The following is a 72089-nucleotide window of genomic DNA, read 5'->3' as shown; positions in this document are numbered from 1 at the left end:
ACTGCTTTCTGCTCTTGATTTAAGTTTTTTTTTTTCATTTAACTGCATCATTTATTTTAACCGTATTTGCTTTAGTATTGCTACACACTCAAGTGTGCTAGCTTACACTGCATTTAAAGTACAGTAAATATAAAAAGTGTACACAACCCTGTTAAAATGCCAGGTTTTTGTAGTACAACAAAATGAGACCACAATAAATTATTTCAAAACTTTTCCCACATTTAATGTGACCTATAACCTATACAATTCAATTGAAAAACAAACAGATCTGTTAGGGGAAAAATATAAAAAGTAAAAAACATACAATAAGTTGGTTGCATGAGTGTGCACACCCTTAAACTAATACTTTGTTGAAGCACCTTTTAATTTAATTACAGGATTCAGTCTTACTGGGTAGGAGTCTATCAGCATGGCACATCATGACTTGACAATATTTGCCCACTCTTCCTTGCAAAAACACTCCAAATCTATCAGATTGCAAGGGCATCTCTTGTGTATAGCCCTCTTCAGGTCACCCCACAGATTTTCTATTGGATTTAGGTCTGAGCTCTGTCTGAGCCATTCCAAAACTTTAATTTCCTTCAGGTGAAGCCATTTGTTTTTGATCTGGATGTATGCTTGGGCACATTGTCGTGTTGAAAGGTGAAATTCCTCTTCATCTTCAGCTTTGTAGCAGATGCCTGAAGAAATTTAAGCCAAAAGTGACTGGTATTTGGAACTATTCATAGTTCTCTCCACCATGACTAAAGTCCCAGTTCCAGCTGAAGAAAAGCAACCCCAAGGCATGATACTGCTGCCACCATGCTTCACCATGGGGATGGTGTTCTTTTGGTGATGCAAAGTGTTGTTTTTGCACCAAACGTATCTTTTGGAATTGTGGCCAAAAAGTTCAACCTTGGACTCATCAGACCATAACATATTTTCCCACATGCTTTTGGGAGACTTGATGTATTGTTTTGCAAATTTTAGCCAGGCCTGGATGTTTTTCTGTGTAAGAAAAGGCTTCCATCTTGCAACCCTACCCCGTAGTCCAGATATATGCAGAATACAGGAAATTGTTGTCACATGGAATACACAACCAGTACTTGCCAGAAATTCCTGAAGCTCCTTCAGTGTGGCTGTAGGTCTCTTGGCAGCCTCCCTGACCAGTTTTTATCTTGTCTTTTCATCAATTTTGGAGGGACGTCCAGTTCTTTTCAACATCACTGTTGTCCCATATTTTCTCCACTTTTTGATGACTGTCTTCACTGTGTTCCATGGTATATCCAATGCTGTGGGATTTTTTTTGTACCCTTCTCCTGACAGATACCTTTCATTAATGAGATCCCATTGATGCTTTGTAAGCTCTCTGTGAATCATGGCTTTTGCTGTATTAGGCAACTGAGTAAATGTCAGGAAAATATTACTAGAACAGCTGAACTTTATTTGGGGATAATCAGTCTCTTTAATTGATGGCAGGTGTGTACCCAAGAAGACTGAATGCTGTAATTAAATCAAGAGGTGCTTCAACAAAGTATTAGTTTAAGGGTGTGCACACTTATGCAACCAGCTTATTGTATGTTTTTTATTTTTTATATGCTCTCCCCTAACACATTTGTTTTTTTTTTTTCAATTGAATTGTACAGGTTATAGGTCACATTAAAGGTGGGAAAAGTTTTGAAATTATTTATTGTGGTCTCATTTTTTGTATATCACACAAACCTGGCATTTTAACAGGGGTGTGTACACTTTTTACATCCACTGTATATTACTGGTACGAGAAAGTCTGCTCTTCAATTTTTCCCTTAGATTTTGATAGATCTCTTCCCTCTTGCACTTTAATTAGCTTATTTACCTAGCACTTCATCAGGCTTTTTGTAGCAATTATTCTAGCACGTGTAAGTGCTATCAGCACTAGATGTCCTATAAGGAAACAGCTCCAGTACTTAGTAATGATGACCATCCCTTCTGGCATGTGTAAAGGTCAGTTTCCTGTGCTTTCTACTATTAACTTGGTGAACTTGGGAATTTTGAGGCAGTGTAGCAACTGCCTCATATACACAGACAACCCTCTCCTCTTACCTCCCAACTCTCAGACTTGTAAGAGATGCGCTTATATCTCCAAATTGGAAGCCATGCACTTTGCAACCAAGACCAGAATAGCTGGTCAAGAGGAGAAGGCCAACATCTGCACCACACTACATGGAACACATAGCCCTCCAGAACACCCACCATCACAGCCCTTACATAAAAACAGAAACCACACACCCACCTTCGCGGAGGATCTCAATAGAAATATACCTAAACAGCAGAGATCGCTAAGGCAGAAACACACTTGACCACCACAACATAGCACAAACCACAATACACATAACTTACCTACACAGTGTGCCTCTCAACCTAAGCCCCTAAGGCAAAACAGCTTGCCCAATACAATAATCATAGGTGACTCAATAGTGAGGCACACTGATGTCCCACTCACTAGGTTGAATAAGGAGAAGGTAGCAGTCAGCTGTCCATCAGGTGCCAGAATCCAGCACATAATACATGCACTCAGGTCACTCCACAACAAGTACAGGTATGACTCTGTCATTGTCCATGTGGGTGTGAATGACCTGAGATGCACCTCCCTGGACTACATGAAAAGAGACATGGTGGAGCTCTCAGATTATGTGACCCAGGCAGGTATGACCCTAGCCCTGAGCAGAATCCTACCATTACCCAGAATGATACTGCAGTGCAAACAGAAAATGATTGACTTCAACAATTTGCTAAGTTTCTGGTATCATTCTAAGGGGATCCAGTATCTGTCTGCTTGGGATGATATGACTGACAGACCTTGATGCTTTGCCAGAGATGGCCTGCATCTGTCACCCCTGAGTTTCTGGGGAATGGCTAAGGCTCTTGCCACCCCTATAGTGCCTTTTTAGGCAATGTTTCAAAGACCAAATTACTACCGTAACAGCTAAAATAAATGCAATCTGAGAGTCATGCTGCTCAAAGCTAGAAGTGTAAATCTCAAGATGCACTCACTCAAAGCACTCCTCAAATGGAGAACATTGACATTTGTGCTATAACGAAGTCCTGGTTTAAAGCAGCAGAAAGCACCCTTGCACTACCAGGCTATAACTCATTCCACACCTTTTGGCCCCAGAACATGGACCGAAGCTCCAAAGGCAGTGGTGTCTCCATAATCATAAAGGATATGCACACCTCCAGACTAGTAGCCCAGCATAACACATATGAAATATTCCAGGTACAACTAACATTGGGTAAGACGGTGATTCAGGTTGTAGCCTGCTATAGGTCCCCAACCATGTCTCAAGATTCTCATTCCACATTCTTAAGCACCCTGAAAACTATTAAGATCCACCCCCAACACTCTCATACTAGGTAGCTTCAACTACCCCTCCATCAACTGGGAAAATTACTCATGCACCAATGCACTGGCCCAACGCTTCCTGGAATTCATAAATTCCAGTGCCCTGGACCAGCTCATTCTTACCCCCACTAGATGAAGCAACATTCTTGACGTGGTCATTACTAACATGGGCAACAGTTGCTCTACACCAATAGTCAATTCTTCCCTGGTTAGATCCGACCACAAACTAATCACCATGGAAATCTACATCTCACCCACACCCCCTGCAAAGGTATCCACCATGAAAAACTTTTCCAAAGCTGACTTTGGACTCCTAAAAACAGTGGTAGCTAACTCCCAGGGTACCCATGCCAATGGAAAATAGATGCATGACTGCCAAATCATGCACCAATGCACTGTATGGACATATATATATAAATGCATGGAGCTAGCCATAACCAACAGAACCAAGACCCTCTCCTACAAAAAAAAGAAGCCAATCTGGTGGTCTCCTGCCATTAATAAACTCTACAACAGAAGGAAGAAACTGTTGCAGAAAAAGGTGAAGTCCCAAGACTGGAAAAATTCCCTTATCAGCCTCACCAAAAGTTGAAATCTCTCATCAAAACCTCCAAAGCCAGCTATGAAGGCAGAATTGCTGCAGACACTAAAAACAATCACAAAGCCTTCTATAGTTATATCAAGAATCTCCATGGCAATACCCAGATTTACTCTGAGTTACTGCATAATGGTACCTCCTAAACTGAGCCAACTGATATTGCCAATATACTGTCCAACAGATTCAGTGCCAACTTTACCTTTCTCTCCCCCCTAAAGGACCAATCACAATACCGGAAGAATGGCAGACACCCAGCATTACTACAGCACAGATTAAAGCTGCATTGTCCAAGGCCAAGAATACAGCTTCCATGGGACTCGACAATATCTCTGGCTATGTTCTACATGAATTACAAAGTGAACTGGCACTATATCTGTGTGCCCTGCTCACTCACAGCCTCACCTCAAGCTTTATCCCTACTGAATGGTGCACTGCTACAGTCGTGCTTCTCCACAAAGGAGGAGTGACTACAGACCCTGGAAATTATCACCCCATTAACCTGACAAGTCTGATATGTAAGGCTAAGGAGCATATCATCATGGACCTAATTAACAAGGATAAGGAATCTACAAACTCTAGATCCCACACAATTTGGTTTTGTGAAAGGTAGATCATGCCTGATCAACCTGGTTGACTTATTTGAGTCAGTCACCAGAGCTGTGGATGAAGGTAAGGCAGTTCATGCAGCCTACCTCGATCTGGCCAAGGCCTTTGATACCATTCCTCACTCAGGAATTATTGATAAACTCACCAAACTAGGCATCAACCCCTATATTGTTAGGTGGGTTGCAAACTGGATCACAGATAGAAACCACAGTGTGAAAGTAGTGGACTGCAAGTCAGGCTGCTGACCAGTCACGAGTGGAGTCCCATAGGGATCAGTCCTGGGTCCTCTCCTGTTTGGCATCTACTTCTCAGAAGTCCAGGCCAACATGGAGGGACTCTGGCTGACCAAGTTTGCAGATGACTGCAAGCTAGGAGCCATTATTAACTCCCCAAGTGATGCAGACATCCTACAGAAATGCCTCCCTGAGACCAATGACTGGTGTCAAAACCATGGCCTTAAGCTTAATAACAAAAAATGTGTCATCATCCCCTTTGGGAAAAAGTAATTTCCCACTAATTACCACATCGATGGGAGCCCACTGAACACTGAAGGTGTTATAAGAGATCTGGGGGCACAGGTTGACACAGCAACTTCTCCTTCAACCACCATATTGCCACTGTGGTCTGAAAGTCCTTCTATGTGCCACATCTCATTACCAAGGGTTTTGCATCTAGGTAGAAAGAGGTCATCCTTTCTCTCTACTCTTTCCTCATTAGATCAATCATCGAGTATAATGCCTCATTTGGCAGGTACGTCACTAGACACTTGCAACAGCTGGAGAGGCCGCAAAAGTACCACATGAAGAAGATCCTAGGCTTTAAACACATGTCCTACATTGACAGACTAAAAAAACTCCAGCTATTCTCTGTCTCATATCATCTACTAAAAGGCAATCTCTGCTTGACTTACAAAGCCATGGCTGACCCAGCTCTGTTAGAAATGTTACATCTAAAGAAATCCCAATCCCTCCACACCACACACTCCAGAGACCTCAACCTCATTACGACAATCAACAGAACATGCTGGAGGAACAGGTTCATAACCCAGAGATTGCCAGTGATCTGGAATAGACTTCCCATACATGTCAAGTAGAGCACCTCACTGGCCCTCTTCAAGCGAAATCTTGATGAGTGGATGGGAAATAGAAAGTTCACCCCAGGGATCACTCCAGTGGCTCAACTTGATAGAGGCACTGGGAACTAATATTGGGCGGCACAATGCCAGGGCACTTCTATGGGCTACGCTTGTAAAGGCTCCAGGCCCATTAGCCTAGTACACACCTATGAACCTATGAACCTATCAGTGCATCATTTTCTCCAGCACTAGACTTGAAGAGTTAAGAGATCTCAGACTGATCCAATTCCACAGAAGCTCAACCACTATATCAATGTTGGATGGCCATCAAAGCAATCTAGTGTATCACCTGAGGTGCAAGCAGATTTCCTTACAGAGATGAATTGTTGATGGAAGATGGCATTATTTTCAAAGGTCCTAAAATTGTTGTTCCTGCTTCCTTACAACAAGAATATATTCAGATTTTGTATCGTGGTCATCCATGATCCACATCCACTAAGAGAAGAGCAAGATAATTTGTATTTTGGCCTTCACTATCAAACGACATTGGGCCGGATTCACGAAGGCTTGCACGGAGTCTAAGAGTAGTGTAAGACTCCATGCAGCCTTCGCGATCCAGGAACAGCCCAAAGTCTGTGTAAGAGTCAGGCTAAAACGGCTCTTACACGGAGTGGGCGTGGCTAAGCTAATCAGCCCACTTGCAGCCGAATAGCATGCAAATGAGGCTGATTAGCGATCCAGGAAGCCCAGAACAGGCCGTGTAAGAGCCGTGTTAGCTGCAGAAATGTACTCAGTTGACAACTGAGTACGTTTCTGCAAACACGGCAATGGAGCCATGTCAGCTCCAAATAAAGGGTGCATATGTTACAGGCAGCATGCCAATGGCCAAATATGTGGCCATTGGCAAGGTAACCCCATGCAAATATGTCAAATATATAATTTTTTTTTTCGGCAATTGCCGATGTGTAAACCCAGCGCAGCCCCGCGCAAACGGGCTGCGCTGCATAGAACATCAAAACGAAGGTTTTAAACCTACAAATGTAGGTTTTATGCAATACATGGAATGTCAATGGAGGGACCAGCAGAGCAAAACCAACATGGCCACCGTGTAGTGGTTGCTAAGGGGGGAAGCTGAGTCTAAGAGATGTAACTAAGCATTAGTAGGCAATCTGATGCAAATGAGTGTAAGGATACTGAATTCCACTGTCACATAGCAAATGAGCACATTCTGAGTAGTGTAAGAGTTACATAAGGGGGAGGAACAGAGTAGGAGATAGGTGACATCACAGGGGGGAATGGTAGAAAGAGATGCAGTTCATTGGAGGTTATAGTTACATGACAGATGTCAGACAGATATCAAGGAAAGAGGTGGGCCACTAAGTAAACACGAGAAAGTCAAGAAATGGAAGGTGTACACTGTTGCCTACACCAAAGTTTCTTGCTGGACGTGTATGCGCACGTGTGCGCACCACAAAGCGTGAGTAAGGCAGTGTGCGCGTGTGTAAGGCAGACTAAGCATGTGGGAGCGTGTTGGGAGATGTTTAACACTGTTTGCGCGGGCGTGCACGCGTTTAAAACTGAATAAGCAGATTCTGAACTCTGTAAGTATGTGTGCGCGCGTGTAAGCCACTGTGAGCGTGTGTCTGCTGGTTTGCACATGGCTCCACCCTGAGGAAACAGAAAGGAAAAAGGAAGCAACAGATGTAGTAGGAAGTTAGCAGGGAATACTGCTGGAGCTAGCAGGTGAAAACAATTAGATGCAGGCAATTACACAAGCAGAATACTAGGCCAGCCCAGCACTTAAAACTCTGCAAACAGCAGTGCAGAATGTTTCACTCAAGAGACACTGCAAGACAGGAGTTAAGTTATCAGAAGTGAAAACTGAAAAAGCTGAACTCAGAGCAGAAATGTTAGGGGCTGCCATAGCTGTCATAATGAGACATAGGCGACTTGCTGAGGGTGGTGACAATGCAGATGGTGCCAGACAACCCACAGTGAGGAGACGGAGAAGAGTGTACAGGCCCAGGGTCACCTACCACGGGTTACATGAGCTGGAGATAGTAGAGCGCTATAGAGTGGACAGAGACCTCCTGCAGCAAATAGTGGAGCTGTGCAGGCCACGCCTCACACACAGAACCAACAGAGGGGAACCCATCCCAGTGGAAACCAAGGTATGTGTTGGCCTAAGAATACTAGCAACAGGTACCTTCCAGAGACCAACTGGTGATATGATGGGGATATCACAGGCATCAGCTTCCAGGGTACTGCACCAGTTCCTGGATGCCATGTCAGCACATGTCAGTGATCATGTATACTTCCCCAATGCCCGTGAGGTATTGGCCAGCAACATGCGTCTCTTCCAGCAAATAGCAGAATACCCTGAGGTAGTGGGTGCAATAGACTGCACGCATACGCATCAAAGCACCAGCCGGTGAGCGGGTAGGGCATACATCAACCGCAAGGGCTTCCCTCCATCAACTGCCAGGTCGTGTGTGATGCCCAGGGCATAATAATGAATGTGTGTGCTGGCTGTCCTGGGAGCTACCACGATTCCCACATCTGGCATTTGACGCAGCTGTACCAGACATTTGCCAATGGGGACATCCCGCATGGACACCTAGTGGGGGATGCAGGGTATGCACTGGAGCCGTGGCTGATGACACCCATCAGAAACGCACACACACCTGAACAGGAACGCCATAATGAGGCACACGCACAAACACGTAATGTAATAGAGCGTGTGTTTGGGCTGCTCAAGTCACGGTTCCGGTGTCTGGACACATCTGGTGGAGCCTTGCAGTACACACCAACTACATGTACCCAAATTGTCATGGTATGTGCTATGCTACATAATATGATCTTGCGAAAACAGCTGCAGCAGGACCAGCATAGGGCTGGGCCAAACAGCCCCCCACCATTGCCAAGGCCACCACAGGCACAGCGTGACTCGGAGGAGGAACAACCTGAGCCTGCCCCAGTAGGCAGAAGGAGGCGTGCCCAGTATGCCCTGGCCTTGGCAAAGAGGCAACGCATAGCACATACATTGGCTCAGTAGGAACCTTGGGAATGATACCCCTCTCTGACTCACTCAAATAGTAACAGGGATGCCTAACGTGACACAACCTGCTCTCAAACATGTACAGGGAAGTGTAATATGTGCATCCGACAGAGGCAGCCCTGCAGCACCACCTGAGGCATGAATGCTATGTGTTAAGTAATGTAACACCAAGTCCCATATGCACACCTGAGGACCCTGACTAACATCCTACCCTCAACAAGCAGCATGCCACAACATGACAACGAGATGATCAAGTGCAACAATTGACTGAAGTATCGCAGTTAGTCAAAGGGGACCCAATGTGTGCCTGTCTGGGATGACATGCTGAGCATGACATGATGCACCACCTGCTAGGACTGGTGTGCACCTATCAGTGCAGGCTGTATGGATACTGGCAAAGGCTGTTGTCACGCACAGTGTGCCCCGAATAGGTAAGGCACAAAACACAAACCTATCCCCATAGGTACCAGAAGGGATAAGAATAAGATAACGGATAAGTTGAAACAGCAAGATACATGCAGTCTAAGACCACCCAGTATGGAGAATGTTGATAACTGTGCTGTAACAGAAAACTGAGGCAAGGCTCACAACAGCACCCTAACACTACCAGGTTACACCTCATACTGTGCTGTACAGCCTCAAAATGTGGAACAAGCTACAAAAGGAGGGTGACTAGCAAGACATGTCAAGGATAACCACACCCCCATGTTGGTACCACCACAAAAAGCAGCATGGACTAGCCATGCACAAGTAACAGTGGCTAAAACTGCCCCCCAGTACATAGCCTGCTACAGACTACTGGCCAAACACCAGGAACTGCATCCGGCCCATGCTGGAATACATGAATAGATCAAGTCCTCCAAACCACATTATATTGGGTGACTGCAAATACCCAGACATATAGACTGGGAGCGTTAAACCAGCTGCAACAGTGTAGGACAAAAGCTCATCGAATCCACAAACCAAAAGGCCCAGGAACAATGTACCACCCCCACAAGAGGGGCAAGCATACTGGATGTGATAATCAGCAACATGGGTATGGGATGTCAAGATGAGAAGTGTATTGCTCACTGGTAAAACCAGACCATATAGTAATCACACTGGATATACAAATCCTGACCACAGTCCCTGTCCAGAAAACCACAGTGGAAAACGTGTGCTAAGCAATATTTGCACACCTCAAAACTGATGTGGAATCCATTAAAGGTCCCGTGCAGGTGCAATATATGGGTCACACCTCAGAACCTGTAATACAGCCAGTCCATGAACACTGCCAGGAATGCTTGGAATATGCAGTCCGAAATTAAAACAGGACACAGTGCCTATATCTGGCATGGTGGACACCAGCCATAACCAAACATGCAAAGAGAATGAGGAAGCTACTACATGATAGAGCAAACATGAACAATGAATAGTAATTACTGATCAGTAGCATGGCAATACAATCTCACACATGCAATCCACAAAGGCCAGCCACAACAAGTGGAATCTGCGAATCCTGAGGCAATGTTACACCTGCCCCAAGTACACAGACAACCCCCAACCCCACCCAAGGAATGCAAATATATGTGAGAGATGCAACCATCCATCCAAAATGGAGGCTGAGCTCCCCTAACTCAGTACTCCCAAAACAAGTCAGTAGGAGAAGGTAATCACACACACCACAAACACATACCCACATAGACCTATCACAACTGCAAACCAAACACATAAACACAGAAATACATTCCTGGAGGCAGAAATCACAAACACAGCACACCAACAGAGGCCTCTAAAGCAGACACCCAATGAAACAGCCCCCAAACATAGCACATGCAACACATAGCACACAAAGCTGGTGTGCCAAACTGTCACAGGCCAGAAGGAGAAACAACATGCCTGATACAGTTGTAATAGGTGACTCCATAGTCAGACACACTGCTGTCCCGCACACCAGACTGAACAAGGGAAAGGGTACAGTAAGCTGCCTGTAGGCTGCCACAATATGCCACATAACAGAAATATGTAGGTCACTCCAAAGCAAGTAGAAATATGATGCAGTCATAGTCCATGCTGGTGTGAATGACCTGAGATGTACTGCCCTAGACTACATGTAAAGAGACACAGATGAGCCATCTGATTATGTAGTCCAGGCCGGTATGACACGCACCGTTTGCAGCATCCTACCCTTACCAAGAATAATGCCACAGTACAAACACAGAATGATCAGCCATAGCAAGTAGTACACTTACTGGTGTCATTCCAAGGGGATCCAATGTCTGTCTGCCTGGGATGTCATGCTGGACATGCCACGCAGCTGTCCTTGAGATGGCCTGCACCTGTTACCCCTGGGCGTCTGAATATTGGATAAGGCCTTTGCCACCTCCATAGAGCCTTTTGTAGGCAAGGCTGAACAGACTGACCCACCACCTGAGAAAACATAAGTGGGCAGAAACATAAGGGAAATGCTGACCAATGCCAGATGTGTACACCCCAATATGCATGCTCCCGAGGCCATCCCCTGAATAGAGAACATCGATGTCCGTGCAGTGACACAAACCTGCTGCAAGGATCCTGACAGCACACCAGCACTACCAGGTTATACCACGTACCATGTGTCACGGCCCCAAAACCTGGAACAAAACATAAAAGGAGGGTGAGTATCCATAGGCAGCACAGACACCCATACGTCCAGGTAACTGACAATGCACAAGGCAGTGGAGTACACCCATGTGCAACTAACTGTAGGCAAGACTGCTGTGCAGTCCGTAGCATGCTACAGACCGCACTCTCACACAATAACCCCACCCAGCCGTCCTGAAGACACTGGACAGTATGAATGTCCCACCAAATACCAAACAAGGTACCACGAATTACCACATAGGTGGTAAAGCATTATGTATGGAAGGAGTAACCAGGGACCTAGGGACACAAGTGGACAGTAACCTGTTATGTGACACCCACATTGCCAATGTGGCTAGGAAGACTGTCTACATTTGACACCGTATCAGGAAAGGAGTCACATGTACGGCAACAGAGGTCACTGTGCCCCTATACTTTCCTCTAATCAAACCCATAATCCAGTACAAGGCCTCATATGGGATCTACCATACCTGACACCTGCAGCAGTTAGAAAGACCTCAAAGGTACCTCACCAAGAGGATAAAGTGTCCCAAATATATGTCATATGCTGCCTGGCTGCAGACACCCCAGCTGAATCCAGTCACATACTGCCCACACAGAGGCATTGCATGCCTGTCGTAGGAGGCCATGCCCAACACAGGAGTAATGGACATGCTCCACCCCAGAAAACACATATCCATTGGAGCTGCGAGAGTGAGAGATGTCCACCTCCACAAATAATGAAATAGGATGTGCCGGTGGGACAGATACATAATCCAGAGGCTCCCCACACCCTGGACCAGAATCCCACTGCATCTTAGGCACAGCCCCTCACTGACACTGTTCAACAGGAATCTTGCCAAGTGGATGGATGATTGTAGAGTTACAGTGGGGGTCTGCACTGTGTCATGTCCAGACAGACGCACAGCAAAGCAAACCATAAATGGCCATAATATCCACATAGCACGGGGTCTCACAAGCCACACACACTCTGGCTAGGCTAACAAATGCCCAGGGTGGATAGCCTAGTATGAACCTATGAACCTATGTAGATACAAATTGTACAGAACACTGAGGATAATCCCAAGGCTTACACAACTGATGGTAGGAGCCATGTGGGGAATTCACAGATATGCCCCGAATCACACAAATACCACAAACACACACACATATTGCCAACATACATCCTGATAGGTGCAGTGCAAACCCCCCCACCCCCACGAATGCAGAATATCTATCCCAGCAGACTGATGGCCCCCTGACATTGCAGATGCTGAGGTAACACACAACATCTCCAAAGCAGAACACACAGCAGCAATGGTATGAGATGGTGTCCTGGGCCTAGTGCAACATGGACTCTAAGATGAATGGAATGCCAAACCACACTACTGCTCAATGTCAGCCTTACCACAGAATATGTACCCAAAGAGCAGTGTACAACAACAGTGGTCCTCCTCAACAAAGGTGTCACCTGAATGGATACTGAACACTACTACCCCAGAACTACAGTGTTAGGTCAGTGTGAAAGGATGTTGACAACTGTATGCAAAGTATCCCATGCAAACACTGCAGGCACAGTATAATCCTGTTGTGTTCACACACAAAGCAGTTGTACAGTAACTACACAACATGACACACAACCCACAACCATAAACGGGTGATAGTTGTTGAAGTTCACACACATCCACGAATGTGGTGGGCTGCAGAGTCCAACATATGGAATGCTCACACTGGGCATGCTCACACACTTTGACAACATGCCATGGGAAGGCTGAACTGGGCATGCTCACACACTTAGGCAAAATCTCGGCTTAGCAGTTGGACACACATATCTGGTATTGTTATGTGTTATGCCAGGAACCAACCACATTACAGCAGTCTGCCCAGTGCACACAGTTAAATGACTACAGAGACATACGTTATATAGTGGATCCCTCCCATATGCAAACATTTTCCACAGATGCAGAAGTTGTTCACACAAACAGGGAATGCTATGGCAATAAAGATATGCAAACAGTCTATCAGCAACAAATAATGTGCATTTGACAATCAAACATAATGGTGTAGAGGTCAACACTAGGCTGTCTGCCCTAGGGAATGACAGCTTAGCCAGTGTCTTTGGTGTCTGCCTCCCCACAGGATGCACATTCCCCTTTCTAAACACAGATGATGTCAGCACCCTATAGGTACAGCAGGTGAAAAGAAACTTCCCAGTAATCCGAATAGCGTGCTCTGCTAATGCATCCGTCTCAAGTGTCATAACATAGTTAGGTAGGGGTTTCAAATCCTGCAAATGCTCAGTGTGTGTGTGAGTAGGGTAGGTGTGTGTGTAAGCCTGTGTGAGGGAATTGTCCCTTTTGGCAAATAGGAAAAGACACTACAGGATGCACATTCCCTTTCTAAACACCGATGATGTCAGCACCCTATAAGTACAGCAGGAGAACAGAAACCTCCCAGTAATGCGAATAGCGCGCTCTGCTAATGCGTCTGTCTCAAGTGTCATAACATAGTTAGGTAGGGGTTTGAATCCTGCGAATGGCAAGTGTGTGTGTTTGTCTGAGGGGGGTTTGTGTGTGTGAGGGGAATGTCCCTTTTGGCAAATAGGATAGGACACTACAGGATGCACATTCCCTTTTCTGAAACACTGATGATGTCAGCACTCTATAAGTATAGCAGGGGAAGAGGAAACCCCCAGTAATGCAAATAGCATGCTCTGCTAATGTGTCCGTCTCAAGTGTCATAACAGTCAGATAGGGGTTTGACTCCTGCAATTGGCAAGTGTGTGTTTTTGGCAGAGGGGGGTTAGTGTGTGTGAGGACAATGTCCCTTTTGGCAACTAGGTGAACAGACTACAGGATGCACATTCCCCTTCTAAACACTGTTCAGCAGACGGCCACGGCTCTGGCACAAGTCGCCTGTTGCTATGATGCCCCTGTGGACGATGCTTGTGTCAGCTGGAGAGTCGAGTATGGTGGCCAGTTCGCAGTCATCTGCACAGTTGTACAGCCACAGTCCATCCGTGTTGGCCTGTACCTCCAATAAATATATACCAAACAAGATGGTCCCAGGACTGAGCCTTGTGGGACAAAACCCGTAACTGTTATGGGGTCTGGCATGGCTCCAGCAATGCTAACCATGTGGGTTCTGTTCTTGAGCCACTGTGCAATCCAGCTAGTGACATAGGGGCCTATATTTAAGCTGGGGAGCTTCCCTAGAATGCCCAAGTGGGGTATTGTTGCAAAGGCGTTTGCAAGATCCAGGTAGTCTGTGTGGACCACCTTCCCCTCGGCAATGGCCTTGGTGACTGTATCAAAGAAATCAACCGGGTTACACCCGGTAGTGCTGATGTGCTCCCACTAGCCCTGAACCAGGCATCTGATACTGCACAGATATCGATGTGTTCCATGCCAAGGAGTGTTTTGGGTGCATGCATCTGGAGGTTTAGACATCTGGCGTTGGGTAGCATTGCTCCTAGTGTCTTATCCCTTGTGATACCTATGAAGGTGGGTTTGTCATTTGAGCCCTGCCTAACATAGGCAACATGGGTGCAGCAAGAGCCTTTGCCAATATCTGAAAGGCCAGGGGTGACAGGTGCAGGCTGTCCCTAGCAAAGCAGGTAGTTCAACAGAAGATGAATGTGTGAAGGTGTAGTGCCTGTGATTAGTTAGCGGTAGCATATATGACTGCTCACGTGGACACATGCCAGGCAGGTCATATGCACTGTGTCACAGGCAATGTATATGTGAACAGGACCAACAGTGACAATCTGTCAAGTGGGACATGGACATACATATAGTAGGCTATGCAGATGGCACTAGGAGTCCACAGAAGCTCTATAACTATGCATCGCAGGTGTGATCAGTATTCCAGGGTAATTGCAAGCACACATGCATGCAAACAAAGATACAGTAAACAGGGCTCCATGTAGTCCATTGTACAACAAACAAGCTGTACCAGTTCCAGTAGGTAACACTGCAACTATGCAGGCACTATGCACATGTACATGGAAATACACGGGTCAGATGGCTAGGGTCCAGTCTCAGTGCACACAAGTGTACAGAACATGCATGTACTGTCAGGATGTACAATAACTGGATAGAAACCCATGTGCACATACCTGCAGTAATACACATGTCAAATAACAGACAGTGAGGCCTCGCTCAGTGGTTCCATACTTAGTAGGATGTATGCTCCCTGGCCTGCCACCACAGTATCCCTGACATATATGGGGACCCTCCCTCCTGTGACAGTTAGTTATGTGTGTTGGGGCTGTCTAGCATGGTATGATATGTGAGCATGCAGTGCTAGGGTGCTCCTGTGTGTCCTGTACCAGTCGTGTAGTACTGCACACATATCAACATCCTCAAACATCTGCATTGCAGAGTCTAGTGTGGGCAACATGCCACTTGCAATCTACATGTCCATCATTGTGTATTACTACATTCATTACCCTATCCCCCGTGCTACCTATGTATGTAGCCTTCTGTTTACATCATTACCACCAGTATGCCAACATGTGCAGATGATACACTATGGTACTTACCATGGGTGTAGACAACAGGACGTGACAATCACACACTTACTGCATCAGGCATGCTGTGATATACCCACAATTAATTCAGCACACAGCACTGTTAACAACATGATGCTATTACTACACATCTATGTGGTCACCCTGTGCATCAGCAACATGTTAACCTGTACCTGCACAGTTGTTACAGATTGCAGGAGGTGGCACAGTTTCATCATATGCACAGGGTGTGAACTTGATATGCCTGAGCCAGCCACCCATACCACCAATTGACATGTATGTGTATGTGTGTTGGTGAGGGACAGCAGTAGAAGGTGGGGCAATGTTGATGCAGTGTGTGCGTGTATGCGGTAGCCCTAGGTGTTGTCAATTTGCATGTGTGTATGGATGCACACAGTTCCACCTCATGGCTGCCATATACTGGTGTTTGTGGACAGCCACAGACTGTACCTGCCAGGTCATACAGATCAGTGTCTCTGGCCACGGACACGGTACCTGTGCCTTGCAGGGGTGCTACGGACCGTATCCGGTACCAACCCAGACTGGGTACTGTCATCAGAAGCAGGTGTTCATTGACTGGACACAGATCCCTGTCGGGCCTGGCCAGAGCCACGTGCACGTGGTCTCCTGGGGTGGTCAGATGACAGCACAGACCCAGCATTTCTGGTGCTGCTGCTGGCACTATGGGTGCGGCCGCGGCCCTGTTGTCGTCCGCGCCGACTGCCAGCTGCTGCTGTTGCTGGCATACGGCCACGTCGACGCCTCAACCGCCCACCATCACCCTGGCTCATGGACATGTAGTTGTGGAACTGGTCTAATATGCCCCCACAACGTCTGTCTATGACATTGGTGAAATCACGGATGGCAGCCGCAATGTCACGCATACTGTCAGTCATGGCTGTGCGACATGCTGCCAGCTCCCTCAGACCCTGTCTGGTGTACCGTTCCATACGTGACTGTGCCTGCATGACAGTCCGAAACATAGCTGAGGTTGTAAGACCTCTGTGGGCATGTCTGACAGGGGCAGTACGCCCACGGATGCTCCCACGAGAACCCCTGGACATCTGTCTGTGTGGTACCATCTCTGGGCCATGGCCATGGCTGCTGTGTGGGGAGGCATGTGCCACAGATACCACATTACCCTGGTCAATGCCCACTGTATGCTGTCCATCACCTAGGGACAGTGGTGACAAGGGGTGTATTGGCAGGATAACTGTGCGCATTGATGGGGTCGACAGCTGTGTACTGTCAATCGGCTGACCAATGGCAGACCCTGGCATACCATCCTGTGCCATTACACAGATGTCATCATTATCAGTACCCACGGCACCTGACTCAGGTTCCCTGCTACATGACACCAGAGCAGCAACAGAACCTGTGGGAAGGAAACAGGAAACACAGTTTACAGTGTCTACACATTACCAGCGATGCACACATGCACAGGTGCACACATGCACACATGCACACATGCACAGGTGCACACATGCACAGGTGCACACATGCACACATGCACACATGCACACATGCACAGGTGCACACATGCACACATGCACAGGTGCACACATGCACACAGTTTCACACAATTGTACAGTACTCAGTATGTGTGATATTGACACACAGACACAGACACACCTACATGCATACAAAGAGCACTACTAAGTGAGCCAAATAGTACTATTACTATCAACACTATTACAGGTATTGTAAATACACACTCACCAGCATGGATAGGCTGCAATGCAGTTATACCAGAGGGTCCTGCAGACATGAAGAAACTAATGTTAGTGGGCACAACTGTGCCATTGTTACTGAGTATGATACAGGTCAGGAGTACAACAGTCGCCTTTCACAGGTCTGTAGCTAATATTGAGGTTATCACACTTGCACATTAAATACTATGGTGACAGCTACGAACCAAGGACACACCTCACACATGCATTAACTACCAGTGTACACAACAGTCAACTATACATATCACATATTACCTGCACGTTCACTGTCCTGCTGCTGTGTGGCTCCAGCCTCCATCATGATGCATGTCTGCTGCTGTTGTTGTTGCTGGTGGACTGGAGCCACTACACTCAGGAGTAGTCCCTCCAGTCTGGTGAGTGGGGGATGTGTAGCCACCCCACCACCTGTGGCGACCTGTTGCCTGTGGATATCTGACGCACGCTGACGGACATGTCTGATTAAATCACTGCAGTGATGTCGTACCTGCTCATATGTCCTATTATGCATGCCTATATCATTTACCCGGCGGACAAGGTCTTGCCACAGTGCAGCCCTCACCTGCTGATTCTGGCTGGTGTGGGAAAAGAGTATTGCATAGTCCCGCACCAGGCTCTGGTGTATCTCCTCATCCTCAGCTGTGGAGTAGGTGGGGTTCCTTGGGTGGGCCATGTACCTGAGAAAGAAAATAACCTGGTATCAGCAATATATGTCAGCAGACTTTGGCACACATACTACACATGCTACTCGACTGTTATGATACAACATATCTCACATATGTAGCATCTGTCTGTCTATTGGTGGATACACATGTAGATGGCCAGGTATCAGTGCTCGGCCAGCAACTGTGCAACAGTACCTGCCAGGCTCCATACGACATACTACCAAACACCAGCATTCAGAACACCAATTCAGGTCAGAAGCACCTCCTCACTCTGGGGGTTTGTATCTAGGTACTGTATGGCCTACATCGGCAACTACTGTGGGTTGACCACACACTGCTTGCCCTGGATATACATATCCCACCTCCACCACCAGCACAGATGGCTACAGTGCATAACATTACAGATACAGACTTTACACTTTGTAACAGTGATATGGTATCCTTACAGCCCACTGGGCCAGTGGCAGATACAACCCACAATGCTAACCCCTACACAATTGCTTCCTACAGACATCTCCAAGAATGCATGGATCATGCAATCCCATATATGGCCAGGACACTATCCACAAAGGGACAGCATCCTGTCTGGCGGACCCCAGCCATAGACAGATTGTATTACAGAAGATGTAAGCTACTGCAAGACAGAGCATCATTCATTGAGGGGAGGGCATGTCTGAGCAGCACTGGTAAGGATCTATTTCCCATCATACTGACTACATGGGCAATGTTGAGAGAGAAGTCAAGAGTGACACTACAGATGACCAGGAGGCCTTCTTCAGTTATGTTAGCAACCTGGTCAGGAGCCATCCTCTATGCCCATAGGTAGTACACAACACATATTTCACTGACACCACAGATATCGACAACATTGTGGCGGACAGGTTCAGTGCAGGTGTCACCCCACCCTCTCCCCTGTAATAAGGCATAGTTATCCCAGCTGACCCTAACCTCCCCGTCATCACAGATGTCCAGGTGAGAGACACCCGCAGGACAGCAGAATACACAACATGGATGGGACCTGATGGTATCCCCAGTTGCATGCTACATAACCTCTGACAGGAGCTAAACACACATATAGACGTGCTATGTAACACTAGCTTGACTACAGGATATGTACCTGTACACTGGCGCACAGCAGCAGTGGTTCCACTCCATGAAGGAGGCACCTCACCATACCAATACAATACAACACAATACATTACATTACAATACAATACTATACAATATGCTATTGCCCCTGTGTCTACAGCAGCATACTGTTCTGCTACCCTGACCATTGTGACACATGTGGTGTGATGGTACCTGCTGCCGTCACACAGTTACACAGGGTGACTCATATGGCATATTACCTATCTGACTAACATTCAGCAGGGGTATGTGTGACATGTACTCATGGGGAGTCTCACTTCTTAACACTGTGTGGTTTATTGCAGGGTGTGTCCTATCTGTGAGTTGGAACCCGTACCTCCACATGTGCACACTATTGCAGTGGCACGGACGACACACAGCAGACATTTAGGTTGTGGATGGTGGGAGGTGTTACTATGGTTGTTGGACATCTGTCATGGGTGTGACCTCCATATGTAAATCTGGGAGTGGTAACCTCTACGTGGGTAGCATATGTGTACTCTGTGGTGTTGTCAGTCACTGTGCATTGGTACTGTGTTTGGGTGCGTTGTCACAGTGTTGTACATGTCACTGTGTCCTTCTCCATATCTGTTGCTGTCATGTGAGGTCCATACCATGGCATCCATTATGTGCTGTGGGGGGTACACCGACCTACATGTCCATACCTGACTCACCATGTCTGCGGACACATACCATGTGCAGCTATTCCAGGGATAGTGTGCCACTGTGACTATCATTGGGGCCACTATTGTACACATGTCTGACCCTGCTCACCCCTGACACATGCAGTGGTGGGCGGCCACTCACATATCTGGTGGTTACTGGTGTAGGTGATCTGGAATGTGGTATGATACTCCGGATTTGACACTGGTGTTCACTCCGTGCCTTTGTCATCAGGCACCTGTTGCATTACATCTGTACACATGTGCCTCACTCAGACTCTATATACATCTCTCTCTCTCTCTCTCTATATATATATATATATATATATATATATATATATGTATATAGATATGTCTATATATATATATATATATATATATATATATATATATATATATAAATATGTCCGTATACATATGCACATATATATATATTGATGTACATATTTTGCTATAGATGTGGAGGGGGGGCGCAGAGGGGGTGTGAGTGACAGGGGGAGAGGCTGTGTTGCAGGTCATCATATACAATCATACCTGTAGGTGGTCAGATCAGTCTGTCTATGTATATGTATCTACATATATCTATATCTGCATGTGTGCATTACATAGATATGTTGGTACAATATTCTATCGACATCTGTCTATGTAGTCCTACATCTCTCTCTCTATGTATGTATACATATATGCATATCATATATATATATATATATATATATATATATATATATATATATATATATATATATATATATATATACACATACATATGTTGACATACATACATATCCATATGTTAGACAGGTATATCAGCATATTTGTCTACCATACTGTATACACACACTAACATACTGCTAAACATACATAGCTGTGTAACCTAATTTGTACATGGCACTACAACCTACAATCAAACAACATTGATATGTGCACATAGATGCTCTCACATACAAATGTATGCACAGCCTTCACTGATAGTTGCTGTATGTCTCCTGCCCTTTACACATCTTCATATACATGTGGATACAGACCAATGACACATATGGAGGGTTCACAGTATGTACACCTTTATAGTATTACTCTACATTACCTGTGTTTGTCACAGCTGCTTCTGCTACTGTCTGGTTGTCTGTCCTGCTGCTCCACTTCCCAGTTGTCAGCTTTCAGGTGGCTGTTGCTGAGCAATTTGTTTCTGTCTGCTTGATTGCAGTTTTCTCTATCTCTCTCTCTCTCGCTCTCTCTCTCTCTGTCTCTGGCTGTCTCTCACGTCCTTCTCAGGGTGCAATGAAAGTATTGCATGCGTGGACATGGAGTACAGCATACTTTTGTAGGTATCTGCATATGCCCATGTGATGGACTCTGCACCAATTGTTAGCCAGCATTTGCTAATTGCATGCAGCCAGTTGTGTACTGATTGCAGTTCTCACTGTGATTTCAGAACAGTGCTATAAAAAGGTGTGTGAGATAGGCGTAGCCCTTTCAGATGTTAAGGGCAGGGACCATGCTGTTATGCTGTGGACAACGTTCTGTGAGTGTAAAGGTTGGTATCTCTCTCATATTTCCAGGTGTGTTGTAGATTAACATTCCTCCATTCATTTCTCCAGTTTCCTGTACTGACTGTGTATGTACACTAACAACTACAACTACTACTATTGTTAATGTGTGTGTGTGTGTGTGCTTTCCTTTCACTTTTGCTTGCACTCTGTTGCTAAGGCTTCAATAGTTGCCCTTTACTGTCAGTACTTGTATGCCTGCTAGGTGTCTTGACTGTAGTGTGCTGCTGTAGCTTTCCTATTTTCCATGTACATTCACACCCTGGAATGCTTGCTATATCTGCTAGGGTGTTACAGCATGCAGTGTGGTCTGGCCATGGTGTGGGCCTTGACATCTATTAGGGTATTTGAGTATGCTGCTGAGCAGGCCCCAGAGGCTTTCAGGTTCATCAGTTATGTGCCTCATGGAATGGTACATATCAGTGGGGTACACCCATTAAAATGTCTGGTATGCTGCAGTTGTGACTGTGGGTTAGCATGGGCATATGTATTACTACACTTTTTCTGCCATGCGAGTGGTGAATACTTTCCAGACTACATAGTTACCATTGCATGTGTTACACCTTTCTGCCTCCTGTTTGTACATTTCACATGGGGTCTGTGGTACATCCCTGTAAGACATTCACTGTTGCTATGTCTAGGTCCTTAGCTATGCAAATATGGTGGTGTTGGACCCGTCATGTGTACAGATATTTGCAGGCTGTCCACATTTCTGCCTCATAATTTGGTCAATATCTCATGCACACCTTTATCTGGCAAGGCAGTCTGGGCTGCAGTCAGAATATGGTGACAAACATTCAAGTTCCAGACTGCATACCCTTCCAAACATCCCACAAGGTGTAGACCCTGTTACTTTCTGCACTGTCTGCGTTTGTTGTACCTTTATTTGTAATGTGTCCCTGGTTTTGGGCCTTTGCTCCACATATTTTATTACTTGGTCCGGATGTGTTCCTGTAAGGGGTTGTGGGGTATGGGCAGTGCTTATCCTGCTGTGAGTATGTGTGTGTCTTGCAAGGTGCTATGGTGACATTATTACCTACTAGCTTCCCACTAGCATGGCTGTTTCTGTTCACACACTACTATTATTGAAATCCACCATTTTTGTTTGTGATTCTAAATGTCATGCTTTGTGTACTACACATCTATATTCCCTTTACATTCATTCCTACTGTTACATGATATATTTACTTTAGCACAATGATTTTATATAAGAGTCATGGCTTAGTGGTAAATCATGCAGACTATAGTTGCCAAGGTCCTGGGTTCGGGACTCACAGTGGGATTTTATTTTTCTTTGGAACTGAGTACAGGACCTGTCAATCAAAGTGACTAAGGCACTTTTAAGCAGTTGTAACCGGGTTAGCGCTGGTTTGCGTGGAGCTCACGCATGCGCACTGGCATTTAGCTCCGCGCACACAAGCGCACACCCGCTTACAACCGCTTAAACGTGCTTACTCTTGCGCACACCCGCGCTATTTTCTTTGAAAGAAAAGAAAACGGGGAGACAGGAAAGTGGTGAAAAAGGGGTCACAAAGAGGGTAAGACAGTAGGGAAACAAGCTTGGGATGTGCAGGAGGGATGTAGGTAAGGCCCATAGCTGCCCATTTCTTCAGCAGCAACAGCTGTGCATATGTATGTAATTTGGTGTGACATTTGAAACCTTCCATCCCTGAGAGAGGTGTCAGGACAACAATAATACCTGTTGTACAGCCAATTGGAATTGATAGGTTCCATGTCCAGTAGACATGTGTGCGGAATGGGCAGCTATGTATGGGGCGTAATTTTTTTGTGGGTACAGAGTGCCCTTTTTTTTTTTTTCAGGTGAGAGTGGTATGTCAGGTGAAGGTAGTCGGTACAGCTGGGGAGGTAGGTTGGGTAGGTTAACAGACAAGACAAACAAGACGCATACAGGGGCGGTGTATGACACGTGTGGGGGGTTACACAATTGACGGGGACGGAGGTTTGGATATCCAGAGCCCATGAGCCCACAGATGGCAACAGTGGAACTGATATCCTCACCCATAGGCAGTTGCCACTGTTCCTTCACTGCCCAGGGCGGGGCTGTGCTGGGGGCTGTGTAGGTGGGGCAACGGGCATGCCCGTTAGTTGCACCACCCGTGCCTCAAGCTGGCGTAGGGGCTCAAGGACAGAGTCCCGAATCTCCCTACGCACCACAGTCCGGACGCTACGGAGGGTGAGTGGTGGATCTCCTCCGGCCACACTTGCAGAGGGGGGGGCGAGCCCCATCCCCTGCAGCGCTTCCACCTGCAGGTGGCACAGGGCCACCGGAGGAGGGTCCGGACTCGGCACTAGTGCCAGGTGCACTCGCCAGCTGAGGTGGGAGAGGTGGGTCCGCCGGAACCCGCCTTCCCTGTCGTTCTATGTTTTGCATTATGTCATGACAGTTTGGGTTAGTGACATATAATACCATCCACAGTTAGTTGTAACAGCATGCATTAGTATTCCCATTAACCAAACACCCAGTTATTCACACCATTGAACAGCGTGCATAACACATGCATAATTTGAACAGTAATACACAGTCCAACAACATGCAGGGTTGATTGATGGCAACAGGCCATCAGGTGTGGATGTATGAACAGGGCGGATGCATCAACAGACATGCAAATATATATGACCCAACAGGACAGACATCCAGGGGTGGTAATTGTGATTGCACATACCATTTTCACGTGGAATGGGTTATAGATGGTTAGAGGGTGGGGTAAATAAAGTAATATTAACACCTTCGAATACAAATACATATGCTGTACATTTCTAATAGCTACAGTTATATACACACTACTGTTCTAACTACAGTGTCCTATATGTTAACTACTTAACCTTGCAGATGGGACTGTTACTGCAACATCAATCTACATTTTATTGCTGTTCATACACATTCATATCGAGCTTTGTGCAGATACATCATCCTGTTACCTTTGCTTTATATACTTGTAGACAGGTGTGGATGTTTGGTATATCAGACAATCATCCTATCTGCATATTTCAGACTGGGAGCAACATATCCAGATTTTGGTGTACACATTCCACATGCAGCAACACTTTGAACAGATTTTTCTGTTTGGTTCTGAGTCTCACATGCATTTAATTCTGTCCTGACTGCAGTATAGTTTATTCAGGGGTTATTACTACTGTATTGCTGTATTCCTGACACTTTCTCACACTCTCTCACTTGCTTTCATGTTACTATTCAGACTGGTACTTCTAGGCTTTATTGACATGTTTTAACAGTAGTTATTACAGTTCTTTCCAGCAGTCTCACTTCTGTCATGTTTCAGTATTTCCACAGGGATATATTTCACACATGTGATTTCATCCTCTTCTGCAGCTATACTTTACATGCTGCTGCAGGTTGTGTACTATTTTCTTACAGGCAGGGCAGTTTTATTTCAAAATATGTGTTGGACAGTGTCATGTTTAGTTTACACTTACAGGCTGGGAACTGTTGTAATCAGGCAATACTTGCATACACTTTCACACTGTGACTTGCAGATTTAATTCCTTCCTGGCTACACTGCACTCTTTTGCTGACTGTCATACATTTATATATCTTTACAGTTACTAGTAGTGGATTACTGACCTGCCTGGTGGTGCAACCACACCAGCCTATCGGCATAGGCTCTGCGGTTCGCAGAACGGACACCTGCAGCTGTAATATAAATGAAGTAATATTGGAATACACATCTCCATAATTTCAGGTAGTTTAACTTTCTACATACATAATTAATTGATACTTACTCAGTGGTGGGGCGTTGGGTGATTGCCGGGCCTCCTGGATCCAAAGGTTCAGTTGGTCCTGCTTGCGTCTCTTCAGGTCCGCATGGTGGTGACGGACCTGCTCACCTGTCCTTGGAATTCCTGTGGCACTGGTGAGTTCATGAGCCAACTGGTCCCACGCCTCAGCCTTGTACGCTCCCCAGAGGACCTGGCCCTGCATGAGTTGGGCCTCATGGTTGTGGACTAGGAGCCAGGCCATGTACCTGGACTCCTCAACACCCCACCTCTGCGCTCGAAAGCGACTACCCTCACCTACACCTGACATTCTGCCTGCAGGTCTGTTCTACAATCGTTTATGCTGTGTATTCCCGCCTATGGGGCTTATATAGTCCGTTTTTCCCGCACATATCTGTGATTGGCCAATTTGGAATTGTATCAACTTCAGTAAACCTGCATTGTCATGCTGCAGTTTGTATTCATTCCTATATATGAGCTATTATTGCATTTCTAGGTACTGCTGTCATGGCTTGGTGGTTCTGTACCTTGACTATGGTGTATAGTATCCTGGGTTCGAACCTGACCACTGCTTTTTATTTTTCATGACTGTCTAGACATGATGAGGGGTGTGTCTGTGTGAAGGCAGTTTTGATACGGCTTGCTCAACGTTGCCCGTCGGTTAGCTTGTTTGCGCGGTGCGCAGCTCCGCGCAAACGGGGTACGCTGGTTTAAGCCTCATGTGGCTATCGGCATGCATATTACGCTCAGCTCAGTTAGGGGCACATATATTTAGCATGGTAAACCACTGCTCAGCTACGGGCACTCATTTTGCACCAGTTAAACCAATGCTTATCTACGGGCACATACACTCACTCTGTTGTACTGTAGCTCAGCTATGGGCACATCTGGCAGTTTATATTCATTTCTTAGCTCACATTTGTTCAATATAAATGGGATATTCCATTGCATTTTACATATATTCTGGTTTTCTGTGTACATATGTGTCAGGGACTTGTTTCCTGCTTATTTTGCAAAAAAAAAAGTTGAGTTGTGGGGGCTCGAACCATGCATGCCTGCTCTGCAGCCGGCATCTCTACCGCTACGCTATTGCTTCCTGGCTTATTTTGCATATGTAGTTCTTATATGCTTTCCCATTGACTGCTAACTGTAGCTGCGCTACGGGCACGCCCGCGCAAACGAGCGCACTCACGGTTAAACATCTTTACAATTTAAAAAAAATATGACATGTTCATTTAGATTGTTTTATGTTTAATAGTCTGTAGGGGCATGTGTTGTGTTGTGTTTCTTCACATTTCCGTGGACTCTGTTGTGGGTGTCTGCTTTGGGCACTTTTACACTTCTGGGGGCGTGTCCGCTTGCAGGGCTCTGCCTACGGACACGCCCCCTACTGTCTTACACGGACCGTGTTAGACTTAGGAGTGATTCAGCATGCTCTCATGAATATGCAGAGCATGCTGACATCACTCCGTTTAACTGCAGCCTCCGTGTAAGAGTTATAACTCTTACACGGAGGCTTCGTGAATCCTGGGGTATATCTTTATACTAACAATTGATATATAATATTGATGGGAATTGTTACACTGTTATTAATACTAATACTGTCAACCTCTCACAACCTTAATATCAAATGTACCTCCATTATGCGTAAAATATTAATAATATATGTAGATAAGTATGTAATATGAATATATGATAATATATAATAATGTGAATTTTCCTAAAACATATCCACCGTATTAATTCATCTCCAATATGGGCTTACAAGAAATATGGTCATTAAGACCGGGAGGTGTTGCCGCATCCAAGTACAGCTGCCACCAGACTTCCTTATAACTCAATAATGTCTTTGTAATCGCCCTCTCTAGGGTCCATTTTGATGATATCTAAAATAGAAAATTTAAATTCATGTGTGTTTCCCATCTTTTCAACATGTCTATATAAGGCATTTGTAGGGTCCTTCCTCCTAATATTGTACATATGATCGTAAATCAGTTTCTTGAAACATCTCTCCGTCTTACCCACATAATAACTTGCACATTTACTGCACTTTGCCAAATAAACTACCATTTTTGTATTGCAATTTTCTTTTATAAATTTAACTGTTGGTCTAAATCCTTTGTAAATAGTCAGTTGTTATTTTCCAATATATTCCCACATTGATTGTATGTTCCACATTTGGAAGTGTATGTAGTTGTTCCCTTAATTCTGTCTTTCACACCTACAGAGTGTTGCTCCAAGAATATTTTAATATTTTGTCCCATTTTGAATACTATCCCTGGTTTGATACCCATAATGTCTACCAAATTAGAATCTCCAGACATCAAATACCAATATTTATTTATTATATTGATCACTTTACTAGCTGCTGGATTATACTGTATGATAAAGGATCTCTGATGTTGGACTGTCTCATTATCATTGATGTTCTTAGACTTGATAACTTTTTGTGCCTGATTATTGACAGTAACAGATCCTAATAGTGGTTTGAATTTTTTCCCCCATTCTTGTATAGCATATTATCCCACATCATGCGTCATGTTAACCTTACAAAATTTGGTTTAATTTATGTTCAAATGTGATGGGTAGGATGATGAATTGCACTTGTATTTGCAGTTTTATTTTATTTTTATTTCATCATTTTTATTGCACTGTGTTCGTACATAATTTAAATGTTGTTAAAATATTGTATATGATATATTTGTATGAAGTGCATTATGCAGATGCACACGTGTTTATTATAGTTGAGCTGCATACATAGATAAGAAAAATTGAGTTTAGATAATTGGTAACATTATATATGCAGATACTGCTTTAAGAATTTAAATGGCTAAAGGTTTAACATCAGCTGGTATTTGGCGCCAATTTTTAAATATAAGGCGTACTTACAGTGATTAAAGTGTTTTGATAAAGCTCACCAAGTTGTGGGTGAAAGCACTTAACCGTTTATTGTGTTGAAGTGTATACAGTTCGTTTTTCGTCTATTTCTGGAATAAACATCATTTTTACAAATGCAGAGGTGGTAGGACACATATTGGTGATTCTGTGGCAACTAATTTGCAGTTGGTCGTATATTGTATATTCAGTTGTTGTTCATGGAGCTATGGATGTCACCGGTGTCAATTCACCCCAACAAACTGCAGAGGAGAAGGAGGATTTGTTACATCTTTGTGAAGAAATTAACACACTCAAAGGTGAAATCAGCAGACTGTTCAAATTGTTTAAAAACACATCCACAGGTACTGCTATCATTTCACCCAAGGAGCAGAATAGCAATGGCAAAGGTAAAGCTGATGTTAATGCTGACCTTTTAAGTGAAGGAAAATCTGCTCATGACATTTGCACAATGGAGCGGAATATACCAGCCTGTTGCACAAACAATTTTGATAAAAGGGACACTACTGGCTATCTTAAAAAGAACGATCAAGACAATGATAGTTTCCCTGTTCCCAATGGACAGAGCTCAGGGGTCAGACGTTGTCCCAGGGAAAATTATCATGCTTTGGACATCACTGAGCCACTTAACAGTAGCAAAATAAACATCAGACTTCACCTTTGACTTTTCTATCTACGATGTTGATGAAGAAGCAAAACGTGTTGGCGCCAAGCCCAAACGTGTATTTCCACAGAAAATGTATTCTACAGTTACTGGCAGCACCGTGCATCACAATAAAGGTACTGTTTCTTCCCAAATTCATCCTGATAATCAATCAGGAAGAGTTGGTACAAACAATGATATACAGTTTAACAAATTTTTAAACATTAATTGTAACTTTGACAAAATGACACAGGAGTCAGATAAAATTATTACCAACTCAGAAACTATGGGAAGTCTAAAAGACATGATTTATTCATTGGACAAAAAGTTGAAACGTATTAATGGCTTAAAAGCTGATAATGCATATTTGCATAAATGTATTAGTATGAAAATTGTCCCAAAGGGTTTGAGATTTTTCAAAATGCCAATGGGTTTAGTATTGACAGACAATGGTATTGTTGAATTCAACCAATTCTTTGATGACTGTGGTTTTAATTATATGAAAATGTTGATAAAATACAATGATGAAAAATTATGTAAATGTTTTCCATATTTGTAAACATTTCTCAGGGTTTGTGAAACGGAGATTTTAAACACAAAAATAACCAATGATTTGTTATTTTTGGAATTGGAAAGATTGTATACTAAACAATTTAAAATAGCAGAGAGATGGATTTCAAACGTTTGTGAAATGAAACAAAAAAAGATTTTAAGAGATGTGGGACATTATAAAAAGGGGTTGGCCTACAATTGGTATAATGATAAAGGAAAGTGGAAGTTTGAGAACAAGACATATAGTAAGGAACAGAAAGTAGGGAATTTTCAGGATAATGTACATTATCATACTAATGAATCACATTTTCAGAGGGACGACATTCCACAAAGACAACCATACAGAAACAATTTTCAGCAGCAATACCATAAACAAGTAAGAACAAAACAGAAACGGTGGTGGAAGAACAAACAGTGGTAGGGAACAGCATTAATGACAATATTGTACAAGGTAATAATATTATAGTTAATGATAATACATGCACATACAATAATTTTAACATTTATAATTATTCTAGTTTACAAATACAAAATATACATTTTAATTTACTGGCTAAGGGGATGAAAATTATACCCACCCCCACATTTTGACTTGGTAGCCTGCCTATGTGAGGTTAAGAAATTTACCAAAAAGATTAATCTTGCAATATTGTTCAAAGATAGGACAAATATTCCAAAGAACATTAATAGTGATATAACAACCATTGATATAGTGAAAAGGCAAAAAAGTACTTGTATCCCACCCAGTCACCCTATGGTAGATACATATGAGAAAATAGTGACCAGAGAGATATATCAAATGTATAATGAGTGTAGAAAGACAAAATTTAAAAGTAATTTGACAGAAGAAGGGAAAACATTAAAAGCACTACAACTGGACACTAACATTAGGGTGATGAAACCAGACAAAGGGAGCAGGGTTGTCATATATGACAGTATTGAATATATTAAGAGAATGTATGACATTCTCTATACTTCAGGTAATTATGAACCTATTTCTATTAATGAGATCAACATTGTCTATCAAAGAATAGACTCATATATTGAGGAATTTTATATCGATGGTAGAATATCCAATGAAATTTACAACTATTTGAGGGTTAAACATCCCAGACTAGCCACCTTAGTGGGTACACCAAAAGTGCACAAGAACACACAAGATTCACCATTTCGACCAATCGTCTCAGGCAGTAATTCAAAAACATTTCCCATGAGTAAACTTATTGATATTTGGTTAAAGCATATTTATCATAAGATACCACATATGGTGAAAGACTCTTGGGAGTTTTTAAGTATGTATCGTGCAGAAGCTTGGAAAGAAGGAGTGATGTTTTTTACTATAGATGTCATTGACCTCTTTTCATGTATTCCTAAACAAGCAGGACTAGAAGCTTTTTGCAATAGTATCACTAAACATTCAGATTTAAACTGGGGTGAAGTATGTTTAATCTTAGAATGTATGTCTATAGTGTTAGATAACAACTTCATCTACTTTGAGGGTGAGCACTTCAGGCAGACCAGGGGGGTAGCTATGGGAGCAGCTTGTGCTCCCATATTTGCCAACCTGGTCATGCTAGATTGGGAAGATACCATCTTATTCCCCAGTGCCCAATATCAGGGTATTAAACACTACTCAAGATTCTTAGACAATATATACATATTATGAGATGACAGTCTGGACAAATTTGATGATTTTATTCAATTTCTGAACAACAGTGGTGATTTTATTAAATTTACTTACTCCCATAGTTATGATGGAGTTGCATATCTTGACACCTACATCTACAAACAGGAAGGTGGTTTGAAATCTAAAATATATCAGAAAAATACTTTTTCCAATGACTACCTGGAATATGGTAGCTACCACCCAGAAAAGCTTAAATACAATATTTTTAAAGGGCAATGTATACGAGCTATACGTATGACATCTGATTACAACACATTAGTGGAAGAAATCAAATTTATAACCAGTTTATTTCAAGAGAGGGGGTATCCATTGGACATGATGCATGATGTGGGACAATATGCTATACAAGAATGGGGGAAAAATTCAAACCACTACTAGGATCTGGTACTGTCAATAATCAGGCACAAAAAGTTATCAAGTCTAAGAACATCAATGATAATGGACAGTCCAACATCAGAGATCCTTTATCATACAGTATAGCCCAGCAGCTAGTAAAGTGATCAATATAATAAATAAATATTGGTATTTGATGTCTGGAGATTCTAATTTGGTAGACATTACCAGTATCACACCAGGGATAGTATTCAAAATGGGACAAAATATTAAAAGGTTCTTGGAGCAACACTCTGTAGGTGTGAATGACAGAATTAAGGGAACAACTACACACACTACCAAATGTGGAACATGCAATCAATGTGGGTATATATTGGAAAAAGAACAATCGACTATTCACAATGGATTTAGGCCAACAGTTAAATTTATAAAAGGAAATTGCAATACAAAAATGGTTGTTTATTTGGTGAAGTGCAGTAAATGTGCAAGTTATTATGTGGGTAAGACGGAGAGATGTTTCAGGAAACGGATTTACGATCATATGTACAATATTAGGAGGAAGGACCCTACAAACGCCTTATATAGACATGATGAAAAGATGGGAAACACACATGAATTTAAATTTGCTATTTTAGATATCATCAAAATGGACCCTAGAGGGGGCGATTACAGACATTATTGAGTTATAAGGAAATCTGGTGGCAGCTGTACTTGGAAGCGGCAACACCTCCTGGTCTTAATGACCATATTTCTTGTAAGCCCATATTGGAGATGAATTAATATGGTGGATATGTTATAGGAAAATTCATATTATTATATATTCATATTACATACTTATCTACATATATTATTAATATTTTACGCATAATGGAGGTACATTTGATATTAAGGTTAAGTGAGAGGTTGACAGTATTAGTATTAATAACAGTGTAACAATTCCCATCAATATTATATATCAATTGTTAGTATAAAGATATAGTATATTGGATTGGAATAGGTGGAGTTAGCATTTTTACATATGCATTCATTAGGTTTTTTTTGTCAGCTGCATTTTTAAAGTTGTGCAAATATTTCATAGACATACATTATTAAGAATGTGTATATTTGGATTTATATACACCTTATTTATATATATATATATATATATATATATATATATATATATATATATATATATTTTTTTTTTTTTTCACATATTTTTTCATATATATATTTGCATTTTTAACTTTTTAATTTATTATGAGGAGGGGAATGCATTTGCATTAACCTTATAAAATTTGGTTTAATTTGTGTTCAAATGTGATGGGTAGGATGATGAATTGCACTTGTATTTGCAGTTTTATTTTATTTTTATTTCATTCATTTTTATTGTACTGTATTCGTATATAATTTAAATGTTGTTAAAATATTGTATAGGATATATTTGTATGAAGTGCATTTTGCAGATGCACACATGTTTATTATAGTTGAGCTGCATACATAGATAAGAAAAATTGAGTTTTGATAATCGGTAACATTATATATGCAGATACTGCTTTAAGAATTTAAATGGCTAAAGGTTTAACATCAGCCGGTATTTGGCGCCAATTTTTAAATATAAGGCATACTTACAGTGATTAAAGTGTTCTGATGAAGCCCACCAAATTGTGGGTGAAAGCGCTTAACCGTTTATTGTGTTAAAGTGTATACAGTTTGTTTTTTTGTCTTTTTGTGGAATAAACATCATTTTTACGAATGCAGAGGTGGTTGGACACGTATTGGAGATTCTGTGGCAACTAATTTGCAGTTGGTCGTATAAAAAAAAAAACAAATGTCTTGCTCATAAATGACTCCATAGTGTGACACACAGATGCCCCCCTCATCAAGCCGGACAAGGAGATGGTCACAGTCATCTTCCTGTCAAGTGCCAGGTTCCATTAGATCATGCAAGTGTCTCAACAGCAACTACCATCATGACTCTGCTATAGTCCATTTTGCCGTATGTTTGGAGAGATACCTCACTGTACTATACGAAGTTGCCTGCCTCCCTCATAGTGGCCTTTTTAGACAATGTCAGAACAACTAAAGTCCCAACATAAGCACATCCACCACAGACAAAATGAAGGTTATGCTACTTAATACAAGGAGTGTAAATCAAAAACTGCACTCACTGGAAGAACTCCTTAGCTTTGATGATGCCCATATGGTTATCTGGTTTAAGCACTTGGGCTTCAGGCCAGTTATTTTACATTAAGAAGGTTCGTGGTCTGCACTCTTGTGGGAGGAGAGGCTGGACTCTGCCCTTCTGAGCTGGGAATTTCTGGTTAGAGGTTTATAGTGCCTGAATATTTGAACTGTATCTTACTGAAATTGGTACACCTTGTTTGCTGTAGCATAATTTAGATCCAGGCCTGCCGAATCTAGCTTTGTTTGTATGCTTGTTATTTCCCTGGAACGCTAATTCCACGCGGCTTCTCAGTGCTTCTGTGGATCCCTATTGATATCTGCATTGCTTACTGTACTTATTTCCTTGCTTCGCTTGAAAGAAAGTTACTGTTTGTCGTTTTTGCATTTAAGTTACCTGTAACACATTGCACTTGTTACCTGGCACTTGCTCACTATAGCAATTATAAGTCAGCACTAAAAATTAAAAGCACTACACCCTCGCTCCCCATTGGCCCTTGTTTTTAATTATAAAGGAATTCCCAATATTATTCTAGCATGTCCAAAGGTCAGTTGTCAATCTCCTCTCCGGTCAAGCTGGTGAATATGGGAATCTTGAGGCAATGTTACAACTGCCTCATGTACACAGACAACCCTCTCCTCCTCCCAACAAATTCCAACACATGTGAGAGATGCAACCATATAGCCAAACTGGAGGCTAAGCTCTCTCAACTCAGTACTGGCATAACCAGTCAGGAGGAGAAGGAAACCACACTCACTACAATTCCAGTCTCACATAGACCTACCACGACAGCAAACCAAACACATAATCACACAAAAACATACTTGGAGGCTCTAAATAAAGATCTGCCTAAGCAGCAGAGACCTCCAAAGCAGACACCCAAGCAACCACTACCCCAAAACAAAACACGTGCAACACATATCTCACAAAGCCAGTGTGCGAACAGTCACAGCCCTTAAGGCTAAACAACACACCTGATACACTTGTAATAGGTGACTCTATCGTCAGGCACACTGACGTCCCGCTCACCAGGCTGAACAAGGAGAAGGTCACGGTGAGCAGCCTGTCTGGCGCTAGGATCTGCCACATAACACAAGCACTCAGGTCACTCCAAGGCAAGTACAAATATGACTCAGTCATTGTCCATGCTGGTGTGAATGACCTGAGACGTACCTCCCTGGACTACATGAAAAGAGACATAGAGGAGCTATCTGAGCATGTAGCCCAGGCTGGTATGACCCTGACCTTGAGTAGCATCTTACCCTCACCAAGAATGATGCCACAATATGAAGACAAGATGATCAATTTCAACAATTGGCTTAAGTATTGGTGTCATTCAAAGGGGATCCAATGCCTGTCAGCTTGGGATGATATGCACGACAAGCCACGATGCTTTGCTAGGGACAGCTTGCACCTGTCACTCCTGGGCTTTCAGATATTGGCAAAGGCTCTTGCTACCCCCATAGTGCCTTTTTTAGGCAAGGCTCAAAAGACAAACCCACCTCCATAGGTATCACAAGGGATAAGAAACTAAGAGTAATGCTACTCAACGCTAGAAGTCTAAACCTCAAGATGCACGACGAAACTCTCCTTAGCATGGAGAACATCAATATCTGTGCAGTAACAGAAACCTGGTTCAGGACTCCCGAGAGCACCCCAGCACTACCAGGTTATACCTCATACCATGCTTTTCGGCCCCAAAACTTGGACCGAACCACAAAAGGAGGGGGAGTATCAATATTCATCAAAGATACCCACACCTCCAGGTTGGTGGCAAAGCACGAAGCATCAGAGACTATCCATGTGCAACTAACAGTGGGTAAAACTGCCATCCAGTTTATAGCCTGCTACAGACCACCCACCCAAACCCAGGAACCCCACTCGGCCTTCCTGAGAACACTGGAAAATATGAAGGTCTCTCCGAACACCATTATATTGGGCGACTTCAACTACCCAAACATAGATTGGGAGCATTACTCTAGCTCCAACACCCTTGCCCAAAGGTTCCTAGAATTCATAAACTCAAATGCTATGGAACACCTTGTTACCACTCCCACAAGAAGGGAAAACATACTGGACCTGATCATCACCAACATGGGGACTCTATGCTCCAGACCAGAAGTGTATCCCTCACTGGTAAGATCAGACCATAAACTGATCTCACTGGATATTCACATCCCGACCCCACCCCCTGCCCAGAAAACCACAGTGAAAAACTTCTCTAAAGCAAAATTCACACTCCTCAAAACCGAGGTGGAATCCTTCAAAGCCCCCGGGCCTGTGGAAAATACGCCCAGACCGCAGAATCCTTTATAAATGCATTCTATGAACACCTTCAGGAATGCATGGATCATGCAATCCCAAATAAAACCAAGACCCAATCCTCCAAAGGCAGACGACCTGTCTGGTGGACCCCAGCCATAAACAAACTATACAATAGAAGGAGGAAGCTACTACATGATAGAGCAAAATCCCAAAAAGGGAAGGCATCTCTGATCAGTATTAGCAAAAAACTAAGGGCACTCATAAAATCGTCAAAGGCCAGCTTCGAGAGAAAAATTGCACAGGACACTAAAGATAATCACAAGGCTTTCTTTAGTTATGTTAGGAACCTGGGTGGGAATTCCCAGATATGCTCAGAATTAGTCCAAAATGACAAAAAATACACTGATCCCACAGACATTGCCAACATCCTAGCTGACAGGTTCAGTGCAAACTCCCCCCCCTCCCCACCAAAAGGGCAAATATCTATCCCAGCAGAGTGCTGCCCCCCCGACATCTCAGATGCTCAGGTGGGAGCCGCCCTCTCCAAAGCAAAAAACACAGCATCAATGGGACCAGACGGTGTCCCAGGCTGCGTCCTACATGAACTCCAAGAAGAGCTAAACCCAAACATAAAACTACTGTTAAATCTCAGCCTTACTACAGGATATGTACCCAAAGAGTGGCGTACAGCAACAGTGGTCCCTCTCCACAAAGGTGGTGCCTCGACGGACCCTGGAAACTATCGCCCCATAAGCCTGACTAGCTTGGTCTGCAAAGCTATGGAAAGGATCATCATGGACCTCATAAATAAAGATATTGGGGACCTACAGACACTGGATCCTACCCAGTTTGGCTTTGTTAAGGGCAGATCCTGCCTCTTAAACCTGGTTGACTTCTTTGAAACAGTCACCAAGGCCATTGACGAAGGGAAGGTGGTCCACACAGCCTATCTGGACCTCGCAAAGCCTTCGATACAATACCCCACTCAGGCATTATAGATAAGCTCACCAGCTTGAATATAAACCCCTATGTCACTAGATGGGTTGCAAACTGGCTCAAGGACAGAACCCACATGGTTAGAATTGCTGGAGCCATGTCAGACTCCAAACCAGTTACAAGTGGCGTCCCACAAGGCTCAGTCCTGGGACCTCTCTTGTTTGGTATATATTTCTCGGAGGTACAGGCCAACACGGAAGGACTGTGGCTGACCAAGTTCGCAGATGACTGCAAACTGGGCGCCATAATCGACTCTCCAGCCGACACAAGCATCCTCCAAAAGGGCCTCATAGAAACAGAAAACTGGTGCCAGAGCCATGGCCTCAAGCTAAACACCAAAAAGTTTATACTCATCCCCTTTGGCAAAAACAAAGTGCCCACAAATTACCACATAGGTGGTAATCCATTAAGTACAGAAGAAGTCATTAGGGACCTAGGGACCCAAGTTGATAGCAATCTCTCATTTGACAACCACGTGGCCAAAGTGGTTAGAAAAACATTTTATATAGCCCACCTAATCATGAGGGGATTCACATCTAGATTAGGGGAGGTAATCGTGCCTCTTTACTCATCCCTCATCAGGCCCATAATCGAGTACAATGCCCCTTTTGGGATGTACCTTACCAAACACCTGCAGCAACTGGAAAGACCCCAAAAGTACCTCACCAAGAGGATCAAAGGGCTAAAACAGATGCCATATGCTGCCCGGTTAAAGAAACTCCAGCTCTACTCAGTGGCATACTGCCTGCTCAGAGGTGACCTGTGCCTGACGTATAAGGCCATGTCCAACCCGGAATTAAGGGACATGCTGCACCTCAAAAAATCAAAATCCCATCGAGCTACACGCTCAAGAGACTTGAACCTCAGCACTGAAATAAATAGGATATGCTGGAGGGACAGATTCATAACCCAGAGGCTCCCTTCACTATGGAATAAAATCCCAGTCCAGGTTAGGCAGAGTCCCTCATTGACTCTCTTCAAGAGGAATCTTGATGAGTGGATGGGAGATCATAGGTTTACCCCGGGTATCACTTCTGTGTCACTGTTAGACAGAGGCACAGTATACTAACGTCAAAAAAGGGCATAGCAAAATTAATTTAAAATGGGTGGCGAAAGCCAAACATACTCTGGCTAGGCTTATAAATGCCCTAGGGCAGATAGCCTAGTATGAACCTATGAAACTATGAACCTATATCTGTGCAGTCACACAGACATGGTCCATGGCCACAGAGAGCATCCTGGCCATGTATGGGTACGATTCCTTCCACATGTTCTCACATTAAAATGAGTGTAAAAGAATGAATGGCAGAGGTGTATACATCTTCATTAAAGTCAAATACACAGCAAGTTAAAGAGTGTGACTTTGCAGTACTACTACAGGTCAAACTAACTGTATGTAAACCCCCCTTCCATATCATTGATAACTACAGGTCCCACATGATGAACCACGAGGACCACTCTGCTCACTTGGACCTAATTGAATCACTCAGACAGCCAAACACTTTGGTCATGTGTGATTTCAACTATCCTTTCATCAATTTTGAGTCATATATGGACACAAGCACACTAACTCTAAGGTTCCTGGACTTTGTTAATACACATGCTGTGTAGCAGTCTGAACCCCCACAAGGGGTTTGAAAGCCCTAGACTTAGTACTGACCAACATAACGTTTTTTTTCTGTACTAACCCCTGTGTGTTGACCACCCTGGTCAGGTCAGATCACAATTCAGTCTTGTTCACATTCACAAGCTACTTGACAACCCCTCACCCAGAAAGGATGAACCATTTCATCAAAATAAATTATAGGCACTTAACCAATGCCATAAAGAGTTGCAAAAGCCCTGCTACCACTGTCAACCAATGACTGCTATACAGAGGTGTTCATAAATGGCCTGTATAAACACATACAAATGCACAGAGTTGACTGAACATGAACGGATCAAAACATGTTCCTCACAGAAAACAAGCCACCCTGATGGGCATCAAACATACATAGGTTATACAACAAGTGGAAGAAAGTAATTTCTAAAAACAAGAGAGAACTGGCTCAGCTGAGGAGCGACACCCTTCACAGCTTGAACAAGGAAATTAGCTATCTTGAAGAGTCCTCTAAAGCCATGTACAAACCTAAAGTAGCATCCCTAGCTAAAGATAATCAGGAGGTATTCTTTAACTATGTCAAAAATCTAGCAGTGAAATCCCAGCTTTGTGCCCAACTAGTAGTGCATAGTACCCCTCATACTGACCCTGAGGACATCGCCAACCTACTACTAGACAGTCTGGGGCAAACTTCACCCCCCCCCTGTCTCCAACAAACATACCCCAAAGCATACTTGTCACCAGTCCTCTACCTAGTAACTTCCTATGAACCTAAAGTGACGTCTGCCTGGGCTCCAGGCCAGTGTCTGATCCTGACCTGGTGGTATAGTTATATATGCAATAATCTGATATAGCTGATTACTTCTGCATTGTCTGTTTAGCATATGGTTATAACAGTGTCCCATATGCTGGTGTGAAATGTCAAGTAAAATCTGTCACACAGACACACAGTTGACTGCATTGAGAATACAACCCCTACCTATTTAAGTACACACGCACTTCAGAACACATTACCATTTGCAAGACCCATGACACATCTCTGACTTTTACGTGTCTGTAGGTCATCTTATAGAGGATGTCATCAGAAGGCTATGTAGGAGACAAGAGTTTGGGAGGGCTGCATTAAATGGATGTGTAGGCTTCTGCAAGTATGAAAAGACTTACAAGCCATGCTATTAGAGAAGTAACTGTAGAATAGCACATCTACTCTGCTGAGCAGAGACAAACACACAACCAGCTAATTGCAGTGAAAACAGAAACCCTGCCTATCTAAGTATACAGACTATAAAACTCAGTACTTTACACAAGCACCACAGTACAAGTCTGACATTTACATGGCTGCAGGTGAACCTATGGTAGTTGACATCAGCATGCCATGTGAGGGACAACAGGCTGTGATGCCTGCATAGGCACATAGATTCATAGGTTCATATGAGGCCAGTCGCCTAATTGTAGTGTGTGCCCTAGGTGTGTAGAAGCAGAGCTGTGTAAAAACACAAGTACCCTTACCGAAAATAGTTGGATGTTTGAGTTTAGCAGAGAAAGGTTGTCACCACCTCTGACAGGCTCTGTTCATGAGGGAGCACACAACATTATATATTATACTTTGTAGTGTGGTTGATATATGTGTGTGAAAAATACTCAGTCCCCAGGGCTGTATTGCTTGGGGGGATAGACAACACATGTAGGTATTGTGAATATAGGTTCATAGTTTTATAGGTTGGTACCTGGCTATCGGCCCTAGGACCTATACAAGCCCAGCCATAACAATTCCCTGGATATTTCTTTCCACAATATTTACTTCTCTAGACCCCTGCCTAGCAGGGCGACTGACATGATCCCCGGGATGAATTTCCTATCTCCCATCCAATCATCAAGGTTCTTTTTGAAGAGGGCCAATGAGGCGCTCTGTTTGACATGTATGGGCAGTCTATTCTAGAGTATGGGGAGTCTCTGGGTTAGGAACCTATCCCTCCAGCATGTTTTGTTCATTGTGATGACAAGGTTTAGATCCCTGGAGCGTGCGTCTCTGAGGGATTGGAATTTCTTTAAGTGGAGCATGTCCAACAGCTCAGGGTTTGACATGGCCTTGTATGTTAAGCAGAGATCACCTCTGAATACACTATATGCCACAGAGTATAGCTGGAGTTTTTATAGATGGTCAGCATATGGCATCTGCTTTAGGCCTGTGATTCTTTTAGTGAGGTATTTCTGTGGCCTTTCCAGCTGTTGCAGATGTCTTGTGAGGTACATACCAAATGGGGCATTATACTCTATAATGGGTCAAATGAGGGATGAGTACAGTGGGACAATGACCTCTTTTTTTCTGGATGAAAAGCCCTTAGTGATGAGGTGTGCCACATAGAAGGATTTCCTGACTGTTGTGGTGATGTGGTTATTGAAAGTGAGACCATTGTCCACCTGTGTCCCTAAGTCTTTCATCAGACTTTTGATGTTTAGTGCACTGCCACCTATGTGGTAATTCATGGGTACATGTTTTTTTCCAAAGGGGATAACTATACATTTCTTGGCATTAAGCTTGAGCCCATGGCTCTGGCACCAGGCATCTGTTTCTGTAAGACCCTTTTGTAGAATATCCACATCATTTGGGGATTCAATAATGGCTCCCAGTTTGCAGTCATCTGCGAACTTTGTTAGCCAGAGTCCCTTAGTGTTGGCCTGTACTTCAGAGAAGTAGATGCCAAACAAGAGCGGTCCCAGGACTGAACCCTGAGGAACTCTACTTGTCACTTGTCTGGAGCTGGATTTGGAGTCAGTTACTTTTACAGTCTGTGTTCTGCCAGTAAGCCAGCTGGCAACCCATTGAGTGACGTAGGGATTTATGTCCAGCTTAGTAAGTTTATCTATGATTCCAGAGTGGGGGATGGTGTCATAGGCCTTGGCGAGGTCCAGATAGGCTGTGTGGACCGCCTTACCTGCATCCACAGCTCTGGAGACTGATTCAAAGAAGTCAATCAGATTCAGGAGACAAGATCGGCCCTTCACAAACCCAAACTGGATCGGGTCCAGTATTTGAAGGTTGCCAATGTCTTTGTTTATAAGTTCCATGATAATGCATTCCATGGCCTTGCAGATCAGGCTTGTCAGCCTGATGGGAAGGTAGTTTCCGGGATCCAAGGTGGACTCCCCCCCCCCTTGTGGAGTGGGACAACTGTAGCTGTGCACCACTCAGTGGGCACGAAGCCTGAGGTGAGGCTATGTTTAAACATGACACTTAGGTGAGGTGCCAGTTCATTTTGTAGTTCATGTAGTACACAGCCTGTGATGTCATCAGGTCCCATGGATGCTGTATTCTTAGCTTTGGAGAGTGCAGTTTCTACCTGTGTGGCCCTGATTACCGGAATTTGGCAATCTTTTGGTATTGAGATGGGCACTTTAGGGGGTGAGAGGGGCGTGAAGTTGGCAATAAATCGATCTGCCAGGATATTGGCAATATCCTTGGGATAAGTATATTTAATACCATTTTGTTGTAGCTCAGAGCAAATCTGAGCATTGCCATTTAGATTATTGAATTAACTGTAGAATACCTTGTGGTTGCCTTTGGAATTTTTGGCAATTTTATTTTCATAACTAGCTTTTGAGGATTTTATGAGGGATCTCAGCTTCTTACTGAGGCTGGTGAGGGAGTTTTTTGCATCCTGGGATTTTTCCTTTTTTCTGCAACAGTTTATTCCTTCTGTTGTATAGTTTGTTTATAACAGGGGACCACCAGATTGGCTTCCTTTTTTTGGAGAAGAGCATCTTGGTTCTATTTGGGATGGCACGATTCATGCATGACTGGATGTGCTCGTACAGTGCCTTACTGTAGGATTCTGCAGTCGAAATTTCAGATCCCGTCTGCATGGGTGTCATGAAGTTTGTTACTTCTGACTTCAGTAGCATGAAGTTGGCTTTGGAGAAGTTTTTTAAGGAGGTTTCCTTACTGGGGGGTGGGGGTGGGATGTGGATATCAAAGGTGATTTGCTTATGGTCAGACCTGACCAATGAGTGTGTGACCACTGGTGTGGAGCATCTATCTCCCATGTTGCTAATGACCAGGTCTAGGACATTGGAGCCCCTAGTGGGACAATGGATTAGTTGATCCAGGGCATTGGAATTTATGAATTCCAAGAACCGTTGGGAAAAGGAGTTGGTACCTGAGTAGTTTTCCCAGTTAATGGAAGGGTAGTTGAAATCACCCAGTATTAGGGTGTTTGGTTGTATCTTAATATTTTCCAGTATGTTTAGAAAGGTGTAGTGAGAATCTTGGGGCATGGTGGGGGATCTGTAGCAAGCGACAATTTGGATTGCAGTCTTACCTAGTGTTTGTTGCACCTAGAGAATTTCAGATGCATTGTGTTGAGCAACTAGCCTGAAGGTGTGAATATTCTTGGTGAATATGGACACTCCTCCACCTTTAGTGTTTCGGTTTTGGTTTTGTGGCCGAAAAGTGTGATAAGAGTTGTAGCCTGGTATTGCAGGGGTGCTCTCTGGAGCCTTCAACCAGGTCTCAGTTACTGCACAGATATCGATGTTCTCCATTTTTAGGAGGGCCTCGAGAGAGTGCATTTTGAGGTTTAGACTTCTAGCATTGAGTAGTATTACCTTCAGATTTTGCATGCTTGTATCTGTTACGGTGGTGGCTTTTTATCCTTTGAACCTTGCCTAAAAAAGGCACTATAGGGGTGGCAAGAGCTTTAGCCAGTAACCTGAATCCCAGGGGTGACAGGTGCAGACCATCTCTGGCAAAGCATCGTGGTTTGTCGGTCATGTCTTCCCAGGCAGACAGATACTGGATCCCCTTTGAATGACACCAGAAGCTTAACCAATTGAAGTCAATCATTTTGCCCTTATACTGAGGTATCATTCTGGGCGAAGGCAGGATGCTACTCAGGGCTAGGGTCATACCTGCCTGGGCCACATGATCCAAGAGCTCTTCCATTTCTCTTTTCATGTAGTCCAGGGAGGTACGTCTCAAGTCATTCACTCCAGCATGGACAACGACAGAGTCATATTTGTACTTGTTGTGGAGTGACTTGAGTGCATGTGTTATGTGGTGGATCCTGGCACCCAACAGGCAGCTGACTGTAATTTCCTCCTTGTTCAGCCTGGTGAGTGGGACATCAGTGTGCCTGACTATAGAGTCACCTATGGCTAAAGTGTTGGGTACATTGTCTTGCCTTAGGGGCTGTTGTTGGGTGGCACACTGGTGTTGTGCGCTATGTGTCACTTTGGTTGTGATTGGTGTTTGCATTTCAGCTTCGGAGGTCCTTGTTGCTTGGGCAGGTTAATGTTAAGGGCCTCTGCATATGTGGGTTTAGTGTTGCTGAGTGGGTGTTGATGGTGTGGGTTTTGAAGTGCTATGAGTTGCTTGAGGTGTAGTGCAGGTGTTAACCTTCTCCTCTTGACTGTCTAGCACAATCTTGGCCAGAGAGAGCTTTGCTTCCAGTTTGGCTATGTAAGTGCATCTCTCGCAGGTTGTAGTGTTGGGTGGTAGCAAGAGAGAATTGTCTGTGTACATGAGACAGTTGCTGCATTGCCCCAGTATGCCCAGATTCACCTGGTGGACAGGAGAAATCACCGGAAGCTGACTCTTGGACATGCCTGTTTAGGTGCTTTTTTGTAAAGGTTAAGAGCAGTTTTCCCTTACCTTTGCAAGGTATTTTGCAATTATAGGCTGTTTAGTGTCTACGATTAATTTCTTCTTATTGACAAGGAGATCTGAGTGCTTGTATCAGTTTCAGGCTTCCTAGTGCTTTCCATCAGGTTCTAGAGCAGGTGCTAGTCACAGGGGTTCAGATTTTAGTGCTACTACTGAGATACCAGCTAGTTCTAAGGGAAAATTTGAAGAGCAGACTTTCTGGCACCTGGAATAGTTTAACTGTAGCATTGCAGTGCTGCACGATGCGAAAAATGTGCAAACACATGGCATTTTTAAGCCAGAAAGTTGAAAGGGATAGAAATCAGACCAAAAAAGGCTAATAAAATTACAATTTCAGAGCTGGAAACCACTCCTCTAGCATTAGATAAGCAGTACAATGCTCACCACTCCCACTGGTAAGCATTAGGACTTCCCTCTACCACAGCAAGGTCTGGATAGCTCTGGACACAGAAACTAAAGTCCTGAGACAAGCAAAGCCTGGGATATAGACTGGCTAGTAAAGGTGGAAAACTAGAAAACAAGATAGTATTTTTTTGTTGTTGAAACAGGCTAAACAATGCAATAATACAGTAAATAAACAGAAAAGGCTGACACACTTGAGTGTGTAGTCCTAAACAGTAAATGCAATTAAAACTCTACAAAACTAGCAATTTAAAACTTTTTAAGTGAAGCAAGGCAAGTGCACAACTGAAAAACGATTTAAGAGGCAGTAATACAGCAGAATAAGCAGCTAGTCTACATATACCGAGAAGTCTATATATATATATATATATATATATATATATATATATATATATACAGAAAAGCACCTAAAACACACAAACAATTCAGATGCAGTACAACCTAGAGCACTTGAGTTGTAGCAATATTAAGGCAATTACAGTTATAATAAATGCTCCAAAATATACTATATATTTCCAAAATGTTTGAGCAGCACAGTCAGAACACAAGGAGATTCAGTCAGTTTTTTTTTTTTTATTTTATTTATTTTTTATTTTTGAAAGGGAAAAAGGAGAAACAGAAGGCCTTCTCAGATGTTCTCTCTGTATTAGGTAGACTGAGCTAATGACACTAGACTGGGAGGAGTGTTCCAGATCAGATTTACAGTAGGGGCAGGCAACTGCAAAGCCACCAAGTATAACAAGACATGAACAGACGATGGTATGTGTACTAAGAATGTACCCTGAAAAACTGATCATATGTACAAAAGATTAGCTTAATTTGGACTGTCACCTCCAGGGAGAGAGAGGTGACAACAATGTAATCATTTTGTATAGCCAATTGGACTGAATCAAGTGTGTCAAATATGCATGTTTGTAACACGGAGAGCTATCTATGGCATATTTTTTTGAGACAGTTGCTCTATTTTTTTTTTTTTTTTTTTTTTATGAAAAGAGGGAGGAATGTTGGGGAAGAGACAGGTATGTCCGAGGTAGGTAAGTTGGCAAGGTGAGGAAGCAATTGCTGATAGACAGGACATACAAGACAAGACACAGGGATGGTGAAGAACACAAAAGGTGGGTGACCATCATGCTTGGGGTAAGGGTATGGACCTTGTAAACCCATGGATGTCAAGCTGGGTGACAGTGGGAATTGAGTCCACACCCACTGGACTATCATCAATGTCATCTCACAGTGCCTATGGCTACAGTGTCTGACATCTCCATCTCTTTGTGTTATTCATTACAATGATGGATAGCAGTGTCTCCATCTGGTGTAGGCATGTGCCCACAGTGTGGCACACAATCCAATGCGCCATCCCAGGAAGTTCTTCTTGGGTGATAAAATCACCCTCTCTGCCACTGATCTTGGGGGGAAACAGGTGGCCTGTCCTCCAGGCAGAAGTACCTGAGGGCCCAGGTAGCACAGGGGCAGCACACAGGGTGCTACCAGGTTTTGACTTAGATGTACTGGGCCTTGGTGCCATATTCATTGGAGTGGGAGCAGGTGGAACCTATGGGACAGTCCTACCCTCACTGTGTCATGGGGGAAAGAAAAACAAGAGAAAAAATAATGGGATGGGGTTAGAGATCACACAAATTGTCTTATTTGTGTGTTTAGGCTGAGGACTGTGATCTTCTACTACAGGGTTCTCATTTTTGTATTTGAGACAGCATCTTCTTTTGCTTACTATATAACCTATTAATGACAGTTGTGTGATAACAGTGTCCCACAGGCTAGTGTAAAAGGCTCATTGTAAAGTCCAACAACAGCTCAGACATACAGACACCAACCCCCCACCATTTGACTGATGGAAGAATAAAACCCCTACTTAAGTACACACCCTACAGAACACAATACCTAATGCAAGCGCCATGATTTAATTCTGACCTGGAGTGTGTCGGACAACACTCTATAGATGATGACATCAGCAGTGTCTGTTGAGAACAAGATAACAGTGTCCCACAGGTGGCTGTAAAAGGCTCACTGTAAAGTCCAGCATGAGCTGACACACGCACACACACACACACTTGACTGCAGTGAGAATGGAACCCCTATCTAAATACACCACACTACAGAACACAGTACTTAATGCATACACCACAGTACAAGTCTGATTTTGTCAGCACTGTAGGTGAACTTATAGTAGATAACATCAACAGGCCATGTTTGAATCAAGACATTTGGGAGGCCTGCATGAAATGGATGTGTAGGTTTTTGCAAGTCTCAAAAAACTGGCAATCCATGCAATTGGAGAAGTAACAGTGGGATACACACTTCTGCTTTTCTGTGTAGACTCACACACACACACACACACACACACACACACACACACACACACATTTGATTGTAGTAAGAATGGAACCACTACCTATCTAGGTTCACAGACTACAAAACACAGTACTTAATGCATGCACCACTGCACAAGCCTGATTTTAGTAGGACTTAAGGTGAACTTATAGTAGATGACATTGGCAGGCCAAGTGGGAGGCAAGAGATTGGGAGGCCTGTATAAAATGAATGTGTAGGCTTGTGCAAGTCTCAAAAAGCTGGCAAGCCATATCATTAGAGAGGTAACTGTGGGATACACACGTTTGCTCTTCTATGTAGACATAAATACACCCAGTTGACTGCAGTGACAATAGATACTCTACCTATCTAAGGACACACACTACAGAACACATTACTTATCCACGTTACAGTACAAGTCTACTTCTAACAGGACTCCAAGTGAACTTATAGTAGATGACATTGACAGGCCATGTGGGAGACAAGACTCTGGGAGGCCTGCATAGATACATTGCTTCATAGTGTCATCTGAGGCTAGTAGCCTAATAGCAGTAGCCTGTTTGGAAGCATAGCTGTAAAGTACCCTTATTGAGCATACTTAGCTGTTTGAGTTTTGCAGAACAAGGCTGTGTGAGCACAAACAAGTGGCCCTGTCTCTGACTGAGTACACAACATTATTTATAACACTTTGTATTGTGGTTGATATATGTGTAGAAAAAGTAGTGAGACTGCAGGGTTGTATTGTTTGTTTGGGCTGGTTTTGGGGGAAAGAAACAGATGCATTGTAAATATATGACATATAATTATATTGTGCCTTTAGTTTGCAATGTTTCAATATGCAGTTTTATATCATACAAAGAAAATGGGCAATAAACACCAATAATAAAATATCAAATATACAATTCCATAACACAATGTACATTGGATTTGCCCAATGGTTAACAATGTGTACATGCATGTGAAATAGGCCTGTTTGTGTGCAGGGATGCAGTGCACAAATGTGAGGTGCATTGCTAATATTTGCTACTATATCCTGCTCCAATCTGTACTCTAGGCCGGCTTTTCATGGTAGCTAAGAGCATTAATTGAGTGCAGCCATTTTTATTTTTGGGTGTCTGCTCTCTAGGCAATCTCGTTTTCCACTTTTTCCACAATGTTGCATTTCAAGCAAACAAGATAAGCTTAGCCAAATGTTTTCTGGGATGAGGCACATCATGCAAAAGTGGAATTAAAAAAAGACAGAGGAAAAGATACTAAAACTAAGAAACGCATATGCAAAATCTATAAAAGCACATAAAACTTGATAGTACACATCCCAAATGTCTACATATGTCAGGATTTGAACCCCCACACCAATAAAGCTTCAGAAAACAGGGGGGTTGCTTTAGTCCTCTTTGCCACACAAACAGCTTTACATCAATGAAATTAAGTCATTCTTTACACAACCAACTGCATCCGAATGTATACTGCTATCAAATCATCAGCTGTGATTTGTACATTTAATTCTCTTTACTATATCTGGACATAGAGCAGTTAGTGATCACACAACTTGTCATAATTATGCTTACAGATATAGATCTCTGTGTACCTTTCTATGTTTCTTGATCATTCATCGGTTATATAACAAATGCAGTGTATAAGCCATTTTATATCATTAGTGGTATTAACTGGGAATAATATGATATGCAGTTGCCAAAAAATGAACTCCAGGTTGGAACGCACAAACACTCATATACTTCCCTTTTGGGGTAAGCATACCTGAATTACTGTTATGGCAGGAACAAGGGTACATTTCTATTTTTTGGTGGGCGGACAAAGCTCAGTTACTGTTATGACACTAACAAGTCTGAAGTCGCAATGTGTATCATCATTTTCCATCTTCTGTCTTTAATGATTTACCAGCACAAATGTATGGTGCTAAACTGAGACCATGCAGGAAACATCAGAATTCTTCAGAGATATGACTTTGTGATTCTTTCGTACCTGAGGCCTACTAATTAGTAATGGATAAATATATAAGTAAAATAAGTGTCTGGTGTCACATGTTAAGATATTTCCTGTACAAATCCACCATTATTTACTTGCTTACTGCATCAAGTTAGGAACTACAAGAATATCCATTAACAATATTAAAGAATACACTCTAGTTCAGGATTTACCTTGTAGATGCAGCAGTTGATACACCTTCAGTTCAAGGCTAACTCCGTCTGATGTAAGCAGTACACAGCCAATACATGTGAGTAGGAGAAAGGTATTAGGCCCCTAGGTGGTCAGTGAATGTGCTATTCATGGTCTCTTAGCCAAAGCAAGGGCATACTGAGCACATCTACATCTGCTTACAGGGACAGCAGCTAGGGGTTCCTCCTCTGAATCCTCCTCTGACTGTAGCTGTAGTGAGCTAGTCAAGGGTGGGAAAATGTGTGTCCCTTCTCCTTGCTGATCCTGCTGCAGGATCAGATTTTGGAGCATAGGACATACTGTGAATATTTGTGTACATATGCATGGATTATACTGCAAGACTACACCAGATATATCTAAGCACCAGAACTGTGGCTTAAGAATCCCAAACACATGCTCTATATGTTGTTTCTAGTTTGAGTGTGTACCTCATTATGCCATTCTTCCATGGGTGTATATGCACTTCTGATGGGTGTCATCAGCCACTGTTCCAGTGCATAGCCAGCATTGCAAGGTAAATGGCCCTATGGGATGTCTCCCCTAGCAAACACCTGGCCCATCTGTGATGTGTGCCAGATATAGGAGGCATAATAACTGCCAGAGTTGCCAGAAAACACATTCAAGAAAATTCCCTGGGCATTACACACAACTTGGCAGTTGATGGAGTGATATCCCTTGTGGTTAATGTAGATTCTATGCTGCTCACCAGGTGGTGCCTTAATATGTACATGAGTGCAATCTATAGCACCCAGTACTTCAGGGTAGTGTGCTACATGGTAAAACAGTTCCATATTGCTGGCCCGCTGTTCAGTAGTACGGGGGGGAAAATATGTGCTCACTGGCATCCAGAAATTGGTGGAGGATCCCTGAGGCTGATGCATGTGACACACTCATCATGTCCACAGTTGGTCTTTGAATGGTATCAGTAGCTAATATTCTAAGGGCTAGACATACTTTAGTTTCCAATGGGATGGGTTACCCTCTATTGGCTCTACCTCTGAGTTGAAGGTGGCAGAGCTCACAGAGTTCTTGTAATGTGTCCCTGTCCACCCTGTAGCGCCCTACAATCTCCAGCTCATGTAACACCTGGAAAGTTACCCTGGGCCTGAACACTGTTGTCCTTCTTAGCCTAGGCCTATTGTCAGCAGCACCAACAACACTGGCTTCAGCCTCTATCACATGCAGATGTAGAATAGCTGCAGCAGCCCCTAGCATTGTGTCAGTTAGAATTTCCTTTTTCTCTACTCTAATGGTATTGAATGATAAAGGAAAAAACAGGATGGAGGCTACATGGATACTTTATACATTGTTGAATCTATCTTTCTAGCTTGTAAGAAAAGAAAAGATATATCTTGTTTTATATATCCTTGGTTGGGCTGACCCAATCTACTACTTAAGCATATAAGGATCCTAACCTACCATAACTAAATACACTATTTACAATTGTTACCTTGGTTAGCAAATTGCTCCATTCTGTATTTATTTAGATGGTAAGGATTATGTGACTATGAGGGGGTGATTAGTGTTTGGCTCTAGATAGTTAAATCTGAGGCCTTCTTTATTCTGTTGTTTTTGCTTTAGTTTACAGGATTTAGAGATGTCAGGATGAAATGCACTTTTTCTGTGGTAGTGTTCAAATTTGAGTAATGTTTTTTATTTGCTAGGTACCTCATTGAAAGCTTTCAAAAAGATGGTCTTTGCTTCATCAGTGTTGTTAACTTGATAGAGGACTCCATTGCTTTGGAAATTTAGTGTTGCAGGATATTTCATTTGAAACTTGATTTTTTGTTTGAGAAAATATGCGCAGTATGGAGATAGTGCTTGCCATTGTTTAATAGGTAGAGGCAGGTCTTGGGCTATGGTTACCTTATGTCCTTTCCAGATTATGTATTTTTTTGTTTTTTGCTTTTTTGCTGCCTGTAAGATTGAGTGTGCATTCATAACTCTTAAGTAAATCTGCCTAGGAGCTTCAACTATTTGGGATTTCCTCAGCGCCCGGTGAATCCTTTCTATAGTAATTGATTGGGCCAGTTCACTGTTTTCCAGGAGTATCTCAAAGATTTATTTGGTTATATAAGGTAGCTGCGCTTGCTCAAACTTTTCAGGGATGCCTCTAATTAGGACATTGTTTCATCTTGATCTGGCTTCTAAGTCGATTAGTTTCTGTTGGATTTCTTTCACTGAGTTTTCTATGCAGCTGGCTTTTTTCTGGATCTCTTCTATTTTTCTCTCTTTACTCAAGGTTTTTGCTTCGTTTTTTTTTCCACTCTAATTACAATTTCTTCCAGATTGTTTTTGAATGAAGTTAATTTTGACGAGACGGTCTGAATCTGTGCTTAAAGCGGCATTAAGGCTGCCTTGAATTCCCCCATAAAGAAGGATTGCTCCGTTTTGGGTTTGCTTTTGTATGTCAGCTTGCTGGTTTGTAGTTTTCTGTCTTTCTGTGCATACTTCTTTTTCAGGTGATGCTACTAGCGATAATCTAGTTTTGTGATTTGAGCTTCCATTTATTCCATTACTTTTGGCTTTAGTTTTATTTCTTTTTCTGTTTTTATAGTTTAACATATTTCCCACTATCAAGGCCTGGATACACATGTCTGGATTATAGTGCAGCAACCACCACATTTTTATTAGTGAGTAATCAGTCCATTATTTGAAATATATTCTCTTCTTTAGTTAGTAGTTATTTAACCTTGTAGAATTTACTTTTTGGAGGTTTCTTAAGGAGCGCTGACCTTTTGATTAGGTTGAGTATTATTTTCTTTGAGGAGCTGACTGGACTACGTGCTGTCTAGCTAGTGACCATCTTGGACTTCCTATTCAGAGGGGGCTTATGCCTGACCTACAAGGCATTCTCTGATCTTGCCCTGATGAAAATATTACATATTTGCAAGAAAATTATACAAGGGTTACCTGTTCCATGGACCTGAACCTTATTTGTGTATTTAACAGAACTTGCGAGAGAGATTCGTATCCCAAAGGCTTCCTCATCAATGGGATAAACTTCACATCTTATTAAAACAACACCCATCTCTCACTGTCTTCAAAAAGAATTCATATAAATGGAAGGGGAACTGTAAATTCACCCCAGGTGTACTGCTCATGTCACTTATGGTCAGAGGCAGTCTGTAAAATAACTCACGTCTCCAACACCTGAAGACCCACTACCCTGATACTATTGCATCTCATATCTGGGGAATTAAGATGTAATGTTGTCATATCCTGGGCTTGTAAGGGATCTTGTTCCATTAGCCTAGTAATCACCTATGAACCTATAAGCTATGCAAGTACTGTAAACATTTTTAAAATGCCAGTTAAATGACAGACATCCATTTATGTAAGTAGTTTGATTTTTGACACTCCTGTAAAACAGAAGAATAAGAGAAAGGTCTAGAAACTTGGTTCTTATCAGACTGTATCTGGTCAAGAAATAGTATGGCAATAGTGCAATGATAAAGATCATAGAGAGAACCATTCAGCATAAATATGAATGCCAGCTCAGCATTGTGCATGCTAAGTACAAAGTATACAACTGCAGTGAGGAGAGATGGTGTCACATTCCATCATCAACAGCACTCTGTCCACTTGTAGCCATGGAAAGCAGGGTCATTGAACTCCGAAGGTCCCTAATAGGTAGCAGTGAGGAAGGGAATTCAGTGAGGGCAGAACGAAGTAGAAAAGAGGATGGAGAATTGTAAGGCAGAAGAACAGTTAAATGAGGTGGGGATGCTGATGCAGTGTCTGTGATGGCCTTCTTTTTAGACTTTTCTCTTCCTGACTTTGGCAACTGTGTAGCAACCTCAATATAGCAAATTTGTGCAGCAAAGTTCCTTTTACCACTATAATGATTCTTGTTAAAATCTCATAGTTAAGTATAACTTTTAGAATCATTGTAAAGGACCTTGATATACGAGTGTGCTGTATATATCACCATCATAAGCAAATACCAAGCAAATTTTGTTCACGTGGAAGGAGTTGCATAGAATTCCGTGCATAATGATGTTGATTATGTTGGTGTACATGAAAAATCACATCTTCTAAGTGTCTGGTCCAGATAGCCGGCACTGTTTACTGTTTGCTGTTTGCTTTTTGCTAAATGTCTTGTATTTACGTAGCCAGCAACCACATACCTGCTTAATATATTCAGGTTTGAGAGAGAGTTCACTTTGATGTCGACAGCAAAAGTAATTTTTCTCACCATTTATTTTTTATGCTTTTCTAGTTTTCTATTTTTATTGCAATAATTCCTCATTAACTGAGATGACTTCAGCATTTTACTTTAAGGAAACAAATCCACTTGTGTTTTCTTCCTTATTTTCAATAGCGGTATTCTATCATAGCTATTTTAACTCAGAGCGAGCATGGGCTTTTATGAAATTCTTCTTTGAATGAGAAATACCTGCATATGCTGTGAACATGCAGTAAACAATAGCATGTCATGCATATATAACGTGCCTCTTTAGAGCCATTTCTTATCAGTGGACTTAGCAGGATATTTGGTATAACAAGGTTCTCTATTGTCTGTAAATGTCAAAGGGATTTGCACATATATGACAGCAGATACTAGTGGTAGAATTCAGTTTGTAGCCTGGCTATCTTCCTTGTAGAATATTTTGTATCCTGGTGACCTTGGGAAATACAGCTAATGCATCTCTCTGTTACAGTTTACCTCATGATTTTTGTGAAAATAGCTTGGTGTGATAATAGTCTAAAAGACAGACTTCTGTTTTTTTTTCTCTTCAGGCTGTTCTTCAGGTAGATTGGGGGGTACTAAATGAGGATTTTGCCCAAGGTTCTAAATGGCGTAGCTACACTTCTGCCTCTCTGCATCATAAGGTGTCTTTGCTCAAAGGCTGTTCAATATATTCTAAGCTTCATATCCCAGTGCAACAACAAAAACAGTCTATTACAGTTCTTTAAGTATCTGACCATATTTATACATTGAAATGCTACAGGTGGTATAAAGGGTACCTGTAAAGCCTTGCTATCCAATTCACAGGATTACTGCCTAAACATTTGTGCACATATACAGAGAACTTGATGTTTTACAGTACAGTAGTTGAAGAAACCTGGAAGGAGGACACTTTGTCACCAACTTTGTGAAATGATTGATTTGTGCAAATGACGGAATTTCATTTCATTGGAAAGGGTTGCTACTTTCAGAGGAAATCTTCCCTTTCTGAAGACACAGTGATGTTAGATTTGACTACAATAAGTAGGAAGGGTGAAAAGATGCCTAAATTTTTTCTAGGTTTGCTTTAGAAGGTATATGTTTCATTCAAAGATGACTGAAACGGCTTTTAACTGAAACAGCTTTAGACACTACTAATCCTGATCCAAGGATATCTGTGGGAGACACGTCACTATTGTAACAAGTCAGGCATCAGTGAGCAGAGTTATGTCATAAGTAATTACTTTGGGAGGGGGGGCACCACAAGCAATGCCTTTCCATCTCAGAATTATTTTCTAAACACTTCAAATATGTTTGTATTACAGGCACTCAACTAGAGACCTTTTGTTTTCAGTTTTATAGTTTTATAACTATCCTTCCAGGATATTGGACAGGGTTACAAATAACAGTTGTGTGCCAAGAATTTCATATAATTCATACTGATTCCCATCTGGTTGCAGGTACTTTATGACTTTCAGTTTACAGAGAACATTCTGGAGTTCTAACAGTATACATGGCATCATTAATTGCTGTACATCAACTAAAGATAGCAAGTGTAATTATACTTTCACCAACATATCTTTGGTAGAGACTGCAATGGACTTTTTATCTTCTTGTCTAAGAGAAGCATGGTCCATCATTACAATTTCAGGTTCACAACAGAAAGTGACAAATATAAATATCATTATAGTTTTTCCTTAGATGAAGTTATATGAACCCTATCAACAACTGTACTGCTTGAAATATAGTCATACCAACATTACATGATACTTATTTTCTAAACAGAGTTATAGATTTCATTATGTATTTGCAGTATGCAGCAATATTTCATAAAAACAAGCTCAGTACTCCAGCTGTAACCATACCATTCTGTGAGCACAATAAATCAGCTTAACACTTCATGAAGTGTGACTGCATGCCAAATATATACATACACCCCCTCCCTTAGCTGTACATATACTTTGTGGGCACATTCTCATCTGCACATGCCGATAACAATGTTAGGACTCACCACAGACGGAAATTACTACGGATGCTTTCAGAGTAACGATATATATATTCCTTTCACTAACTACTAATATAAAGGCACATCTATAAGACAAGGAGGGGGACATAATTTCTCAGTTTCAGGACATCTGAGTTATTAATTTGTTCACTTACCTTTATTTTATTGCAGTCTTCACTTCAGGATCACAATGCCTTTCAGACATATCCTCTGTCTTGCTGTTCTACTGATAGGTGAGTTCAATATATGTGCAAAGCATTCAGTATAATTTATAATTTATAAAATGTAATAAGAAACCTTGAGAAATTAATCTGGTGCTGAACTGTAAATGACCTTAATAGTTTTTTGGTGACAGGTTTTGAGCAATTTTGCTGAACTTGCTGTTTTAATTATCCTAAATATTACTTTAGAAAAATGTTGTTTTAATTTACTTTTTCTTTTTTGTAGGTATCGTAAGTGGGGACAGAGTAACACAGAAAGAACTGAATGAACATGTTTGTGAAGATGATGATGTCCAACTTTCATGCAATTTCACTGCAACCAGCACAGGTGAAGCTAACTTATTTTGGTATCGTCAGAAAGCAAATGGTCCCATTGAGTATCTGGGGCTTTACGTGAGCAGGTATCAACCTAATGCTGACAATGGAAGATTTTCAACCCACCTCAACTATTCTGACAGCATCGTAGTTCTAAATATCTCCAGCACCGTGCTGTCAGACTCAGCTGTTTACCATACTTTTCGGCCCCAAAACTTGGATCGAACCACAAAAGGAGGGGGAGTATCGATATTCATCAAAGATACCCACACCTCCAGGTTGGTGGCAAAGCACGAAGCATCAGAGACTATCCATGTGCAACTAACAGTGGGTAAAACTGCCTTCCAGTTTATAGCCTGCTACAGACCACCCTCCCAAACCCAGGAACCCCACTCGGCCTTCCTGCGAACACTGGAAAATATGAAGGTCTCTCCAAACACCATTATATTGGGCGACTTCAACTACCCAAACATAGACTGGGAGCATTACTCTAGCTCCAACACCCTAGCCCAAAGGTTCCCAGAATTTATAAACTCAAATGCTATGGAACAACTTGTTACCACTCCCACAAGAGGGGAAAACATACTGGACCTGATCATCACCAACATGGGGACTCTATGCTCCAGACCAGAAGTGTATCCCTCACTGGTAAGATCAGACCATAAACTAATCTCACTGGATATTCACATCCCGACCCCACCCCCTGCCCAGAAAACCACAGTGAAAAACTTCTCTAAAGCAAATTTTACACTCCTCAAAACTTGAGGTGGAATCCTTCAAAGCCCCCGGGCCTGTGGAAAATACAGCCCAGACCACAGAATCCTTTATAAACGCATTCTATGAACACCTTCAGGAATGCATGGATCATGCGATCCCAAATAAAACCAAGACCCAGTCCTCCAAAGGCAAACGTCCTGTCTGGTGGACCCCAGCGATAAACAAACTATACAATAGAAGGAGGCAGCTACTAAATGATAAAGCAAAATCCCAAAAAGGGAAGGCATCACTGATCAGTATTAGCAAAAAACTACGGGCACACATAAAATTGTCTAAGGCCAGCTTCGAGAAAAATTGCACAGGACACTAAGGATAATCACAAGGCTTTCTTTAGTTATGTTATGAACCTGGGTGGTAATTCCCAGATATGCTCAGAATTAGTCCAAAATGACAAAAAATACACCGAACCCACAGACATTGCCAACATCCTAGCTGACAGGTTCAGCGCAAACTTCTCCCCTCCCACCAAAGGGCAAATATCTATCCCAGCAGAGTGCTGCCCCCCTGACATCTCAGATGCTCAGGTAAGAGCCGCCCTCTCCAAAGCAAAAAACACAGCATCAATGGGACCAGATGGTGTCCCAGGCTGCGTTCTACATGAACTCAAAGAAGAGCTAAACCCAAACATAAAACTACTGTTCAATCTCAGCCTTACTACAGGATATGTGCCCAAAGAGTGGCGTACAGCAACAGTGGTCCCTCTCCATAAAGGTGGTGCCTCAACGGATCCTGGAAACTATTGCCCCATAAGCCTGACTAGCTTGGTCTGCAAAGCTATGGAAAGGATCATCATGGACCTCATAAATAAAGATATTGGGGACCTACAAACACTGGATCCTACCCAGTTCGGCTTTGTTAAGGGCAGATCCTGCCTCTTAAACCTGGTTGATTTCTTTGAAACAGTCACCATGGCCATTGATGAGGGGAAGGTGGTCCACACAGCCTACCTGGACCTTGCAAAAGCCTTCGATACAATACCCCACTCGGGCATTATAGATAAGCTCACCAGCATAAATATAAACCCTATGTCACTAGATGGATTGCAAACTGGCTCAAGGACAGAACCCACATGGTTAGAATTGCTGGAGCCATGTCAGACTCCAAACCAGTTACAAGTGGTGTCCCACAAGGCCCAGTCCTGGGACCTCTCTTGTTCGGTATATATTTCTCGGAGGTACAGGCCAACACGGAAGGACTGTGGCTGACCAAGTTCGCAGATGACTGCAAACTGGGTGCCATAATCGACTCTCCAGCCGACACAAGCATCCTCCAAAAGGGCCTCATAGAAACAGACAACTGGTGCCAGTGCCATGGCCTCAAGCTAAATGCCAAAAGTGTATAGTCATCCCTTTGGCAAAACAAAGTGCCCACAAATTACCACATAGGTGGAAATCCATTAAGTACAGAAGAAGTAATTAGGGACCTGGAGACCCAAGTTGATAGCAATCTCTCATTTGACAACCACGTGGCCAAAGTGGTTAGAAAAACATTTTATATAGCCCACCTAATCATGAAGGGATTCACATCTAGATCAGGGAGGTCATCGTGCCTCTTTACTCATCCCTCATCAGGGCCATAATTGAGTACAATGCCCTTTTGGGATGTACCTTACCAGACACCTGCAGCAACTGGAAAGACCCCAAAAGTACCTCACCAAGAGGATCAAAGGGCTCAAACAGATGCCATATGCTGCCCGGTTAAAGAAACTCCAGCTCTACTCAGTGGCATACCGCCTGTTCAGAGGCGATCTGTGCCTGACGTATAAAGCCATGTCCAACCCGGAATTAATGGACATGCTGCACCTCAGGAAATCCAAATCCCATCGAGCTACGCGCTCGAGAGACTTGAACCTCAGCACTGAAATAAATAGGAGATGCTGAAGGGACAGATTCATAACCCAGAGGCTCCCTTCACTCTGGAATAAAATCCCAGTCCAGGTTAGGCAGAGTCCCTCATTGACTCTCTTCAAGAGGAATCTTGATGAGTGGATGGGAGATCGTAGGTTTACCCCGGGTATGACTTCTGTGTCACTGTTAGATAGAGGCACAGTATACTAACCTCGAAAAAGGGCATAGCAAAATAAATTTAAAATGGGTGGCGAAAGCCAAACACATTCTGGCTAGGCTTATAAATGCCCTAGGGCAGATAGCCTAGTATGAACCTATGAACCTATGAACCTATGAACTATTGTGCGCTGAGAGACACAGTGAATAACATCCCTACTAATGATACACAAGAACTAGGTCTGCATGTAACTGAAATGTTATGCAATAAACTCCCCCTTACTAAAACAGATGACACAATTTAGGGGACTGCACATACCTTCAGTAATTCAGAAAATACTGCTATGTTTCAACATTTTCTAGAGCTTTACTATTTTGTGTGATAATGTTTTCTATAGCTGTTTTTACAGCTCAGATATCGTGAGATTCTATTGTGAATGCATATGAAACATTGTAAAACATTAATTCCTTGTGATTGTATCAGGAACAGTAATATATAATTTAGTTTCCAGAACAATATATGTAGATTAAGTACAGTGACATTATAGCATTTGAAAGGACTCAGGATTTGAGGTGCATATTATATTATATTAGTGCCTTATGATATGTGCCTGCTAACGTAAGAACTGATGAGATATTATATTAATGTCTTATTGTTGTGTAGTAATGTCTCCCTCTTTTGGGACATTATAATAAGTGCCTTATGCTTTAACAGAAGAGATTTTGAAAAATGCAGCAGGATGGAAATCACAACTGCTGCACCACTAATACTATATTCATCAAGAGCATTGAAGGAGTATGAAACATGGAAACACACTAATAGGTTTTGAAGATTGGAAAATGTTTCCTTGGGTAATACTTCTTATCATTGTCCAGAGGATTTTTTCAGACTGCACCTACCTCTTTATGCGTAACTCTTTTGTAATATTTGTTTCCTTTTAAACATTATCCACTTAAGACATTTGAATATGTTTCCCATGTGTCGTCCTCATATTTTGTCTAGTCTGCACCATATTATAGCCACTGACATAGAATGATAAAGGTCTGACTATGACCTATATGATCTGGATTTGGTTTGCAGCCCAGGTGTGAAAAGAGATAACATTTCATGAGAGATGAATAACAAGGTAAACGTCTAGGTGATCAGTATAGGACAGGGTATTCATGCCATGAATTATCCTGGTGAGAACTTTGTGGCATTCCAAATGTAGCAAGTGTTTGGTTAGGTGCGTGCCAAAAGGGCACTGTACTCAAGTCTCAATCATGCCACCATCCGTGGCAGTTCGTCACAGGTTGTAAACTTGCCCCCCTCTGCCACTGCTCCCGGAGTGAGCCACAGGCCTATCCTCCAGGGCAGAACAACCTGAAGGGCTGGGTAATGCAGGGGCAGCAGAGGGGATCTACCTGGTTCTGCACAGATGTGCTGGGCATTGGTGCTGTAGCTGGTGGAGTGGGGGCAGGTGGATCCTGTGGGATAGTCCTACCCTGCTGTGCTGTAGGACAAACAAAAAATAAAAATGTAAACACAAACAAAAAAGAGAATAATAAACCCAAACCAAAAAAAATAGGGAGAGAGAGAAAAAAGGGTTGGGGTGAGAGAAAAAAAGGGAGAACATTAGTAACTTCATATGTGACATACAAAGCATTGATGCAATTATATTACTCTATTCTCTCACCGTTACTTTTAACAATACAGACTCCTAAAAAATGACTTTGTTTACTGATAAGACTACCCGGATTCTAACAGATGCACAATATACTACAGACTGCAGTAAGAAATCCTTGATGTGTGCATACATTGCAGATATAAGTTGTCCATATATACTAATTGCAGTTTATAGCAAGCCAGTGGTGACACTGCTTTACAGCTTTGATGCTATATATTGCAATACTGATGAAACCCTAAAATATTGTATATTTGGCAAGTGTAGATTTTGAAGCACAACCTATGCCTACTTTGTAATAATGAACTCTTGTTTTGCCCTCCAGAATAATGCATGCCTGCTTTTGTATTACATTTAAGAAATGAATGCTCAGTTTGATACAACTGTATAAGTAACAACTAAATGTGTCATAATTTTTAATGCTAAACTAACCCCACTGTTGAGATGCATACATACCACATGTGTCTTACATCCATGTCAGTCTAGATGCATGGGTTCGCACATTCAGTTCCCTCTCTGTGATGGCTGTGGAAAAAACAGAACACAACAGAATATCATTAAACATACCAATCCTGCCTATATCCAGCTTTTGACTCTGATAAGTAGTCTCTGTAAGTGAAACGTACACATCTGTCAAGTGCCCCCAGTCCTACATTCCTCCATCCAATGGTTGAGGATATCCATATTCCTCATCTTGAGGTCTCAGTAGTGGTTCCTACATTGTTCACCAGAGTGGAAGATACTGGTAGCACTGGCTAGAGCCCAGGCCACTCAATTTCATGCCTCTGCCTTCTAATCCAAGCAATGATAGTCCCTCTGCAAAAACCTGGGCTCATGTTCATTCACTAGGAGTCCAAAAACACTTTGGAATCCTGGATGCCCCATCTTTGAGCATGGAATCTCAAAACTATTCAGGAACATGCAATTAACAGATCAAGATTAATGTAGAATGATGTTTTCCTGCCCAGTGCAGGTATAATGCTTACTGGTTGTACACACTTTCTGGATCTGCAACATTTGAAAGTGTGTGATGGACAATAATATTAATTGAATAAATCCAGTGTATGTTTCTGGTTGTCTGGGTCCTGTTTGATACCTGGGTGGCCCATTTGACCAGTCTGCGCAGTGCCACTCTTCATGCAAATGAGATGTGCATAGCCAAAGATGTTTCTGCTAAGCAGCACTTTGCACAAACAATGGACCCACAAAAAACAAAAAAGAAAATAAAGTATAAAACATGGAGAATTAGTTCAAATGCAGAAACTCAATCTGTGACATAAAGAGTAGAAACTGTTAGTAGACATGAGATATGACAACATAGGTCTGAATCCCAACTCTCACTGCAATGCACAGTCACAAAACAGGAGGGGGGACTTATCCATCTTTGCCCTACAAACACCTTTGCACCAAGTACATAACGTAATTCCTCACACAACCAAATGCAACAGAATGTACACTGATATCAAGGCATGACCCGTTACTTGTAAATGTATTCGATGTAATATATGTGGATATAGTGCACTTAGTAATCACACAACCTGCTATGATTATTCCTTGTAAATATACAGCTATGTCATACCTTTCTGTGTTTCTTGGTCATTCATCAGTTATCTGACCAGTACTCAGAGACATGCAGTGTGTAAGCAAGTCTATATCATTTACCTTAAAATTTGTGAGGATATTCATTAGGGATAACATGATATGCAGTTGCCATCAAATTAGTGGAAGTTTGAATGCCACAAACAAGCACAGACTGCTGTTTCGGGGTGGGGAACAAAGGTGGGTTCCTGTCATGGAACATGAAAGGGTATAATGTTCTTTCAAGAGGGGTGGAGGCAGGATGAGCTATGGTTATGGTACAAACATGGCTATGTGCTCTTGTTAATCTCCTTGTTTTGCACCCTGCCAGTTTGATCTTGTGAGGGTGGTGAAGCTGGAAACTGTTATGTATCTCATTGCTTTCAAACATCTGTGTTATGATTTCCCATTTCAAATGTATGTTGCTAAACTGAAGACTTGCAGTGATCATTATTACTTTGGGAGGTATCAATGTGTGAATCTTTGAGGCCAGGGCCAAATACTTGCAAATTGACACATATAAGTGAAATAAGTCTCTGCTGTCAAGTGACATTAATTTCTGTATAAATCTCCCACCTTGTAGTTGCTTACTGTGTGATGAAATACTAGGACATGTCATAATATTGTTATACAATACAGTACATGTTCAGGACTTACCTTATAAATGCAGCAGCTGACACAGTGATAGCTCAGGACTGACTGTGATCCAAGCAGAATACAGCTAATACATGGGGAGTTAAAGGATGTGGCTCTGAGTTGAGGCTGGTAGAGGTAGCAGGGTTAGCACTCTATAATTTCCATGGTATATTGTGATAAGTTAAATGTGTTCTGAAAACTCTTCTCTGTCTCAGCCTAGGCTTATTGGCAGCAGCATCAGCATTGCCTGCAGCCTGTAGCACATACAAATGAAGTTAAGCAGCAGCAGCTCCAAACATTCTGTCTGTATAGACTTTCTGTGTTTGTACTCCAAACGTTTTGACATCCCTAGGAAAAACAAGCATGAAGTCTACATGGCTGCTTTATAACTTCTTGAATAGCTCTAACAGACTGGTTGATTAGCATGCAATTCAGTTGCTTATGATGCAATTAGAATCTCTGAAACACAGCCTAGACAGGTGCAGTCAATTAATAATCTACTCCATTTATAAAAAGGCAAATGTGCACATAGCCAAACAGATGGTGAGGATACTTGCTACGTGTTCAGCAAATCAAAGTATTTACTAAGCTATCTTTACAGAGGAGTATTGAATTCCAGCAGGTAAGGTGTCATTTTTTTCCTACATAATGCATATACTGGAATATATTAATGAATAATGTGAAGCAAAACCTTTTACACTGTTATCTGTATGCATTAGTTAGAAGTGTACTGATGGAATGGCCATGTTTGTCAAGCCATTTCAGAGGTACAAATGAGTGACAATACATGAAAATAGCAAAAATCTTTCCCAAACGAGCCTAAAGTGGTGAGGTAAACAGCAGTTCAAGTAAAAACAATGTTCAACATGGGTCTGATGAAGCAATGTTGAACATTGTGAAAGCGCTCACAACTACTGTCATTAAACTGGTGGATTTTATACATTTTGTGGATTCTTTACATCTTGAGGTTACCTTCTGCTTTTTTGGGTAAATTGTTAATACATGAAAATAGTAAGCTGTGTGATATTTATGTATAAATGTTTCAGGGACAGGTCCTTTGAATGCATGTTTAGCATTTCCAATGTGTTTTATTGACAAAACGGCTCATGTGCCAGTTTTTAGTGGGTGGAGGAAGCAAAGAGAATATGCTGTTATGTCACAAACTAGGATCTATTGTTCTTTTGGGGTGTGGCACAGCTGAGTTAATGCTAAGGCACATACAAGGATATGTTGACCTTGCTACTGTCCTTATTTTGCATCCTGCTTGTTGTTAGTATTTCACATATGTTGTATGTGTTATGTTTTTCCAGTGGGTAGTACTGACTGTCTACCTTAACTGTTTTATCTCATAACAGTTACTTTGCAGTTAAGTGGTAGTTATGTGTATTAGTTTTAGGACCGAAAATGACACTGAGGCACAAACCCCCTACAGTGAGGCAGAAAACACAATTATAGTGGACGTGCTACATTAGCATAGCCCTTTTCTTCTTAGAAGGGTCATCTCGGATATGCCAGAGATGCTGAGATATGGCAGCAAATCATTGCTAACATAAATGCACTGGGTGGTCATGGCTGTCCTTATGAGCAGGTGCACCACAGGGTGACTGACATGCTCACATTTGCACAGAGGCATGCAGCTGCTGTTGCCCAAGACCAGAAGGTAAACTGGGGTGGGCTTGCTGCAGAACCAGCTCTCTACCCCAGTGAAGAATTCCTGGCAAATATCCTCCAAGAGGACAACTCACAGCAGTGTGGCCCACAATATGTAATTGATGTGGGTGCACCACTTTCTCATTCCCAGGAAGAGCTTCTAGGTAGGCTTTATTATATGACCAGTTCAATACTGTTGTATAGTAAAACAATTGAAATAAAAGTTGCTTCTGTTTCACTTGTGTTTTTGGGGAGAGGGACTGAATATTAGCAAAGTGATAAGCTCAGTTTGGAGCTGTCAGCCACATTCTTGTTAAAGTAACACATTATGCTGATTGAGAGGAGTACATGTAGTACCTCCTGTCTTACTGATAAATGTGATGATGTTGGCCTTACTTCTTGCTTAACTTATTTCAGGGCTGTCAGGAATCCAGCAATTAAGTCCTCCTGCAGGTGGTAAACCAAATCAAGTTATTTTATTACTGTAGGTCAATTTCTAGAAATCTAATGTGCCCTTTTAGTCTGTTGTGTGTATTGCTGCACTGTCTGTAATAGTGATAGCACTGTTAGTTGTTTAGCAGATATTGCACCATAGTACTGCAGGTATTAATGTATGCCTGTGTTTCTTCCTTTTTATCACAAGTGATCATGACAGTGGGAATGTAGGCGCTGTGCCACCTGATGTCAGTGTCTCGTCAGATACTGATGATGATGGTGGCGAAACTGTGCACAGGTCGAATCTGTCACAGAGGTTGACATTCAGCCACCTCCTTCTTTTTTCATGGACACAGCCAGTAGGCCTATGTCTACCCAGTCCACTGATCCCACAGATATAGATCAGGTGGAGGGCAATGACATTGAGCATAGAAGTGTGGTACCTGTGGCTTCAGGTCCTGTTGAGTCTGTCTGTTGCCAAAGTGTTGGGGAGGTGCCACACAGGAGGGCTATTGGAGGTTCTAGGATGGGGCCCTGCTGTCCTTCCTCCACCTGCTGCAGGTGTCTCTTCCTATGCCATTCAATGTATCTTTAGGGCCATCATGGAGGCAGAGGCATGTTCAGAAGGCCACTCCAGACAAATTCACAGAGCTGTGGGTGTGACACAATCTGACATGCATAACTGCCTCCACCATGTCATTGATTCCTTTGATCAGATGAATGACACGTTGGAACGAGGGGTGTCTGTGATGGACAGAGTTTATCTGTCATGGAATGAGCATGGTCTGTAATGGAACATCTGCTGGGAGGAGAATGGCATCCTCTTGGGTGTAGGTCTGGCACAATATCTGCTGACAGCCAACATGGCCATTCCTGATCAAGCTCCCATAGTGGCAGAACTTCCACTGGTCTATCTGGGAGTATGCTGTCCACACCCAGACATAGAAGGCCATGGGTTCATGGTCCTGGGCATTTCTAAAAAGGGATCACATCCAGCAGATATTGGTCACACTCAGGTAGCAGCACAGAATCTGACTTTGGGCATAGAGGGCCAGTGCAACTCCTGCCAGAAACAGTGCCCGCAGTCGGAGGCAACAGTAATGAACTGCCACCTCTATCATGCATGGCTCACACCTGTCCAACATACCAAGATATAGAACTAGCACTGAGCTTGCCTGTGTTTATGCAGACTCTCACACACCACTTTAACATGGAGGACCCCTACAGACAGAGACACACACAGCCTGCTAGCTTCCTTTTCTCCCTCTCACACACTCACCAACCTTTTGTGTCAGCCTAGGCCTCCCCCCGTACCCTGTGCAAGTGGTGATAACTGTGCCATATCCCTGTTTTCTCTCTTTTAGATTCAGGGATACAAAACCTTTGTGTCTGATACCTAGGGTGCATACGTACATTAGTACCTAGTATATCTGCATTCGTGTTGTTGAACTGAAAATTGTACATGTCAGTTATATTTGAATTGCCTAATGATACAGTGGATAGCATCATTCTCTCTTTGGATTCAGGGATACAAAAGCTTTGTGCCTGATGCCTAGGGTGCATAGCTACATTAGTGCATAGTATATCTGCATTTGTGTTGCTGAACTGATAATTGTACCTATCAGTTATATTTTCCTTGCCAAATGATACAGTGGATAGCATCATCTTGACAGTACTTTCTAGTGTATTCTCTTGTAATAGTTATGAAGCCAGGAAGTGCAGTGTGTGTCATTACTTTATAATCTTTCTCTTTAATGTCATCTAGTACATACATATGGTGCACATCATAAAGCATGCCATAACATGCATATCTCAGGATTGTATGACAGCACTGTAATCAAATTCATCAGAACAGTAATACAGTATCATGCTGTCTTTTGCCAGAACCGCACCAGGCACATGCAGTAGATGGACAGACAACAGGGCTTTCTCATCAAGATAACACAGGGCCTGCTAACTATGACATGATGTATTTGGGTAGATTTAAAGATATATCAGTGTCATCTGTCTGGTATCACATTACATTGTAACTGTTATTCTAAACCTATTACTTTTGGTTTAAGCACTTGGGCTTCAGGCTATTTGTCTTACATTATGAAGGTTTGACGTCAACAGTCTGGTGGGAGGAGAGGGATGCTTTTGCTCTTCTGAGGTTTGTTGTGTACACTCTTGGTGTATTCTACTGGATTGCAGCTTTATTTAAAAATGTTTGTTCTTCTGTTGTGATTGCGATTTTCTGCACTTTTGATTTCTAGCACTTTTGCATTTTATAGCATAGGCTCGATTCGGGCTCGCTGAATCTAGATTGACTGGCATCACTGGAGCACTAAATCCAGCCCTTTCACATGAAGAAGGCCCCCCTGCACTCTTCTGGCAGCACTGTGCAGCCAAGAACCCATCTGATTTGGGGATTACTGGAATAATGCTCACTGTTGGCCTTTCCTTTTTTTTTACTTGTTTAAAATAGTTTAACTTCACTTGTATTCCAGCTCTGTGTTTTGGGGTGTTTGCACTCAGTTTACTATACCTGCTCAGAGTGTGCACTGCTGCCCTGTAAGCAACTCACTTGTGCACTGTGAAACATTGATACATTTTGTAACCCTAGCCCTCCATAGAATAGATACATTTTGTTAGTCTTATACCAAAACGTGGTCCATCTAGCTCACTTCCCACTAATTACTACAGTATATACCTTCCATAAGGAGCAACAAAGCAATTGTCTGACAGGCTATTGAACTCAGTACCTGACAACCAGTTACTACTAAAGCAACCTAATGTAACATGTGAGAGCAGTAGCTATTCTATGAATTTGGAATCAATTCTCTCATATAACAATAAACCATATATTAAACATGTTGCCAGCATGCACAATTCACCTGTTGCACATAAGCTCACAGCACATAAACCCAAATACGCGGAGGTACTTGCTAGAAAACTTAACTAAAGACTGGAGACCTCCCAAATGCAAACCTACTGTACACAGTGCAGACCCAACAAAATTACTACACATAATAATACACACAGTGTTTCAGCCAAAATGCTCCTCAGGCAAAACACCAAAAAAAAACAAAAAAAAACAAAAAACAAATATCTTGCTCATAAGCGGCTCCATAGTGAGACACATAGATGTCCCCCTCACCACGCTGAACAAGGAGATGGTCACAGTCAACTTCCTGTCAGGTGCCAAGGTCCATCAGATCATGCATGCACTCAAGTGTCTCAACAACAAGTACCATTATAACTCTGTTATAGTCCATGTTGCAGTGAATGACTGGAGAGATACCTCACTGTACTATATGAAGATGTCTGCTTCTCCTATAGTGGCCTTTTTAGGCAATGTCAGAACAACTAAAGTCCCAACATAAACGCATCCACCACAGACAAACTGAAGGTTATTCTGCTTAATACAAGGAGTATAAATCAGAAACTGCACTCACTGGAAGAACTCCTTAGCTCGGAAGATGCCCATATCTGTTCAGGCACACAGATATGATTCAAGGCTGCAGAGAGTACCCTGGCCATGCATGGGTACAATACATTCCACATGTTCACACATCAAAACAAGTGTGAAAGAATCAAAGGCAGAGGTGTATACATCTACAATAAAGAAACACACAGCAAGACTGATGAAAGACTATGACTCTGTAGCACTACTCTAAGTTAAACTAACTGTATGTAAAATCCTCTTCCATATCACTGATAGCTACAGGTCCCACACCATGAAATACGAGGACCACTCTACCCACTTGGACCTAAATGAATCACTTACTAGACAGCCAAACACTTTGGTCATATGTGATTTCAACTATCCTTTCATCAAATTGGAGTCATATATGTGCACAAACACACTCACTCTAGGGTTCATGGACTTTGTTAATACACATGCTGTGTAATAGATAGTTTGAACCCCCCACAAGGGGCATGAATGTCCTAGGCCTAGTACTGACCAACATAATGGTTCCCTGTACTAACCCCTGTGTGTTGGCTACCCTGGTCAGGTCAGATCACAATTCAGTCTTGTTCACCATCACAAGAATACCCGACACCCCCTCACCCAGAAAGGATGAAACTTTTCTCCAAAGCAAACTATGGGCTCCTAACCAATGCCATAAAGAGTTGCAAACCCCTGCAACCACTGTCAGCAATGACTGCTATACAGAGGTATACACAAATGGTTTGTATAAACACCTGTACAGATGTATATAATTGGCTGAATCTGAATGGATCAAAACAAGTTCCTCGTAGAAAACAAGCCTCCCTGGTGGGCATCAAGCATACATAGGTTATACAAGTGGAAGAAAGTAATGTCTAAAATCAAGAGGAAACTGACTCAGTGGAGGAAGGACACCCTCCACAGCTTGAACAAGGAAATTAGCTATCTTGAAAAGTCCTCTAAAGCCATGTATAAGCCTAAAGTAGCATCCCTAGCTAAAGATAATCAGGAGGCATTCTTTAAGTATGTCAGAAATCTAACAGTGAAGGCCCAGCTTTCTGCCCAACTAATAGTGGATAGTACCACTCATACTGACCCTGAGCACATCGCCAACCTGCTACCAGCTGGTTTGGGGCAAACTTTAAACCCCATCTCCACCAAGCATACCCCAAATCAGACCTGTCACCAGTCCTCTACCTAGTAACTTCCTATGAACCTAAGGTGATATCTGCCTGGGCTCCAGGCCAGTGTCTGATCCTGACCTAGAGGGATAGTTATATATGCAATAATCTGATATAGCTGATTACTTCTGCATTGTCTGTTTAGCATATGGTGATAAAAGAGTCCCATATGCTGGTGTAAAATATCAAGTAAATCTGTCACACAGACACAGTTGACTGCAGTGAGATTACAACCCCTACTTATTTACGTACACACACACTACAGAACATAGTACTATATGCAAGCACCATAACACATCTCTGGCTTTTAAATATCTGCAGGCCAACTTTTAGTGGATGACATCAGCAGGCCATGTGGGAGACAAGAGGTTGGGGAGCTGCATGAAATGGACGTGTAAGCTTCTGAAAGTATGAAAAGACTTACAAGTCATGCCATTGGAGAGGTAACTGTAGAATAGCACATCTACTCTGCTGAGTAGAGGTAAACACACATGCAGTTGACTGCAGTGAGAACAGAAACCCTACCTATCTAAGTATACAGACTATAGAACTCAGTACTTTACACAAGCACCACAGCAGAAGTCTGATTTCTACATGGCTGCAGGTAAACATATGGTAGATGGCATCAGCACACCATGTGGGGGACAACAAGGTATGAGGCCTGCACAGGCACATAGATTTATAGGTTCATAGGAAGCCAGTAGCCTAACTGTAGATGGTGCCCTAGGTGTGAAGAAGCCTAGCTGTGTAAAAACACAAGTACCCTTACTGAAAATAGTTGGATGTTTGAGTTTAGCAGAGAAAGGTTGTCAGTACCACTGACTGGCCCTGTCCATGAGGAGGACACAGCATTCTATATTATACTTTGTAGTGTGGTTGATATATGTGTGTGTGAAAAATACTGAGTCCCCAGGGTTGTATTGCTTGAGGGGTGGACAACACATGTATGTATTGTGAATATGTGATGTAGACTGAGAATGTGTCTTGAAAAACTGATTGTATGTGCAGAAGATTAGCTGAATTTGGACTGTCACTTCCAGAGAGAGAGAGGTGACAACAATGTAATCATGTTGTATAGCCAATTGGACTGAATCAAGTGTGCAAGTGTGTCAAGTAGACATGTTTGTGATATGGAGAGCTACCTAGGAGATGCATATATTTTTTTGTTGTTTATGAAGCGAGATAGGAATATTGGGGAAGGGACACAGCTATGTCTGAGGTAGGTAAGTTAGCAAGGTGAGGAAGCAATTGCTGACAGACAGGGCATACAAGATAAGACAGGGCAATGGTGAAGAACACAAACGATGGGTAAACATCATGCTTGGGGTAAGGGTATGTACCTCACAAACCCATGGATGTCAAGTTGGGTGACAGTGAAAATTGAGTCCTCGCCCACTGGACTGTCATCACTGTCATTTCACTGCACCTATGACTGCAGTGTCTGATGTCTCCATCTCTTTGTTTTATTCAGTACAATGATGAATACCAGTGTCTCCATCTGGCGTAGGTGCGTGCCCACTGTATGGCACATGGTTTATTATCATTATCCAAAATGGATTCAGTCAACTGATCATATCTTCGACCAAAGTCCATCAAAAACTCACAATGTCGAACTCTGAGATTGACAAATTACATCTCGAATTCGACCTAGGGACGAATTTTAACATGGGTCGAGATAGGAGCGAGGTTTGTAGTTCGGCAATATCGGAGTTAGACATTGCCAATGTTCGTGCTTCAGATTTTCGACTGAAGTGGAGTCAACCGACTCCACTTCAGTTAAATAATAGTAAACCGTAGCACACACTCTCACACACCATCCCAGGCAGTTCCGCTCAGGTGATAAAATCACCCTCTCTGACTCTGCTCTTGGAGGGAACCACTGACCTGTCCTCCAGGGCAGAAGTACATGAGGGGCCAGGTAGTGAAGGGGCAGCAAAAGGGGTTCTACCAGGTTGCAGCTTAGATGTGCTGAGCCTTGGTGCCATAGTCATTTTGTTTACTATATAACTTAGTAATGACAGATGTGTGTCTGTCCAGGAAAAGATAAGTGTCCCCTAGGCTGGTGTAAAAGGCTCACTGTAAAGTCCAGCAAGAGCTCTCACACACACACAAACACCAAACCCCCACTATTTGACTGAAGGGAGACTAAAACTCCTACCAAAGTACACACACTACAGAACACAGTACTTAATGCAAGCACTATGGCTCAAGTCTGACGTGCAGCGTGTCAGACAACACTTTATAAATCATTACATCAGCAGAGTCTGTTCAGGACAAGATAACAGTGTCCCACAGGCTTCTGTAAAAGGCTAACTGTAAAGTCCAGAAACAGCTCTCACACACACACACACCAACACCCCCCATTTGACTGCAGTAAGAATGGAACCCCTATCTAAGTGCACACACTACAGAACACAGTACTTAATGCATGCACCACAGTGCAAGTCTGATCTTGTCAGCACTGCAGGTGAAATTATAGTAGATAACAGCAGCAGGCCATGTGTGAGACAAGATGTTTGGAGGTCACCATGAAATGGATGTGTAGTCTTTTGCAAGTCTCACAAAACTATCAAGCCATGCAATTGGATAAGTAACTGTGGGATACACACTTTTGCTTTTCTGTGTAGACTCACACACACAAACACAGTTAATTTTAGTGAGAATGGAACCCCTACCTGTCTAGGTACACAGACTACAAAACACAGTACCTAATGCATGCGCTACTGCACAAGTCTGAATTTAGTAGGACTGCAAGTGAACTGATAGTAGATGATATCAGCAGGACATGTGGGAGACAACAGGTTGGGAGTCCTGCATGAAATTAATATGTAGGCATGTGAAAGTCTCAAAAAACTGGCAAGCCATGCCACTGGAGAAGTAACTGTGGGATACACACTTCTACTTTTCCTTGTAGACAAACATACACCCAGTTGACTGTAGTGAGAATAGAAACCCTACCTATCTAAGGCACACACTACAGAACACAGTGCTTATCCACAT

The sequence above is a fragment of the Protopterus annectens genome, chromosome 16.part0, assembly GCF_019279795.1.
Source record: "Protopterus annectens isolate FY-2018-M chromosome 16.part0, PAN1.0, whole genome shotgun sequence".
NCBI lineage: Eukaryota > Metazoa > Chordata > Ceratodontiformes > Protopteridae > Protopterus > Protopterus annectens.
The sequence above is the reverse complement of the archived record's forward strand: the minus strand, read 5'-3'. Positions refer to the sequence as shown.